This window comes from Oryza sativa, chromosome 12, assembly GCF_034140825.1.
Source record: "Oryza sativa Japonica Group chromosome 12, ASM3414082v1".
Lineage (NCBI taxonomy): Eukaryota > Viridiplantae > Streptophyta > Magnoliopsida > Poales > Poaceae > Oryza > Oryza sativa.
This window is the reverse complement of record NC_089046.1, coordinates 7,878,014-7,950,102: the sequence shown is the minus strand read 5'-3', so window position 1 is coordinate 7,950,102 and position 72,089 is coordinate 7,878,014. Positions and strand designations below refer to the sequence as shown.

Below are 72,089 nucleotides of genomic sequence, written 5' to 3'. Positions count from 1 at the left end.
TATATATATTGCATTTCACGTTAACGTTCGTCCTCGTTCGTTCGCTCGTTCACGTTCCCTAGCTCGTTCACGTTTGTTCGCTCGTTCTCATTCACGTTCGTTCGCTTGTTCTCATTCACGTTCGTTCCCTCGTTCTCGCTTGTCTTCGTTCGATCGTTCTCGTTCTCGCTCTCGTTCGTTCGATCGTTCTCGTTCTCGTTCACGTTGTCGCGGCAACGTACGTTGACGTGTTCGTTCTCGCTCTCGTTCGTTCGATCGTTCTCGTTCTCGTTCGTTAACGGCGGTGTGGCGGCATCGGGGCGGCGGTTGGCGCGGCGGCGTGGCGACGGCGGCGGCAGCGTGGCGTTGTGGGGCCGTGGCGGCGGCGGCGTGGCGTGGCGGCGGTGGCGTGGCGTGGCGTGGCGGCGGCGGCGTGGCGTGGCGGCGGCGGCATTGCGCGCGCGGCGGCGAAGGCGGCGGCGGCGTGGCGACGGCGGCGGCGGCGTGGCGTTGGCATGCGGCGGCGGCGTTGCGCGGCGTCGAAGGCGGCGGCGTGGCGCGTCGTCGTCGTGGCGCGACGTCTCGTGGCGGGCGGCGCGATGGAGAGAGATCGAGATCGGAGAGATCGAGATGCATGAAGGGAGATCTGGCGGCGGCGGCTCTCACCCCAGAGATGCGGCGGCAGCGGAGGAGGCGGAGGCGGCGGCGAGGACGACGAGCTCGAGACGACGGCGAGATACGGCGGCGTCGGCGCGGGGATTTGCCCTAGGCAGTGGCGGCGAAGGAGAGAGGCCGAGAGAGATCGATCGGCCGAAAACGTTTAAGTGTTGGTGAAGAAGACGAGGGCGCACCGGGAATATATATACCCCTGGATCTTTACTCCCGGTTGTTCTCAACAACCGGGACTAAAGATATAGTCCCGGTTGTTGAGAACAACCGGGAGTAAAGAAAAGATCTTTACTCCCGGTTTTTGAGAACAACCGGGACTAAAGATATCTTGATATCTTTAGTCCCGGTTGTTGAGAACAACCGGGAGTAAAGAAAAGATATTTACTTCCGGTTGTTCTCAACAACCGGGACTAAAGATATCTTTAGTTTCGGTTGTTCTCAACAACTGGGAGTAAATATCTTTTCCCGCTATTTCGAAATTCTTTTTAAACCCGGTTAGGGTTAAGAACCGGGACTAAAGATTATAGCACTGCATATGATTTTCGCTTACATATGTGTTTATAAAATAGAAGTTAATGCATTAACATTATTTAAAGTACAAAGATTAATGACAATTACTTCGAAAAATTATTTTTGGCTGTAATAAATTAAGTGGATAAATCGTAATAAGCAAATATAATTAATAAAAATTCTAATAATCATATATACTTAGCATATATATGAATGATATTATTATATTGGTAAAAACTCTAATTAAGATATGTATGTACATACTGCATGATTTAAAATTAATAAAAATTGTAATCATCATATGTACTTAGCGTAGGAATTATATTAAATTAAATGCTAAAAACTCTAATTAACATATGTAAATGCCACATGCATGATTTTAACCTTTTAAAAATTCGAATAGTCATATATAAGTAGCATATGAAAGATAGTAAATTAAATTGTGAAAAACTCTAATATATGAATGATAGTTTTAAAAATATATTAAATTTAATACTTTTAAAAATTCTCCAGTCAATTATAATTAGCATATGAATGATAGTAAATTAAATGTTAAAAACTCTAATTAACATATGAAATTGCCACTTGCGTGATTTAAAACTTTTAAAAATCCTCTAGTCAATTATAATTAGCATATGAATGCTAGTAAATTAAATGTTAAAAACTCTAATTAACATACATATGAAATTGCCACCTGTGTGATTTAAAACTTTTAAAAATTGTAAGTATCACATATAACTAGCATATACATGATTTAAACTTGTTGAAACCTCTAATAATCGTGCGTAATTAACATATGCCATACATCAATTGATTTATATGGATAATCAATACATCCAAAATAGTTTACATCGTGTACACAATAATTACGGCACGTACTTTCTCCTCACTATTGTTCCCTCCTTGTGATCGTTGCGTGAGTAAGGGGTGTCTTCATTTGATAGGAGGATGCTAGGGTCAATCGTCACCGTGAAAGGGGGTTGCCCATCCAACTGATCGTAATCCTCGTCAGTCTTGTCCTCAACTCCGACGATTTTTCTTTTGCTTGGGAGAACCACTTGACGCTTAGGCTCATCAGGCCCTCTGCCCTTCTTTCCTTTGCTAGACATGTCCTTCACGAAAAAGACTTGCGTTACATCATTGGCAAGGACAAAAGGTTCGTCCGAGTATCCAACCTTGTTAAGGTCAACAGTTGTCATCCCACTGTCATCAATCATTACGCCTCCACCAGTCAACCTAACCCATTGGCACCGGAACAGAGGAACCTTGAGAGGACCATAGTCAAGTTCCCATATGTCCTCGATAGCACCGTAATACGTGGCAGTTGTTCCATCGTGTCCCATGGCATCGACACGAACAGCGCTGTTTTGGTTCGTGCTCTTCATGTCTTGGGCTCTCGTGTAGAATGTGTACCCATTGATCTCATATCCCTGGAATGTCGCGATCGACCCAGACGGTCCCCTCGCCAGGAAGGCAAGTTGTTGGTTGATCGACTCGTTACCCATGAGATGTTGTCGTAGCCACGCGGGGAAAGTATCAATGTGATGCCGTGTAATCCATGCATCGGACTTACCGATGTTCCTTGCGCGAACTAGAGCCAAGTGCTCCTCGATGTAAGGAGCTACCAATGAAGAGTGTTGCAGAACAGTGAAATGGGCTTTACGGAATAAATTGTTGTCTACCGTCGTTATTGCTTTCCTTCCGAGAGTTCCCTTTCCCCGTAGTCTCCCTTCATGGCGTGATTCAGGTACCCCGATTGGGCGAAGGTCTTCGATAAATTCTACGCAAAATTCGATGACCTCCTCTGTTCCATAACCCTTGGCGATGCTTGCCTCTGGACGAGCACGGTTACGAACATACTTCTTCAGAACGCCCATGTACCTCTCGAAAGGAAACATGTTGTGTAGGTACATAGGCCCGAGAATACGGATCTCTTTCACAAGGTGACAAAGCAGATGCGTCATTATATTGAAAAATGAAGGTGGAAATATCAACTCAAAACTGACGAGACATTGCACCACTTCATTCTGAAGGGCTTCTAATCTATCCGGATCGTTGACCTTCTGCGAAATTGCGTTCATGAATGCACATATCTTTGTTATTGTTGCCCGGACATTGTCTGGAAGGATACCCCTTATTACAACTGGTAGCAGTTGTGTCATCAACACGTGACAGTCATGAGACTTTAGGTTTGTGAACTTCTTCTCCTTCGTGCTTATTATTCGCTTGATATTCGTGGAGTATCCAGACGGTACCTTTATGCTCTCCAAGCATTCAAACATACTTTCCTTCTCTGCCTTGCTAAGAGTGTAGCTGGCTGGACTCAAGTAATGGCTTCCTTTCTCCTTTGGTTCCGGGTGAAGGTCGCCGCGTTGTTCCATATGCTTCAGATCATTACGTGCTTCCAGTGTATCTTTCGACTTTCCGTATACACCTAGGAAGCCAAGAAGGTTTACGCAAAGGTTCTTAGTGAGGTGCATCACGTCGATTGCGTGGCGTACGTCCAAGAATTCCCAATATGGTAACTCCCAAAATATAGAGTTCTTTTTCCACATCGCCGCGTGACCATCTTCGCTCTCTATATGCTGGCTTCCAGGCCCCTTTCCGAACACTACTTTAAGATCTTTAACCATAGCAAACACTGTTTTCCCGCTGCGATGTTTAGGCTTCGTACGGTGGTCGGCCTTATGTTCGAAGTGCTTGCCTTTCTTCCGTACCGGGTGGTTTGCTGCAAGGAATCGACGATGACCCATGTATACAACCTTCCTACAGTGCTTAAGATACGTACTTTCTGTTTCATCCATACAGTGAGTGCAAGCCTTGTACCTCTTGTTGGACTGTCCGGATAGGTTGCTAAGTGCAGGCCAATCGTTGATGGTTACGAACAGCAGCGCTCGTAGGTTAAACTCCTCCTGTTTGTCCTCGTCCCACACGGGGACACCTTCCTTCTTCCACAACTGTTTAAGATCTTCGACCAGTGGTCTTAGGTACACGTCGATGTCGTTACCAGGTTGCTTGGGGCCTTGAATAATAATCGGCATCATTATGTACTTCCTCTTCATGCATAGCCAGGGGGGGAGGTTGTAGATACACATCGTAACGGGCCAAGTGCTATGGCCGCTGCTCATCTCTCCAAAAGGATTCATGCCATCCGTACTCAAACCAAACCGTATGTTTCGTGCGTCCTTTCCAAATTCTTTAAATTTTCTGTCGATGTTTCGCCACTGCGAACCATCGGCGGGGTGTCTCAGCATCCCGTCCTGTTGACGCTCTTCAGCGTGCCATCGCAACATTCTAGCATTCCCCTTGTTCCTGAACAAACGCCTTAGCCGTGGTATTATAGGGAAATACCACATCACCTTAGCAGGAATTCTCTTCTTTGTTAGCTGCCCGTCAACTTCTCCTGGATCGTCCCGTCTAATCTTGTATCGTAGTGCTTTGCAAACAGGGCATGCTTCTAGGTTCTCATACTCCTCACCGCGATATAGGATACAATCGTTCGGACATGCGTGAATCTTATGAACTTCCAGTCCTAACGGGCAGACTATCTTCTTAGCCTCGTACGTTGTCTCGGGCAATTTGTTTCCCCCCGGAAGAATGTTCTTAATGAGTTTCAATAAATCGCCAAATGCCTTGTCACTAACCCCATTTTTTGCCTTCCATTGCAACAACTCCAGAGTGGTATCCAACTTTTTGTGCCCCTGCTCGCAACCTGGGTACAACGAAGTTCTGTGGTCCTCCAACATCTTGTCCAATTTATGGGCCTCCTTTTCACTTTCGCAGTCCTCCCTAGCGTCCTGCAACATCTGACCAAGATCATCCGCAACGTCGTTACCATCAGCAGCTATTTCCTCCTCGCCCGTTTGATTTCCTTCAAATCCAACATACTGAGCAAAGTCCGGAATATTGTCGTCTTCCACTTCATCTTCTTCCATTTCAACACCTTGCTCTCCGTGGGATGTCCAACAATTATAGCTTGGCATGAACCCCGACTCAAACAAGTGGAAATGAATAGTCCTGGATGCAGAATACTCCTTCTGATTCTTACACTTATTGCATGGACAACAAATAAAACCCCTTTGCCTGTTAGCTTCGGCCACTCTCAAAAAATAGTGCACGCCGTCAATAAACTCTTTGGACCGCCGGTCAGCGTACATCCATTGCAGATCCATCTACATGAGTCAAAAAAACCGCACACAAATAATTATTCTTACAATAATGACAGTCATACAATAATTATAAGATATCTTTATTCATACAAAAATCATAAAATATTACACCAAATAATTCTTAAAAACTATTTGTAAAGTTTTAAACTAATTTTAATGTGTTTTACTTCTTTTAATTTTCATTTTAGTTTGTTTTCTATTATTTAAGATTAACTTTCACTAGAGTTTTCCTTCTCAACTATTTTATAAAACCTTGTTTAGCAAATGAACTAAATTTCTATATATTCTTTCTTCCCCACACACATTTTCTCTCTCATCAACTTACAACTAAATTTTGGAGACAAAAAAAAGTGTGCAAAACATAGGTGCAAATGTAGTATGACAAAAAAAAACATTGGAGGATGAAGTTGCAAACCTTTTAGGCACCTCCGATTTGTATGTAATCACCAAAATAAATTCAATAGAAATTTTGGCATGACCTCCCCTCTTTTTTGAAGTAATTTTGAAGCTTGCTCGGGCAGCTGGAGGAGGAAGAAGACATTCGAACCGGGACTAAAGATGATCTTTAGTCCCGGTTGGTAACACAAACCGGGACTAAAGATCAAATATGTCCGTTACCCTTTTGAACCGGGACTAAAGATCATCTTTAGCCCCGGTTTTTATTGCATCCGGGACTATTGTGGAAATCGGCCGACCGACGAAGGATGGTTTCTCCACCAGTGATCCGTAAGGTAAAGGTAACATTGGAAACGTAATTTATGGCATTGTTCATCAGAGATGGTCTTCCTTTGCACACTGATTAATTACAATATTAGTTGCAATGTTTGATTCTCTCTGCCATACATATATTCACTACTACAGATGTGGTTTTTACGGTCTGCCAAAACGAGTTATTACAGGTGGCCGGCCAATCCGCCCGGCGCATGCGTTTGTGAAAATAGCGATTTTTACGTGTGGGCACTACGACCACATACAAAATTCACGGGTGTTTTTGAAATTGGTGATTTTCGCAGGCAAGCACCGTTATATTTATGTGTTCAATAAATTATATATCCAAGGCAATTGCGCGACGAGATTAGTAAATAAAGAGAGAAACCAATTTTACTCCCTGAAATTATTATGTCAATGCACATAACCACTCTGTGACATCGTATATAGATATCAGCAATTGGGCTCCCATTTTAGTTGGCAATTGTGTAAAAATTGGCTCTAATCCAAACCTATGCAACTATCAATCTACCGGCCGAAAAAAATGGGAGCCAAACTCCTATATTTCTGGTCAAATCCTCCTATAAAAAAGTTGACCCGTGATAATATATGCTTCTTCAATTCGTCCTTGTCATCACTTTGCACAGAGTATATTGGCCGTGTTCAGTTCCCTGTGCAAATTTTTTTTAAGTATACAGATACACATTTGAAGTATTAAACGTAGACTAATAATAAAACAAATTACAGATTCCGCCTGTAAACTGCGAGACGAATTTATTAAGCCTAATTAATCTATCATTAGCAAATATTTATTGTAGCACCACATTGTCAAATCATGCCGTAATTAGGCTCGAAAGATTTGTCTCGCAATTTACATACAAACTGTGCAAATTGTTTTTTTTTTCATCCACATTTAATGCTCTATGTATGTGTCTAAACATTTGATGCGATGGATTTTTGGAAAGTTTTAAGGCAACTAAACATAGCCTAACTCGTAATTTCTCACTACGTATTCCCTACAACCCTACAAGAAAAATAAAATATGCTATCAGACGTACAGATCGTACACACAGTTAATAGTTTAGGGTATACCACGAACACCTGTCCCCAACTCTTGCCAAAGCAGTCCACGGCACGCCCGGCCTTACCCAGTCGCCAACGGCCACAGATACTGTACAACCTTGGATAGTCTGTAGTCTGTACCCGTGACAGCTCGGATGGCATCTCAGCGCCAAGTGACGCCGAGATGTTATATCTCACGCTGAGAAAACTGCCTACTTTTAAAATTTGTTTTTTATGATTCAATCTCGAAATAAGTTTTTTAAAAGAGTCAAATTATCAAAATTACGGTGGATCCTATTCCTATGCTACTAGTACAGTACTAGTAGGAGTACTAGATGAGATGTTTAACAGTATAGCCATACTAGCTTTAAAAATTAACACATTATCTACGGTTACTTTAATAGTTTATTTATACAGTAATTTTATATAAATATATATATCACACTATTAATGCTTGATGCATTTCTCATAAGCACACAATATCTTGAAACTCGTTTTATAGCTAGCTACTACCTCCGTCTCAAAATAAGTGTAACTATGGATATCCGTGTGCAACATTTAATCATCCGTCTTATTTGAAAAATTGTATTAATTTTTTTAAAACAAGTCACACATAAAATAATATTCATATTTTATCATCTAATAACAATAAAAATACTAATTATAAAAAAATTTCAAATAAGACGAATGATCAAATGTTGAATATGAATAGTGCAAAAGTGCACTTATTTTGGGATGGAGGGAGTACAAATCTTTAGCTTGCTGTTGTTTCTCCTTTATAGTATGTGTTTGTCCTTAATCGTAGTAGGTTGCTAATGTTGTGGGTGGTGTTTGGATCCAGAGACCATTGAATATTTAGGCACTAATTTAAAGTATTAAACATAGACTACTTATAAAACTAATTACATAAATGAGAGCTGATTCGTGAGATAATTTTTTAAGCGTAATTAATCCATAATTAGATAATGTTACTGTAGCATTATATAGGTTAATTATAGATTAATTAAGCTCAATAGATTCGTCTCGTGAATTATTCTAGCATTATGGAATAGGTTTTATCGGTAGTCTATGTTTAATATTTTTTATTACGTAGTAGTGTCTTAAAAATCCGATTTGACAGGGGCTAGAAATCCCCATCCAAGCACCCCCACCTGGCTACTTTGATCTGAGAGTGAGACTAGTCCAAAGCAAAGCAAAGCATACTGTAGTTTTGTGCAGCGTGTCCACCTGTGATCCGTCGGCGGCGAGATTGACATGCACGTCAAGAAAAATGAAAAGATGCCTCCGCAAAAGCAGCAGCGGCGCGCTCGCTCGAATCATCCGCGGCCATCTGCCATCCTCATCCATCACCACGGTCGCCAAAAGATCTCGGAAAGAGAATGTGTACTGTGCTACGCGAGCTGGCCCAATGGGAAGCTCGTCGCATAGAATTCGCTAGATTTGCCAATGAAAATTTGATGGGTACAGCTAGCTTCGCTTCCGGCTCCGTCGATGGCGTCGTAGCGGGAAAGAAAGGTAGGTGGGTCGTGGGCGTACGTGGCGCGCCTCGGCTGTCGCGCCAGTGCCCGCAGCAGCCTCAGAGTAACGATAAGGGCACCCACAATGGTTATCTATAAGCTCTCTACAAGAGATCTATGTCAGCATATTTTCTTACTTGGAAGATATTAAATGGAGAGAGAGAGCAAAACTATCTACTAACTTAGAGATAGTCTATAGAGAAAAATAAGACAATGCATGAGAGAGATATAGATACCCATGTAGACATACTATTGAGGTGATTTACTATTAATCTAGTCTATTGCTGAGATGTACATATTTTATAGAGAGCACCTTACTTTACCACCCACTTCCTACTATTTTAGCTCATCTTAAAGCCAATATATATAATAGATTAGCTATAAGATTTGCTATAATTTTCTTCTCATCTCTCTATCTCTCACTTATACATTTAATGCATTTGTCTTGGAGCTAGTGATAAGCTAGCTCTTGCATGAGAGCCAACATCCTTAATTTTTCACTACCTCTCTCCTCCACCTAAGTTTATAGTAGGCTTATAGCTCACTATTATACTTGCTCTCATCGGTCGGTTTACAGTACGCGCAGTGTAATCCGTGGCCACTCGACAGATCGACAAGCTCCAGCGGTCCAAAAGGCGCTTTCTACTGTTACCTCTGTCCTATTACCATCGATATACTTCCTCCGTCCCTAAATATTTGACGTTGTTCATCTTTTTTCTAAACATGTTTAACCGTTCGTCTTATTCAAAAAATTTAAGCAATGATTAATTCTTTTCCTATCATTTGATTCATTGTTAAATATATACTTTTATGTATACATGTTTCACCAAAGTTTTCGAATAAGACGAATAGTCAAACATATTTAAAAAAGTCAATGACATCAAATATTTAGGGACGGAGAGAGTACTACTCGCTTCATTCCACAATTTCTTTTTTAGGATGTTTAGAATAGATTAAGATTTAAAATAAAAAAAACTATAATATCCATTAGTAAATAATGCGCATGATAGGAAATAAAATGGTTATTGAGATCAGTAAAATGGGAAAACTTTTGAATAGAAAGTGATTGATGGGACAACTAGCACCCCACGGTGACAAGTATTTTAGAACAAAATTTAAATCCTTAAGAGAGATATTTTAGGATGAAAGTATTACTCCAACTTTTGGTAATACGAATTTGCTTAAGAAAATGTTCACAAGTTATTATGTTCCAAAACTTTTAACTTTTTTTATCAGTGGATCACATTAAGATTCATGTTATAGATGCCAAAACGTTTAATTTTTTTACCATCGGATCGTGTTGAGGATTCATGCTACAGATAGAGAAAAATCTTGCAATTGTGTGCGGGAGCAGGGAGTCAAACTCCCGAACTGTTAGGTGAAGGCTTGTTGCATTAACCAACTACTAGTCACGGGCTTTTGTCTAATTAGTTAGTACTACGACTTACATATATAAGTTACATTATAATTATAGTGTAGTTAAGATATAACTACACTTTAATTGTACTAAAATTTAAAAATTTTCATATAAAAAACTATCGGATGTAATATGGATACTCCAGCTTGATAATGTATATAGAAAGAATATCTCACAATGTATAGCTAAGATTTACTATATTTTAAGGTGGGGTGGCAGCAACAAGCTGTAAATTAAACGATTGTTCCATCATAAATTTATAAGATATATACTACTGAGTATTGGTGACGTTAAATTCATCGCGGCACATGAAGACTTGGGATATCTGCTTAGCTCTAGTGCAGGTCTTATCAATCGGGTTCATAGTGTACCAGCTAGTTTGATCCTACAAGTAACAAGATAGATTAGATAGGATCAAGGAGCCAATCAGCCAATGAGCCGATGTGAAGTCGAGTGACCAGCCAATGTCGATAGAGTCTAGATCAACAACTATGGGTTTGATATAGATTCAAATGATCAGATAAACAGTGAGATTAATTATTGCTACCATCGGCTTGAGCTAAACTTTGCAAAATAATCAATAAACCATTCTTTATCAAAAACAATCTTGATAGATCAGACCGAACCGAGATAATATAAGAATGGAGTTGTAATTAAAGAGTTATTTAACTGGTGACTATACGAGTTTGACTATGAGCCGATACAACACTTAAAAATAGTAGCAAGATAACTCACTAGCTAGAACTGATGAAACATTGCATAAAACCTATCGGCTTACTAGAATAAAACTTGCTAGCAGCAATATAGTAGATCGGAACTAATTGAGACAGTATAAGATTGAAAATAATAAGAAAAACCTATTTACCCGATAGATACATACAAACATAATGGATATATCGATCAATCTAAAACATCAATGTGATTAGAGAAATACTATCTTTGTCGAAATATCGTATCTAACCAAGAAAGTCCTAATTAAGCCGATACGACTCTAAATAACAATACAATTAAAGATAGAATCAATATATTAGATAAGCAATACTTGCGTCAACCTGATAATATATTAGATAAGCAATACTTGCGTCAACCTGATTCTATCGGACTTAACCGAGAAAATTTTAGCCACGACGATACAAGTAAAGTTAACAGAACTTACTTTCTCGTTGGAGTTGGAGACCGAACTTAACTGATGCAGCCCCACTCAAAACTAAGCACTTGTACGAATAAAAGGTGGCGATACACCGAAAGTAATTGTATTGATCTGTGGAGATATGTAACAAAGACCCCATGTATACATATTTATATCCTCGGGTTGACACAAGTCCCGATCGAACATGACACAGGTTACCTAAACATAAAAATAAACATATAGTCCTGATTGGAGACTAGATAAAACTTTCTAAAGATAAAAGTAAATTTACTAGATCTTGCCTATAATAGATAGAATTAATATGTCATGTCGTGGTCTTCTTGAGCCCTGTCTCTTCTAGATAAACTTTCATTGGTTTATTGGGTTCTTTTCTCAGCCGAATCCACTAAAGAACCTTACCAATCTTTGGTGACAAGTATATGGATAAATTAAGTACTATACAAAGTTTAAAACTTTATAAAAAGTGGTATAAATTGTACTTTTAAAAATGTGGCACCGATAATTCATCTCTCCATTAATTCTATGTGTCATATGGATTATTTTGTTTGCTACTCTACTAAAATTTGCTATTTAAACTGAACATTTTTTAAAAAAATCCTTATCAAAATATTTGGTACTATCAGCATGTTTATCTCTTGTTGACATACTTAGGGTGTGTTCAGAATGTTTCCAACTTCTACTCCCTCGTTTTTCGTTCTCACGTTTTATGAATTGCTTAAAAATCATATAGGACAGTTGCTTTAAAATCATATTTATCCATTTTTTTAGTTTTTATAGCTACTATTTAATCAACATGCGCTAATTAGCCACCCTATTTTATGTTCGCGGGAGAAAAGTTTCCAAACTTCTGTCCTGAACGCAACCTTAATAAGAACCACACTGAATTATGCCCATCCTACCCTACTATTTTACTAGCTCTTTCCAAACAACTGTCTACTAAAAAAGGGTGCAGTGAAAAGAAACATGTTGTGACACTCTTGTTAAAAATAGCGTTGTAACAGAATAGGGATTGCGAATTATGTCATGTTTGCATTTCTATGTGAAAATTTACAATAGTACAGTTTTTTTTTTCTGAAATTGGTGGCACAAAATATGAATTGTGCATCGCGTACGTCAGTCTCACAAATAAATACGGTCATGCATGGATGGCCACGGCCGGCAAGTAAGAGGATGACAGGACAACATATATACGGCTGCATTTAAGCAGGGACAAAGGGCTGGTTTGGTTTAAGGTCTAAATTAGGCTTACCAATATTTGTCAATTTCAATAGTGTTCAGTGTCTATTTGGTTTGAAACCAAATTTTGGCATGCCTAAGAAAATAGGCCATTGCAATAGTAAACTTAGGCTATTTTGGCTTCAATACAAACATAACTTTACCTTACCAAAATTAGTCATGCCAAAACTTACCAAAATTTGACACTGACAACCTAAAAAGAAGATTTCTCTAGTTATCCACCTGCACGCTTTCCGAATTGTATTTAAAAAAATATAAAAAGTTATTTTTAAAAATATATTAATTTATTTTTAAGTTTTAAATAATTAATACTTAATTAATCATACGCTAATAACTTAGCTCGTTTTACGTGTCTTCTCAGTGATCTCTCCTTTCTCCTACTCTCAAACACTCCCTTGGTGAGGAGCTAGGCGTGGAAGATTCCAGAGTCAAAACAAATTGATACCAAGAAAAGGTCAGCTTTCAACTAAAGTAAAGAAAGCTTTTAACACATATATATCATACTTGTCTCTAGCACAGTATAAAGTTATCACCATTTACTAAATATATATTTCAGTCATTAAAATATGAGTTCGAATAATGCTACCACCGTACGTCCTCCATACTGATCAAGTAGATGTTGATCGACCTAAAATATAGTATATGAGTTGTCTTAAATTATTCTTTATATAAAAATAATAATATATAGGATAAAATAATACCAGCCGATCTATCATGAAAATTAATTCCACGATAATATTTCATATAATTAGAAAACGTAGTGATGGAACATGCAATAATATCCAAAACATCAAATAAAAAAAGAACAGAGGGATGGACACTAATCAACGCTTCCGTGGCGTTCAAAAATTTAAAGCTACAATTACAGTACATATTGCAACACCTTTTGTCATCAGGAGGGGCCAAACTGCAAATTTTGACTAGTGGGTTCAATACATCGCTTTTTATATTAGTTCTTATAGGAATTTAGAAAGTGAATGCTATTCCAAATATGTGCTTATAATTAAGACAGCTTACCTTCTTTGTCAAAGAAAATAAATAAATAAAACTCCTCTTTCCACACTAATCTCCCAACTATAATCAATAATTAAGCCGCTAGATTGTACGTCCGTATAGAAATAATATAAGGCTCCCTTTGATTCAAAGGAAAATTCATAGAATTTTTAAAGGATTTTATTCCTATAGAAATATTTCCTACATATCCATTTGAATCAAAGGAATGAATCCTATGAAATTCCTATGCAATGCCTAATGACATGTAAGTTTTGGAGGAAATCTAGAGAACCTCATGGAAACTTTCCTATAAGTCTTCATCTCTTCTTTAATTCTTGCGTTTTTTTTGTGGTCCAATCAAACGGCCATTCATGTGTTTTTCCTATGTTTTGTAATCCTTTGTTTTACACTTGTATTCATACCAAAATCCTGCGTTTTTCTTATTCCTACGTTTTTTCAATCCTATGATTCAAAGGCCCTTAGCCAGCATGCAGCTCATCCAATTAATCCCACTCCTAGCTACTCCAACTCTCTACAAATGTCTACTATAGCTACCATCCACCTGGCACTGTGCCAATGGCGACCTTACGCACCCTCCAATGGCCACTTCCATCTTGTCATCATCATTCCTGTGCCCATCATATCTCCTGATATATTTGCTCCGCCAATCAATTCACTCGAGGTATTTTACGACCCACCAGCCAATCGCCGGCGAGCTCCGTACGGTTCGCCGAGTCACCGGCGCCGCCCAATGGCGAGCCGCGGCTTGTGACCCCTGCCCCTGCGAGATGATATTCAGATGCTTCCGGTAAAGCAGCACGATCTCTCGATGCGATCAGCGCGCGGTCGTCGGCGCCGTCGCCGTCGTCCACCTGTCCGCCGGAGATCTGGAAAGAGATCCGCCTCTCGCAGTCACTCTCTCTCTCTCTCTCTCTCTCTTTTCTTTTGTAAGGATCCATCTCGATGTCTCTCCAGCTAGGTAAGCACTGCTAGCTTGCTATGGATGGATGAGAGCGAGGTGGACCAATGGGGTGTCGGCGATCGGCGTCGGCGTCGGCGTCGGCGTGCTTTTAGTTTAAGCGACGGGTTTGCTTGTGGTGGTCGCCTCCGATTGGCTCTCTCTCGCGCGCGGGGGGCAAGGGCCAAGGGGCACCAATGGCGTAGGCGCGCGGTGGTGGGAGGCTGGGAGGTATAGGGGGGATTGAGTAGGACGCGGCGACGACGATGACCAGTGCTCGCGCGGCGATGCGATGCGATGGCGGCGTCCCATTGGATGGAGGCCGGCGCGGAAACTCAAGAGAAAAAGAAAAAGAGAGAAGAATATGGGACACGTGGAGGAGTACTCCCTACATCTAAAACACCCTAGGTCTTTTGATTGCATAATAAAAAAAAACGTAGAAATAGAAAAAAACTTAGAAGTTGAAGCGGTACATTACTCAAATTCTACCGGATCAACAAACATAAAAAAAGACAATATGAGTCCTTTGACACTGCTATAGGAAAAATAAAGGGAAGTTCATAAAGAGATCACACCTCTAGCTATTTTTCCTATGAGATGTGAAGCATAGGAATACAATTCTATAGAAAGTTTCATTTCTTTCCTACGAATCAAAGGGACATGTAGAAAAATAATCTATATATAGGAATTTGAATGTATGAAAATCCTTTGCGAATCCTATGAATCAAAGAGCCCCTTAATCTAGTGTATTAGATAAGACATTTTATAGACTAGATTGAATTTTTTTTAAGGAGGGAGTAGACCACTAGTGTAATGCAAACAAATTACAGTATTTTACATTTTACTTATTACAGTATTGCAAACAAATTGAGGAAACTACTACTTCAAATAGAATGTGGCTCGTTCGGCATATATAGCTGTACACTGGTACTGTTGCTGCAAACGCCGCAATACCATATTAGCCGAACAAGCCTGGTGTGTTTGAAGGATTTGTACCATGTTTTTTCCTTCACGAGGCGAAAATGCATGATGTGCAAATGTGCAATGATAAAATGTACCGCATCGTTTCTCATTGCAGATTTTGTTTGAATTTGAGCGTCTTTTTGAAACGTAGGAATAGGAAAAAGATGAAATTTTGATGAGATTGTATGTATAAAATAAAGAATTATAAAACCCCCAAAAAAAAAAGAAACAACCGCATGAAAAAATTCAGGAATTAGATCAGAGCTAGATAGACTCAAAGAAAAGATTTCAAGAGGTTTGAGGCTTTGAGCTCTCATTAGCTTTTCTCCAAAATCTACATACAATGAGCTATTTCATATGAATTTCATAAGATTTGGAAAGCTCAAATAGAAAATCGTATGAAAATCCTTGGTTCAAAGAGGCTTCAAAGTAGCGGCCACCTAGAAAACTTCGACTTGTATTATAAATTGAATCCTAAACCAATAAACCAAAATTAGATAAAAATCACTTTGAAAATTGGAATGCAAATATTTTGGCTCAACTTTAATTTGTATGGTTCCTAAAAAAAACTTTAATTTGTATGGTATGCACACAGTATTATGCTTGTAGTTGGACTGATTATTCTGATCAAATCCATGAGCTACCACTTTTTAAATTAAAAATACACCTGTTGTAGTAGGGGAGAATTTACTATTTGCCAGTGGCATTTGAGCAGAGACATTTTGAGAGTGTGGCAAATAGTAAATTCTCCCGTTGTAGTAGTAGTACCATGAACAATTACTAAATATAACAAGTGGATCAATTAACTATTACTAATCGGGGGACTAATTAAAACCGCTAGTCGCCGTCCGATCCCCACCAACCTCACATCATCACAGCGACATGATTTCCACCTGCCCTAGCCACGGACGGCTCAGATCTCTCCACGCGGCTCTGACTAGTCAGCGGTGATTACGTAAACGTCAAAAGATGACGTGACACCAATCCAAATATTCCGTTGCCTCTGCAGGATTCGTAATCCACTGCCTTGCCTCGTCTGTGGCACCAACTAATTAAACTAATTAGTGCTTAATAAACAAAGATTAATCTCCATACATTTTGGGGTAAATAGAGATTAAATAATTAGGTAAATCTCCATACATTTGGGGGGGCAAATAGAAAAATTAAAAAAAAAAGAGCCGCATGCTTCTTGCATGCCTCCAGATTCCAGAAGCATCACTTGGCTTAGTTAATTCTCCTTCTTAGGCTATCTCCAACGAGGCAACCCAAACCTAAAAAAATCTTACTGTGCATGACCCAAAACAAGAAATAGGTATCGTTTTTGCGTCTCCACTGTTGGAGATAGTCTTACACTTGCAAATCTTGCTGCTCTGCTGCTAATCTAATTCCATCTCTTAATCTTGTAATTAGGTAGCCCTAATCTGCGCCCGACCAGGATACGGATACGGGTATAGTACGCGACGAGAATACGTCTCCGTGCGACGGAGGCGTATTACGGGAGGGCGCCGAGGCTGAGGCTGAGCGCGGCCTGGAGGTCGAGCCGCCAGAGGTAGCAGCCGCCGGCGTCGAGGCGCCACACGTCGCAGGGGGCCACGACGGAGCTGCGGCGAGGGGAGTATGGGGATGGGTGGACGCGCACGCGGCAGGTGAACCCGGCGCAGGTGCCCCACGCCGGCACGGCGGCGGCAGCGTCGCCGTCCCTCGCGGCGAGCGCCACGCGCGCCTGGTCGGGCGCCGCGGCGTCCGGCGCCACCGCGCGGTGGAACGCGGCGTTCTTCCACGTGACGCGGCCCCACTGGTCCGAGACGAACGCCGGCGCGCCGTCGCCGTCGTCCCCCGCGCGCGCCGCGCCGCTGCCGCCGTCGCGCCAGACGCTCGTCACGTCCTCCACCGTCACCACCGCCGCGGCTGGGAGCAGCGCGCGCGGAGGCGGAGCGACCACCACCGACTGCGCAGCAGCGTGCGCGGGCGCCACAGGAGGTGGCGTCGTCGTCGTCGTGTCCAGCGGCCGCACAGGCAGGAGCGGCAGCATCGCCGACGGTGGCGGTGGAGGCGACGACTCCACGGATGTCATCCCGGACGAGGACGACGACGGCGAGGACAACGACTTCTCCTTCTCCTTCTCCCTCTCCATCTCCTTGCAGTCGCCGACAACCTTGGGTACAGTCTTCCCCGCCACCGACGGCGCCGGCGCCGGTGCATGCGCCGGCGCCAACGTGGCCGCGGTAGCAGCCTTCTTGGGCTTCCTCCCCCTCCTCCCACCACCACTGCCGCTCACCGCCTTCCGCTTCCCCTTCCCGGCCCCCACACCCGCAACCGGCGCCGGCGCCATCGCCGCCGGCTTGGGCGCAATCGGCCGGAACTTGAGCATGATCCTCCCCATCTGCCACGCCATGGCCGCCTGTCCCCCAGCTCCGGCCGCCGCCGCCGCCGACGCCGCGCCGTACCTCGGCGCCAAGCAGCACCCTCCCTTCCGCTCCATCAACCACCCACTAGACCACTACTACTCCCAACCTCACCTCACCTCACCTCGTCGTGAACTCGAACGGCGACGAGCACTGGCTACCTGTCCTTCCCGGCGAGTGGAACGCGACGCCGGCGAGTGGGGCGGAGAGGCCTTTAATACACAGCGGAGCAAGCTAGGAGCTAAGGAGTAGGGAGGTGGGAACGGACGCGTGTCGTGAGGCCCACGTGTCACTGGGAGGAGGCGGGCTATGATTGGTCTCGCCGCAACACGTGGCGCGCGGCACGTGAAAAGGCCCGCACCCGCGCCGGCCCATTGCCCATTGGAGGAGGGGAGGAGCGCCTTGCCTGCCGTGCCACGCAAAGCGGGCAAGCAGCAAATACTCCCCCCTCACTGACACCCATGGCCCACACCTGACCTACCCTACCCGCCAGCAAAAGCGGGTGCGCAGAGTCGACGTGTCCTCCGCATCCCGCCTCGCTTCGACGACACGCGATGGCGTACCCATGTGACTGACAGGTGGGTCCGGAAGTCATCTCGGGGCCACGTGTAAGTGGGTTAGGGTGATCGGCTTCGTGTGGTCGGAGTCGAGGGGGGTAAAAGGTAGGAGTACTAGTAGTACTTACCAGCGATGGTGTGTCTGGACCAATGGGAGGGCGCGGAGTGTGCAGGCGCTTTTATTGTTGGGAGGGAACACGTAGACCGTCTGGAGCATGCGGCGGTGGGGCCCACCGGCAGCTGTGTGCTTTATCCCCAGGGGAAAAGGGGCCACCAACGTTTTTCCACTAACCTCACCCCGGCTATTTTCCCTCGCCAGAAGGGCAACTGCAGTCAGCGGTACTAGTAGCAAATATCCATCCTCCATTGTCCGGGGCTCCACTTTTAAATAGTGGCCGTGCAATTTGGTGTGATTGTATTGGTTGGTGGATTTGGTTTCCTTGCTTGGCATTGGATGATTGTGATTTGGCTATCTATTTGTTGGTTGATGATACCCATACACAAAATGTGTGATAAGTTTTATGAGGTATATAGGGTATAAATACCTATTTAAACTTTTCGTTACGATTATCTATTTAAACGCTCATCCAAGCAAGTACTCCATCAGTTTTATAACAAGTTTTATATTATAAGATGATTTGATTTTTTTAATTTACTTAAATTTCTTTAAATTTAACTTGATTTATAGAGAAACATAGCAATATTTTTTTTAGCTATTGCTATGTTTACTTCGGACTACACTAATGTTTGGATGGATAAGTCTATGGGTGAAAGGTTTATTTTTCCCTTATGACTAATGGTAGGATGAGGATGTGGATCCAAAACTCAAAGATAATAAATTTGAAAAAGCCAAGTGTTGGCAACTTTTTTGACAAGTTGACAAGCACGATCGTAGCACCTTAAGCCTTGCGGTGATCCTAAAGTCGCCAACCACCTCGATCTAGCAAAGAGCTAAACCTAGATGGGTTTTGATAAATAAACCGGCTAGCGGAGCCGATTTCTAGATAACTACCCGTCTCGTGGGCAAACGGAAGGTTTTCAGGACAAACCTACAAAGAGGTGTCGCACTCTCGCAGTGGCGGCGGACGGTTTACGGCGCAAACCGACAAAGATGGACAAACTAAGAGAAAACTAAAAGCAATATGAAAAGAACGATTCGATTGATTGATAGTAGATTGTTTTTTACAATGAACCGGCCTTGTCCCTTATATATGGGTTGGTCTTGCCTTCTACAGGCCCTCCTCCACGTCCAACTCGGGGTAGAATCCAAAGGAAACCCGAAACATACCTTCCCGAGCAAGGAAACCTCGAGACCCGACGAAACAGGGTCGGACTCGGACCCGCCGGTCTGATCGGCCTACAACCGGCGGTCTGACCGCCTAACACATGTCGGTCAGGCCGGCCCACTCGGAGGAAACCGGTAGATTTCCAAATTTTGGCAATCTTTCCTATTTTAATCCTAGGTGCCAAATTTGGGTGTAAACACCAAGCTTGTTTGTTCTCTTATTTGCATTGAAACCCAAGTGTTGTACGATGGCATGGTTTAGTTCCCAACTTTTTCTTCAAACTTCCGACTTTTCCATCACATCAAAACTTTCCTACACACACAAACTTCCAACTTTTCCGTCACATCGTTCCAATTTTAATCAAACTTTTAATTTTGGCATGAACTAAACACACCCTATATAGATGGTCGTTTTAAATAAGTCTAGTAGCAAATCGTCTGCCTCGTTGCGATCCACTACGCCGATTAGCCAGATAGATATATTCTTTACCAATAAATAGTTAGTAGATTTTCTTTGAACTTACTACCTCCGTCCCATTCTAAGTGCAGTTGTAGGTTTTTGTGTCTAACATTTGACTGCCCATCTTATTTAAAAACTTTATGAAAAAAATAAAAAGATAGTCAGAAATAAAGTATTACTTATATTTTATCATTTAATAACAATAAAAATACTAATCATAGAAACTTTTTAAATAAGACAGATAGACAAATGTTAGATATGAACAGTATAAAACGGCGATCTTTCTAGACGGAGGTAGTGTTTCATAAGAAAAACAAATCTCTACTATTATAAAAATTGAGGATGTTTTTATCGGTATTTTGGTACGTCATCCGTGTATGAGTCGGTTTTAAGTTCGTTCGCTTTTAGAAATACAATATCTGTATTTGAGGTTTTTAAGTTTGTTTTGGAAATACATATCCGTATAAGAAATCCTTTTTTTTAAAAAAATACTCGCATGCTAACTTGAGATGAACATACTCCTAATTGCAGCTTGATATATATATATATATATATATATATATCTAAACAAATTCATAGAGTAAATTTCACCTTAACTAAACCATATAACAATAGCCTTTACCCGTTGCAACGCACGGACATTTTTATAGTAAATAAATAAATAAGACATGGAAACCTAGATCGGAAAACTTCATTCTCACAGCATTAGCGGTAGGAGACGACAAGTACTACTTCTACTATATGGGTGTACGTATCGGTATTTTGTCACGGCGTTGGCATGGTGGTGCACCTCACGGTGTGCACATAGCGCGAGAGCAACGAGGCACGCACAGGAGGCACAGGACAGGAGGACGGGGAGAGTGGGAAGTGGGCAGACGACGACGTGACAGGGTTAGGGTCAGGGTCAGGGTCAGGGGGGGAGTGAGGCACTAGCACAGGCGTACGTGGGCGAATGGGCGCGCGCCGTGCAGCCATAATTGCACCGGATTGGACGGGGACGGACGCCCGTGGGCCCGGGACGCGTGGCCTCGCACCCGCACGCTGGATCGCGCCTGACGTCACGTCAACCCCCCCCCCCCCCCCCCCCCCCGAGTCGACCCAGGCGTGCCTGGCGCGGGGCGTCGCGATTGGTCCGACGCGCGGTGGGATGTGGGGCCCACCACGCTGTACGGCGCCGCGGATTCGCCGGACCGGAGCGCGACTGTTCGGGCGTGATGGCAACGTACGGGCGGATTGGTCCGGGCCATATGGTGAGCTGTTTTCATTTCGTTTGCGCGTTACGTGTAACAATTTTTTAATAATAAAATTTGTTAAAGCATTTATTAGAACTTTATAACAGTCGATTCATTCGTTTATACACCTTAATTTTTTTTAAACATGGTAATAAGGCCATTTTTTTAAACATGTTACCAACGCTGGCGCTTAAAACACACGCACATCTTAAATAACGATTTCAGGGTGCAGCATCCAGGCTGCCATTGGGCCACGTGGCACTCTACAAAATTTTCTACTACTCTGAAATTATGCCACGGGTCCTGCCCTATGCATATTTAAACTGCATTCTTCTGTCCATTGAACTCTCAGGAAAAGTCAGGAGTCAATAAATCACCTTGCCTGCTGCGTTTAGTTGGGGAAAAGAAAATTTTTAGGTGTCACATCAGACGTTTGACCGAATGTCGGAAGGGGTTTTCGGACACGAATGAAAAAACTAATTTCAGAACTCGCCTGGAAACCGCGAGACGAATATTTTGAGCCTACTTAAGCTGGCATTAGCACATGTGGGTTACTGTAGCACTTATGGCTAATCATGGCCTAATTAGGCTCAAAAGATTCGTCTCGCGATTTATAGCTAAACTGTGCAATTAGTTTTTCTTTTTGTCCACATTTAATGCTCCATACATGTGTCCAAAGATTCGATGTGATAGGTAAAGGGGAAAATTTTTGGGAACTAAACTGGCCCTGACCCTTGTGAAGAAGTTGGATATGTAACCCATCCGAAGTCTCTGGAAAAATTAAGATATTACGTGGTTCTTCACGTGTTTTTATACGCACAAACTATGCCAGTACTCACATAGTCACATATTGATTTCCAAGACCTTTGATGCTTTAACTTTTTTAAGACTGGTTTTAACTTTTAATACAAAGAGTAATATTTTAATACAAAGACTGGCTCTGCATATTAAGCTGAAAATTAGAGTCATTTGCCTAAAAAATTATGCCTTACATAAATTTCGTAATTTTCCTATAGGTTGACAAATTCTGTAAATTGTACTAATTCAAAAGACACATCTTCCAAAGTATTTGTTCAAGGTATTTATAGACGCTAAAACAAGTTAATCTTCCATTAGCAAAAAAAAAAATTTCAAGTTGAATTATAATTATACAGCAGACAAGTACGGCTAGCTAATTGCGGCAGAGAAGAATCAATTAGCCATGCATACACTAATTAACCATATTACTCTATTTGTTGATAATATTGCTCTAACTATGTTCGATTGTACCTCTGATTAGCTTGTATTATTTTTAAGATGGGGGAGTATCGTATATGAGACTACAGAGGGGAGTAGGTGACACTGGTAGATTAGCACAAGAAATTTCTCTTAGAGAGACTTGTCAAAAACTATATCCTTTAGTTTTCAGTCCACTAATCATCTAATCTTACCAATTATTAATAGGTGTTAATTACTCTGTCTAATGGAAGAGAAAAACAAAGGTTTGAAAGCAAATAGGCAAGTACTATACATAATTTTTATACATAATTTTGCTTTCTGTATTAATTCTTTTACAATGCTTAAATCTTTACATAAATACGATTATTACTATAAGTTAAGAGATAATTCATGAAATGCCATTGACAAGCGTCTAAGTCCCAGAAATGCCATCGACAAGTGTGAGTTCCAAGAAATGCCATCGTACAAACGATTTTGTCCCAAAAATGACATCGCCGTTAGGGTTCCGTCCATTCCACGCCGTTAAGTTCTATAGGATGAACAGTGTATTTAACGGCATGGAATGGACGGAACCCTAACGACGATGGCAGTTTTGGGACAAAATCATTTGTACGATGGCATTTCTTGGAACTCACACTTGTCGATGGCATTTCTGGGACTTAGACGTTTGTCAATGGCATTTCATGGATTATCTCTTTAAGTTAATCATTCCTCAATCTTTTCAAAATTCATTAAATAGGTTCTTCTAAATCAACTGCATTTGAAACTCTAGACAACAACAACAATAATTGTTCTAAATAAGTAAATATATCCTAGCTATAAGTTGGTGTACCGATGGTGCGCCAATTTTCTAGGATATGGAGGTGAGATTTTATATTTGTTTCTAATTTTTAGGGTATTCAGTGTAATGTTGGACTATTCTATAAATTTGAAAAACATAAGGACTAAAGTAAGAAATATGAGGGCCCGGCATGAAAAATCAAAGCTATCTCTAGAGTTACTTTGCATTATAGGATAAACAAATTTGAGATATGCTACCTCATCCTACGTGATACTTTGAGGAGGGTCTTGCACTATGAATGCCATAAGAGAGGTGGTATAGATATAGTTTTCCGAATTATACATATGGGGCTACGGATTGTGACATCTAAATGGTGTACTACTCGCAATAGAAGATATGGAGGCGTGTCCCTCTCCATTCACATGTGGCTCTTCAAATAGTGTGTGAACTGTGTGGCCCTCTCATAGTCATGAGTCATGACAATATTTTTGACTACAGAGAAGATAAGCAAATATTGGAAAAAAAAGAGAGAGCGCGGTAGATATACAAATGATAAGATTTTTAACCATCGAAATAATGGATTTAAAATCATTTTCTTTTTTTTTCATAACCAGTTAAAAAAACAATTCAACTGTTAGTGCTATTATAAGAAACCTCTAATTATTATAGTCCTAAACAATTTTCATATAAGACTTCACCTTTTAGCCTTATCTTATTAATAATAATCAAATCTGTCGGAGAATGAACTCCTCCACCAGGGAACCGTGAGGCCCCCCTTGTGAGTTTGGCCGGGGGCAGCGGGTGAGATTCGAGGGCTTGGTGAGCGAAGCTGTGTGATCTTGAGGGGGTTCAATCCCCCAAAGATGATGAGACAAAAGTGGTTTATACAGGTTCGGGCCGCTGAGAAGCGTAATACCCTACTCCTGTGCTTGATTGATTGAGTGTAGAACAAGTGCTTGGGGTTGCGAGACCCAAGCGCCAGTTCGCTCGGAAGTTCCCCTTTCTCTTACTAGGCTTGGACCTCCTTTTATACCTCAAGGGGTTACCACATAGGCCCAACAACCTAACTTCGTCGAGAAGTATTACAATCTTTGTATTAAATGCATGTCTTGTTCCTTAACTTGGAAGCCGCATACACGTCGCCTCAGTCGTGGGGCCTACCACACCATGCCGCCTGACACGGAGGGCGCCCATGTCATTCACCATTTAATGGGTAAAGACTTCTGGGCTCCTATTACACCGGGAAACGGGAGCCTAGCTTTGACTAGAGCAGGAGGACCGACTCCGGCTGGGATAAGAGGATGAGAACCTCTCACCATCATTATTTGATGGGACATGTCAGGCTGCACGCAGCCTGACACATGAGCAGCGCACAGGCGCACTACCCAGTCCCATCGGTCATTCGACCAGTTGAGTACAGCCGCATTAAATGCGGCGTGGCGCGACCGCTCGGGTCGCCATAAATGCGGGTAGGTGGGCACCTGTAGGCGGACACCTAACCCACCGTACATGGTGACCTAGAGAGGGGGTCGGGGGAGCCTGACCTCGGGCCCGATCCCCCCTCGGGGGAGGGCCATGTGGTGCCTGGGGCAGCCTTCTCCCTCTAGTCTCGGCCAGGGAGCCGCCGCCCTACCTCGGGCCCGACCCCTCTCGGGGGAGGTCCACGTGGCAGCCTCCTCCGTCCAATCTCTAGGAGGGAGTGGCCGCCACCCCACCTCGGGCCTGACTCCCCTCGGGGGAGGGCCACGTGGCATTGGGGGCAGCCTCCTCCGACTAGTCTTTGGGAACGAGTGACCGTCACCCCACCTCGGGCCTCACTCCCCTCGGGGGAGTGCCACGTGGCATTGGGGGGCAGCCTCCTCCCTCTAAACATGATACCCCCAGGCCCATATCACCGACAGAATCGACCATCAACCAACATATATTTGACATCATTTTTTCCCTCTGTAATTTAAATATTTACAAATATAATGTTTTCTCAGACTTGTAGGCATAAAATTTAAAAACTGCTAAAATATCTCTGTAAAATTTTACGCTTTTACGAATAACAATAAATAGTATATGTAGTATAAATATGGTTTGCTATATGGATGGTGCGCTAACGGCGCACCAATTTTCTAGTTAACCTCTAGAAGAACACACACACCCTACCATATGAGCATCTATATGAAAGATTGAACTACCATATTTTGAGATTGATGAAGTCACCACGGGTGTTCCGCTATTGACGGGTGCGTCACCTACTACTAAAGAAATATCTTTTAAAAATTAGCTTGTCCTCTAATCCATTAGTTTTAGCTAAGGGTATGTTTGGCGGGTTTTCAATTTCTAAATTTAACTACATGATAACAATCCGGCCCAGGTGGGGTCGGCCGAGCCCCAATAACTTAAGGTTGCCCGGACCCCAACAGTTCTTTGGCACACCCACTCAGGGAAAGGCCCAATCTCCCTAAAATACTAGTCTGATAGGGGAAGGGTGGCTCTCCCTTTTAAGGTGGCTTCCTCCTCCCAAGCTAAGCAAGGTGGGATTATTCAGAGGCTCACACGGTCGCCGCCCGACTTTAGCGTCTCTGCCAGCGGGTATTAGTGGAGGATGTCCTCATCATTCCCACCCCCTTAACAAGGGCCCAGCTCTGATACCAAATGATAACAATCCGGCCCAAGTGGGGTCGGCCGAGGCCCAATAACTTAAGGTTGCCCGGACCCCAACAGTTCTTTGGCACACCCACTCAGGGAAATGCCGAATCTTCCTAAAAGACTAGTCCGGTAGGGGAAGGGTGGCTCTCCCTTTTAAGGTGGCTTCCTCCTCCCAAACTAAGCAAGGTGGGATTATTCAGAGGCTCATACGGTCGCCGCCCGACTTTAGAGTCTCTACCAGCGGGTATTAGTGGAGGATGTCCTCATCACTACAAGAGCAAAATCTGGAGTGGAGTTGTAGGCAAGTTAAACGTAGCTTCATAACTTAGCTTCATCTCTCTTGTTCATTTGTAAGAGCACCTCACCCGTTCCACTCTTTTTTCTTTTTTGAAGATTAAACTATTTTGCTGAGCTCTACCACCAGAAGAGGTGGAGCTAGAGTTTGAGCTCCATCCAACAGACCCTTAAATACGTTAAACTAGGAGGTTGTAGTAGTATTGCCTCTATTTTTTCTTTCTATAAGTGGTACTATTAATTTTTTAATAATTTTTAATCATTTATCTTATTAAAATTTAGTATAAGTATACAAAACAATATAAGACGAGGTTAGAGATTGTTTGCTGATAAAAATAAATCACATCAACAAAAGAAATGGCATTTATACTCTAGGTGGTGTTTAGATCCATAGGTGTAAAGTTTTGGCGTGTCGCATCGGATATACGGACACATAATTCTCTATTACTTACTACTCCGATTTCATTTTAATTGACGCTTTGGACAATGACACGTTCTACAAGAATACAAGATATACGTTTGACCTTATTTTTTTATTATAATATATACAATAAATAAATACATGTTTACTTTTATTATAGTGTTTTGAAAGACAAATCTATATATGTTTTTCTAATTTCTTTAAACTAAATATTTTTAAAGTTATTGATGGTCAAAGTTATAAAAGTTTAACCTCAACCTTGTCCAAAACGTCAATTAATATAGCACCGGAGGGAGTACTGTTTATAATTAAATTTGTATATAATAAAATAGTAAATTCAAAATTATAAATGTGGTATAAATGCGTTAACGAGCTTAACCTTAACAAGCAGAGCCGAGCTAGCTCATTACAATAACGAGCTCAGACGAACCGATCCTTACCAAGCTCGTTATCCACTTTAGGTTGCTGCTGAGCTGGTTTTCGCTTTCCACTTTCACGAGCTAATTCTAATTCTAATGGATGGACAGGGAATGATAGCAGGACAAGTGGGAACGGAACCTTCTGGACCCTGATCACTCTCCAGTACTCCAATTATATTAGTAAACCTCAACAAATAATCTTAGCTATCATTCCTCAACGGCCAATGCCTACCATTTCATGAAGCATCTTGCAATTTTGATTAAACGAGATAGACAGATCAACGCTCCAGGCCAATGCCTACCAAGTACTCTGTAGTCACCATCCACTAGAAGAAAACGCAGCCAGACCAGCGCTCTGTGGAGCAAGAATAGTCGTCCGGCACTCCGGTTTCAAATGGAAGCTGCTCCTCTAACTTAACTGCCCTCTGAAGTGGGTGGCCGACACGTGGGTCCGCTAGCTGTGGGGCCCACATGTCATCCTCTCAAAGTTAGAGGGCAGTACGTCAGAGGATCCCGTCGCGGTTTCAAATATTTTATTTTTGCACCAGCACAGTTGTGCAGATTCACCGAATATTTGGCTCGTCAATTCGAAATAGATTTTTTTTTGGGTTTGCCAGGATTATTGAAAATACTAGCTTTCTTTTTGCGAGGAATACTGCAAATAGATTTTGAACCTCGAATTAGGATGTTTTTTGTGTGTTAATTCCTGCTGCAGGCATAATTGATATTGTGTGGGAAATCTTATAGTACAATACTACGTCCATTTTTTAATATGTAATATCGTTGACTTTTAAACGACGTACGTTTAACCATTCGTCTTATTTATGCAAATTTGTAGAATATAAATTATTTTTAAACTACTTTTAACGATAAAACAATCCACAACAAAATAAATAATAATTTCATATTTGTTTAGAAAATGAGACAAGGACTCAAACTTATATTAAAAGTTAACAACGCCCTATATTAAAAGAAATGAAGAAAGTACATTCGAAAATGAAGGGGTAATTAACATTCGATCGGAGGATATGCAACCCCCACAATTTAGGCTGTGTTCGATTATGGGGGTTACCCAACCCCCATAGCACACAAAATGGAAAGACGGTTTAGTGCTTGATATATTAGTTAAAAAACTTAAAAAATGATTAATATGGTTTTTTAAGGGAACTTTTCTATAGTTTTTTCTTTTTTGCAAAAGATTGACTTTTAGCAATTTTGTGAAGCATGTGTGTGAAAACAAGAGAATTTGATAACATGTAGGAGTACTAAATAACACAGTTTACTGTACTTGGGGTGTGTTTAGTTCAAGATAAAATTAGAAATTTGGTTGAAATTGAAACGATGTGATGAAAAAGTTGAAAATTTATGTGTGTAGGAAAGTTTTGATGTGATAGAAAAGTTAGAAGTTTAAATAAAAAGTTTGGAACTAAACTCGGCCTTGGATAGTCAGCTCCGATCAAAGGAGCTAACTAGCAGGCGAGACAGTGTTCCAACTTCGAAGTCATAAACACCAGCGATTTTCTCCACGAGATGGGTGTCGTTCAATTAATAAGATAAAGAATCATACGCATATAAAAAGTTAATAATGACGTTAATCTATCTATCTATCTATCTATCTATCTATCTATCTATCTATCTATCTATCTATCTATCTATCTATCTATCTATTATCTATCTATTATATACTAAAAGTCCATTAAACTTCCTCAAAACGCTCTCAAGCCGACATGTGGCGCTCTAATAAATTAGAGAAAATCCTAGAAAATCTGAGAAAAAAGCAAAACATCCATTCGTTGATCTTCACTTAAATCGGTGGGTCCAATATTATAAGCCGTTAGATTAGATATTGATCTTAAAACAACCTGAACAGCGGCTACTCCTTCCGTTCCCTTCGGTTCTGTTACATAGGTACCTACGTACGTAACCAACAATGGTTACTCCTTCCCGTGTACGTACGTAATTAACCTTTCCTTCTTTTTATTTTCCATGTACATAGTGGAGACAAAAATAATAATAATAATTTTTATTATTGATAATAAATCAATCTATCTATCTTCTATTACTCCCTCCGTTTCGTTTTATTTGACACCGTTGACTTTTTAGCACATGTTTGACCGTTCGTCTTATTCAAAAACTTTTGTGAAATATGTAAAACTATACGTATGCATAAAAGTATATTTAACAATGAATCAAATGATAGCAAAAGAATTAATAATTATTTAAATTTTTTGAATAAGACGAGCGGTCAAACATGTGCTAAAAAGTCAACTGTGTCAAATAAAACGAAACGGAGGGAGTATATAGTAAAATTCCATTAGTCTCTCCTGTACATACTGTTCGTTTGGCAAAAAACAAACGACGTTTACTGGAAAAACTTGCGATGGGAAAAAAATACCTTTACCTATACTGTTCATTTGAAAAAAGCACGTAAGTACGATAAAAAAAGCTATAAAACCTTAAAGAAAAATATATGTGTTAGAACCATCGTGGAAAAATAGACTATCTTTTTAAATAGGATTTTCTACACTATAAAAATATAATTTAATGCTCATAAATATGGTCATGTGGCACTTCTACAATCACTCTTAGACTGCCACGTGGAACTACGTAATCTCGTCATCAATTTTCATTTAAATTGATGGACCTGTTATGAATAATAGGGGATGAAAACAAACTAGACGCTAAAATATAGATATTTATCAAAATATAAACAATAATATGATACTCTGAAGATTATCAATAATATGATACTCTGAAGATTATCACGGTCATATGTATGTTTAACGATACATTTTTTAATGACCAACCTCACTCATTTTAAAAGAGAATATTGTATCTATACCATATAAAATTTAAGCAGTACTGATTAACACTACAAACAAATTGTGTCAACGCAAAACGTAAAAAATAATATTTTTAAGGAAAGAATTAGTTTCATCACATCCATCTTCTCTTTCTTTCCTAAAGGGCAACAAGTAGTAAACATAATTATAGGAGGGACATACATATAATTAAGTTGAGGCAGACCCATTGAAGGCCACCGTTGATAATAGCACTCAACTTCCTACTTACTAATGATCTTTGAGGGTGCTGATAGTGAAATACGACTTAAAATTATGCTCCATGCTAGCTTTGATAGGCACGAGTACGTCACTATAAAACCCATGTTTGAAGGCAAAAGAGAAATAAATCCTTGGTAGCTCCACCTATTAGAGGGATATTGATGTCTAATTTTTATCAGTGTTATCCCATTAACCAATAGAAGCAGTGTTTTTAGAATATTTATTTATATATTTAGAAATAAGAGTTGAGATAAATATTTAGGTATGCATATAGTGGAGATTAATGTTTTATGTATTAATAATGTATTAGGCTTATTTTGGTGATACAGATGTAATTCCATTTATTAAAAAGGCATCTAGCAACAATGATAGTTAGTAATGGTGACAATAGGTGAGTTTACGTGTATTATGAACGAAAATGATTTTTGTTTGAATATAAGAAACATTCTTATCGTTTATTAAAGTCTACGGTCTATTTCACGACATATATTTTTTTAATTGTAAGGCAAAATCTATAATTTCTTATATGCATATAGTGAGATATGACTTAATTTTATTAACAATAAATAAGGTGCCCGCGCATATGCGCGGGCTTCCTTTCTAGTTATGTATTAAAAAACGAACGGAGTACATTACAAAATAGAGGGGTAATTAATCAACATTAGCTTGGAGGATAGATGCCACACACATACTGTATTAAATTACTGTACTTGGATAGTCAGCTCCGATTTCAGAGGCAAAGCGAGCTAGGTAGCAGTCCAGACAATGTTCCAACTTCGAAGTCGTCAACACCAGCGATTTCCTCCACGAGAAGTGCCGTTTAATTATTAGTCCCTTCGTATTTTAATGTATGACGCCGTTAACTTTTTAACCAACGTTTGATCATTCGTCTTATTCAAATTTTTTATGCAAATAAAAAATGCTTATGTCATGCTTAAAGAACATTTGATGATAAATCAAATCACAATAAAATAAATGATAATTATATAATTTTTTTTAATAAAACGAAATGTCAAACGTTTGTTAAAATGTCAACGGCGTCCTATATTAAAATACGGAGGGAATACTAAATTATATACCAATCGATTTAATTTGTCCAAGACAACCTCTCTTCCAAGTTCCAACGGTCACTGATGGCGGAGGCGCACGTCATCGCGATATGCGTCGCGGTGGCCGCGCTGGCGCTCGCCGCCGCCGTGCTGGGCGTCGTCGGCGAGGCAACCAAGTCCAAGGCACCGCCATCATCTCGATCGAACGCTCTCGGTACGTACGTTTTGATTCTGATTTTCAGATGGCAATTAACACGCATGCATGTGTGTTCTTGTGCAGTCTTACGTTCGGTACGACGGCGTGAACTGCGTGTACCGTCGGACGCCGGCGTTCGGCTGCGGGATCGCCGGTGCCGCGGCGGTGCTCGCCGGCCAGGCCGTCGTCGCCGCCGCCACCGGCTGCTGGGACCGCTGCCGCCGTGCTCGCTCCGACCACCGCCGCGTCGCCGTCGTCTTCTCCTCGGTACTCTCATGGCACGTACATGTACACTCCACATTCGTACGCGCGGTTTGATCATCAGAGCGAGGTCACGATCGATCGATCGCCGGCGGCGTGCGTGCGTGTGCAGGCTTCTGGCGACCGTGTCGGCGGCGGCGTTCGTCGTCGGCGCGTTCAGGAGCCAGAGCGGCGAGCGGCGGCGGAGGGAGGACGGCGTCGAGACCTACTACAGGTGCACCGTGCTCGTGGCCGGGGTGTTCGCCGGCGCGTCGTCCCTCGCGCTCCTCGCGGCCGCCGTCGGGATCGCCTCGTACGTCGCGCTCGAGGCGGCGGCGGCGGCGCCGTGCTGGGAGGAGCGCCGCCTGGGCGTCGCGGCGGCGGGGCAGCCGGAGCAGGGTCGTCGTGGTCATGGTTGTCCGTCGTACGGATCAAACAAGACCATGCTGGAACTGTTTGAAGACGAAGCTGCCTGAAGCAAATTGTAATTTGAATTTTGAAATGGTGTTTGTTTGGTTTTGTTCTAAGATATAATTCGAATGGTTTTTAAGTTTTTGGATCCAATTTATGTTAGTAGATGAATTTGCTCCTTTTTTTTTAAAAAAAAAAAAACTGTAGATGAATTTGGTTGATCTATAGTTCTATACGTGCAAATTTGGATACAGATAAACTTGCAAGCCGATCAGCCAATGCAAATTCGGCCCATTATGGCCCAATCCAATGCGAAGACCAGAAAAAAAGAGGAGAGCAAGACCCATCATCTGCTGACATTCCCTTCTCTAATCGAAGTGAAATGTCATCTGATTTTTATTTGGGGCCCATTTGCCAAGATGTTAGACTCGTTTTGGTACTCCTTTTTGCTTTGCATGACACGTGTTGGTCATCAACGAATGTAATTACTCTATTTACACAGTAATTAATTTAGGGACTTACATATATAATTTTAGTACTTACATTGTAAATACACTAAAATTACATATGTAATTTAGATACTTACATATGTAATTTCGAGACTTACATTGTAAATACACTAAAATTACATATGTAATTTAGGAACTTACAATATAAATATATGCCGACTATTTTTTGGTAAAAAATATGGCGCCATAAATATAGCTACTCCCATTAGTACAAATATAAATAAGGATAAGTCATACTTCAAGTACTTTCGACAATAAAGCAAGTCACAAACAAAATAAATAGTAATTTCATAATTTTTTGAATAAGATAAAAAATTAAAAATTAGAAAAAAACTCAAAGCGACAACTATTTCAGGAGGGATGTAGTACATTGCCAAAATCGTTATATTTCGGATGTAGTATTGCTTTAATGTAGTTGTAAATGGCTATGGTTAAGAAATTAAGCTTGGCTACCGTTATTGCTTCAACTGCGCATCCAAGAGCATCCACACTGTAGTCCAAGAAGATGTATAAATGTGACAGATATGGCAATTGATCCTGAAATAATTTGATTTCTTAAGCAAGGCTACGATATCTTGAACACATTTTCTTTCAGTAGTAGTTTAAAATGAAGGCACAACCACCACAAAATTTATTTATTTTTGATAACACAAGCACAAACTTAAATAGTAGTTCTCTAAATTTATTCATTCCTGCAAACAACTAGATATATATTCTTTTGTCCTAACCTGAACATTAATTTTAATTTTTTTTGAGGAAATCATTAGTTTTAAATTGGTCCTGACAGTTAAGCTAACTTGGGTCAGAGCTAGACATGCTGAGACCAAATGGGTGCATGTGCATATTATATATGTTAGGAGCATTTTAGCCAACAAAAGCAAACCAAGGTCTTCTTTGATATTCACTCCTTTGTCCAAAAGGGCCGAAGAAAATTTTCTAAATAATTACATTTTAGCCAACAAAAGCAAACCAAGGTCTTCTTTGATATTCACTCCTTTGTCCAAAAGGGCCGAAGAAAATTTTCTAAATAATTCATACCATTCAAAATTCCTCCAATAACCTTTGTTTCCACATCCCAGTGAGCCCCTTAGTGATCTCACCTGAGCCACTTACCAACATTTGATGATTAATTGACCATGATAACATTTTATTTGTTTGGAACCTATTTTCCTGTGGTTACTAGCTACAATAACTTGCCTCAAACAATATAACCACATTGCCTTTTCTTCACTGTTTGTGACATTTTTCCAAACAATTTGTAGAAATTAAAAGCTCAGACCGTTTAATTATATATACACCAAAGAGCAGATAAACTTGGAATTTTATCCTGTATAACATGGCCCATAGGCTGGTTGCCTTTGCCAACACATATGCATTGCTGCCGTGTCTATCCTCTAAGTCTTCACACACTATAGAACACAGAGATATTTCTTGGCTGCAAATGGCCAAACACATCACCAACATTCATCTGCCCTGGCATACATATCTTCTCTATCTGTTTATCATGGCTCATCTGCATGGTATTTTGGGTACACATGCTCTTTTTCTCATCATGGGCTAACTTTGGAGTCATGTACATATAAACCAGCTATCATTGATCTTTCCAAGAACTGCATAGGTCGTGCCGTTGTTTTACGATATGTCCATGTTCAGCCCCTTGATCTCCCAGACTGAAGATCAAGAAACGCACAAATTGATCAGATGTTCAGATGGCGGTTTCCTTGTGGTAAATTGTATTTATGAGATAATATAGGATATTGTTTAATTAATCGCCACACTTTTTAGCCATGCTCAATGTTTTCTACTAGTTGCAGTTTCAGTTGCTTCATTTTGTTAGATAATATCTTGATTAAAGTTGCAAACAAACTGACTGACTGCAAGCCATGTACTCTGAATATCCCAAGCTTCCACTAATTAATACATCAGGAAAATCGCTTTCAACACATAATAATTTTCCTGACTGACTGCAAGCCATGTACTGAATAAGTGCATAACCTGAAAGTCCATAGTATAGAAAAACATGAGCAGAGACTTTTGTACGCAGGCAAAATGTTGGGTGTCATTCAGAGTCAGAGTAGGCATCGATCTCTATTGGTCTGAACAACTGATTGATAACGATCGGCATACATGTCGGCACTCAGATAGCACAATTAGTGAAAGTCTAGCTAACCCAGAAATTAACCTGAACGTAACTTTCACTAATTAGTTGGTTAAATCAGTCTGAATCCCTTTTCAGCACTACTGTATATCCCTGAATATTAATTACTCCCTCTTGTAATTAGTCAGATATAAACAGAAACACTTATTCATTCTTAGAATCTCAATTAGTCATTGGTTATTTTGTTCATCGACGACGGTTTTTGACTTGCACCATCGGGTAGAAAGTGACGAATTGAATACTGCCGACAGGTCTTTTGGCTTGACGCCGAATAAATCAGTGTGAAAGACTTGCATTCTCCAGGTCCAGAACAAGAGCTCGCCTAACTAGTACTCTTCACTTCCATGCCACTACGAACTTAGCTGTACACTCGTTGCAAAACTCATCTATAAATATGCATGCAATCCAGCACTTTTCTATCCATCTCAACATCTCATTTGTTCAGGCAAGAGGCAACTATGGCTAGGAAGATAGGAGTTATTGCCTTCGTTTTGCTTGTGAGCATTGGCTTGTCCAATGCAGCAAGAGTAGCTAGATACACTACTGAGGGAGGAGGAGGTGGTGGTGGCGAAGGCGGTGGTGGCGGAGGGGGTGAAGGTGGTGGTGGAGGGTCAGGGTATGGTGAGGGCTATGGACAAGGAGGTGGAGCTTCTGGTGGAGGTTATGGGCAGGGTGGAGGAGGTGGAGGTGGTGGTGGACAGGGCGGTGGTAGTGGATCCGGTTATGGATCTGGTTATGGCCAAGGTGGTGGAGCATCTGGAGGAGGCTATGGAAAAGGTGGTGGAGGCGGAGGGGGTGGAGGACAGGGTGGTGGGGCAGGATCAGGCTATGGATCAGGGTATGGTTCAGGCTATGGTCAAGGTAGGGGAGCTTCTGGTGGAGGTTATGGACAAGGTGGTGGAGGCGGCGGTGGTGGAGGGCAAGGTGGTGGAAATGGATCTGGTTATGGATCCGGGTATGGTTCTGGATATGGTCAGGGTGGTGGAGCTTCTGGTGGAGGCTATGGACAAGGTGGTGGTGGCGGCGGTGGTGGAGGACAAGGTGGTGGAAATGGATCAGGCTACGGATCTGGATACGGTTCTGGCTATGGTCAAGGTGGCGGAGTTCATGCTGGAGGCTATGGACAAGGTGGAGGGGGAGGTGGCGGTGGCGGCCAAGGAGGTGGTTCAGGTAGCGGCTCAGGCTATGGATCTGGGTATGGTGGCGGCGCCGGTGGAAGTCCATAGAGTTTAATTCCGAACACAAGAAATCTATGTGTTAGATAAAAACGCCCATTTGCATTTCCATGTAATGCATACTTACTTACTTATTTTTATTTTTAGTTTGACCGTTAATGTACTTGTAAAATGATGATTTGAAATAATGGGCGCTACCTTTTGCTTAGTTAATTGGGTTAATAAGTCTATGTTCCATTACCTTGAAGCTTGTCAATTGATGTGAATGTACGTGATCCATCTTTGATATATATATTTATCTTGCGAACATAGCTCAACTTAGACACCATCCTACTGTGTTTAGTACTTCTTTGTACTTGTTGCTTGCATTTGCATGAGTACCAATGTCTATTCCAGCGAGACAAAGTTGACACTATTAGGCTTACATTATCAAAATTAACGTGATACAAACAGTCATTTTAAATTTAAAAGTAAGCTTACTTTATCCTAACTATGCTATATAGGAGTAGATGTACATACTTCTGTCAGTTGAATTTTCAGAGTACGAACTACCTGTGCAAATATGACCATACATAGTGTAGTTTCTATGATGGAAGTACCAAGGCCCTTTACCGTATTGTTGAATTGAATTGTCTTGGAATTTAGCATTTGCTCTCTTCTGGGAGAATGACAAGTACCAATTTGTTTTAAAAAAATCATGAAGATTATATATTCGGATTTTGTCATCTTGCCAGGTGACACATGTGAGCACAACAATACTTCTGGTGTGACAAATGGGGTATCATAGATCATCTCGTTATTTTTTTTTAAAAAAAATATGTTAAATTTTGCTACAACATCACCTGAAAGCCATCAATTTAGCTTGGAATGGGTTGAAAGAGGTAAGAGGTAAGGAGGGCTCAGTTGCCTATCCTTCTGGAGATCATTTGGGCCAGTTGAAGTGGAAGAATGGAGTGAGCTGAATACTGATTGATAGCATTGAACTAGTGGATGCCCTAGACAAATTAACTGATATGGGGCTTAATGGCAAATAAGAGATTTACCACTAGATCCATGTATAGAGCTCTTACTTTCAGAGGGGTGATTGATATAAACATGCAAGATGATGTGGAAATGCCCACTAAACAACTTAAGAGAAAAAGGTGGGGAGGAGTCTAAGTCCAGTCAGTTATGTGGGGAGATCGAAACCACTAACCATATTCTATCTAGATGTGATATGGCTCGATTGCTGTGGTGTCTCTATAGAGATGTCTTTGTAAAATCAAAGGTGTTTTTGATTATTATTCTGTGATGAATAATTGGGCATTAGAGATTATTGGTTTTGTTATTTGGAATTTATTCACAAAGTGGTTTTGGAGATGATTGGATTTACAGGTGAATCGCAGAGTTATCATTTTATGTGACCGGTCAGACCGGGTTCTGGTAGCCGGTCAGACCGGCTTGTAATGCGCGGTCAGACCGGCGCAGCCCGCGGTCTGACCGGCTGACACTGTGTCGGTTTCGGTTTCAGGATGTTTATTTGGATATCCGAGTTTATTTCATGATTATGACTTCTAGATGGATACTATACGTATGTAATACTATTGTTTGCTGCTAATGAGTCAAGTTGGAGATAGCTTGGTCTCGGAATATGGTTTCTTTGTTTGTTCCATGTGTAGGTGACTCGATGTCTCGGGAGATTATTTGCGGTGATGGACCGGGAGTCGGCTTGGGGATAAGACGACGTCCGTGGTGGTCAGAGATCATGCGGGATACTTAGGCTAGAGTTGATGCACGTGGTTGATGGAGTTTCCATATGGCATACGATGGAGTTATTGTGTGCGTATGGGATGCGGAGTCGAATTTGGAAGAAGTCCAAATTTGATAAGATTGGTTATGTAAAGTTTCTTTCTTGTACTAGAGGGTTTCCTAAGGTGTTTAGGACTCCTAGTATGAGTTTGGTTCGTGGCTTTAGGCTGCCTACCTCATGTATAAATAGAGGGGGAGCGTGAGGCTTCCCGGTATCGCTTTAGAGAGCAATAGAGTTGAGTTTTGAGTTAGGGTTTTGAGTTTAGTCGAAATTTTTGTAAGGAGTGCTGTTGGTGCACTTTGTAAACACAGAGAGAATCAATAAAGTCGTCATCCACTTTAAGAGTTCTTCGATTTGTGTTTACCGGGTTTCGGCGGTCTAACCGGCGATCTACCGACGGTCAGACCTGCGGCAAGCGGCGGTTAGACCGGCGGCATACGGGCGGTCAGACCGGCGGCGGCGACAGCGGGCGACAGGCGATCTCGGCGGTTAGACCGGTAGATCAACACCGGTCAGACCGGCGGCTACGCTTCGGTCAGACCGGCTAATCTACTCTGGTCAGACCGATCTACATCGAGTTCGAGGGTAACTTTTATTTCCGCTAAAAGTTTTCGGTTTTTGGGTATACCAACCATTCACCCCCCCTCTGGTTAGCTTAGTTCTTGTGATTCGATCCTACAAGTGGTATCAGAGCCTCGTTTTCTTCTTTGGATTTTTATCGATCTAAAGTTTTTGCCATGGCTACTCCCGCTAGGTTTTCAACTAAGCCTCATATTTTCGATGGAACTGATTTTCCTCATTGGTGTAGTAAGATGCAATCTTACATTATGGCTGAAAATTATGATATCTGGAGGAAAGTTTCTCATCCTTATGTGATTCCTGAAGCCATTAATACTGATGCTTTAAAAACTGAATTTGAAAATAATTGCAAAGCTCGTAATATTCTTTTGAGTGGGATTTCTCGTTCTGATTATGATCGTGTTGCACATCTTGAAACTGCTCATGAGATTTGGAATGCTTTGAAGAATTTTCATCAAGGAACAAATAACATTAAAGAGCTTAGTCAAGATCTTTTTAAAAAGGAATACATTAAATTTGAGATGAAACCTGGAGAAGCTTTGGATGACTATCTTTCTAGGTTTAATAAAATTTTGAGTGATCTTAGATCTGTTGATTCTTCTTATAATGCTAATTACCCACAATCTGAGATTTCTCGTCACTTTTTGAATGGTCTCGACATGTCTATTTGGGAGATGAAAGTTACATCTATTCAGGAGTCTGTTAACATGTCTACTTTGACTTTGGATTCACTTTATACTAAATTGAAAACACATGAGATGAATATTCTTTCTCGCAAAGTTGATTCTAAATTGAGTGCTTTGGTTTCTTCTTCTTCCTCTTTGGATGTTGATGCTTTTTTATCTAAGTCGTCTTTTCTTGCTGTTTTTAATGCCACATCCGATGATCAACTCGAACAAATCGAGGAGGATTTGGCTTTGGTTGCTAACAGAATTGCTCGAGCTATGAATAATGCCAGGAACAGGAAAAGAGGTGGTCCAAATCGTTGCTTTGAATGTGGTTCAATTGATCATCTTCGTTCGCATTGTCCTAAGCTTGGGAGAGGCAAAAGAGAAGACAAAGATGGTGAGAAGCCCAACAACAACAAGTCGAAGGGTTCTTACCAAGGGAGGAAGATGGAGAATCTTAGGAAGGCTTTTCAACAAGTTTACGCCGCCTTCGAGCCACTAAGTGATGTAGATGGTGAAAGTGGAGATGATGATAAGGGAAAGAACGTCTCCGATGTTTGCTTCATGGCGTGTGGTGAATCTGACACAGAGTATGAAGATAATGAGGTGAGTGCTTTTGAGGAAGCTATTAATATTTTGAGTGCTAAAAATAAAAAGTGTGAGAAGATATATAAAAAACAGGAATTTATCATTGAATCTCTTAAATCTGAAATTGATAGGTTAAAATCTCTTATTCCTAATGATGATGATTGTGAAAATTGTGAGGTTTTAATGAATGAGATTTCAAAAATTAGAGATGTTAATGTTGCACATGATTTGAAAAATAGATCTTCTCTTGCTTGTAGTTTTGCTTTGCACACACGCACTTTGAATGAGTTGTTTTTAACTAAAAAGTTGTTGCAAAAATATCAAATTGCTTTTCATGCTAGTTTGATGTTTAACATGATTTCTGCTAAAAAGTTAAAACAACCTCATGATGTTTTGGATTGCTCAACATGTAATTTGAATAAGATGAAATTAAAAGATGCTTTAGGTCGTGTTGAGTACATGGAAGATGTTGTGAAAAACAATGAAGTGCTTTCTTGCCCCAAATGTCGTAAAGGCAAAGGTGTCATGGTAGATTGTGAAAATTATGCTAATTTGGAAAAAGAGGTTTCTTATTTGAAAAATTCTTTGCTAAGATTTTCTGATGGTAAAAAGAACCTCAACATGATTGTGGATCAATCAAAGGTTAGCACACATAACCGTGGTTTAGGTTTTGATCCTTATGCTCATAACTCTAGACATCCTCCTGTTGTGTTAGGTGTTGGTGCTAGAAGTGGTGAGATTTTGATTAAACATGATACTAATAAAACTGTGTTTAAATCTGCTGGTATCATGTCTACCATGAATGTGTCTTCTTCAAAATCCAATGTTGTGCATGCAAAAACCTCTTGTTTCTGCTTGTGTTGCTAAATCTTCTTGTTCTAACAATGTGTCTAAACAACGTGAAAAATATACTTGTTCTTTTTGTGGAAAAGATGGTCATATTGTTGATTTTTGTTTCAGATTAGCTCATAAACAAAAAAAGGAGTGATTGCTTTTGCAAAATCAAGGTGGCAAAAATCTGGTTTTCCCTCGAGAAAACCGGTTAGACCGCAGTGGGTCCCGCGGTCAGACCGGCGACCGGTCAGACCGGCTGAACAGCCTCGGTCAGACCAGGCACCGGTCGGACCGGCGGTACAGAGGCGGTCAGACCGGCCCCCGGTCAGACCGGCCACTGTACTTCGGTCAGACCGGCCTCGGAGGAATTTCTCTGAAAATTCTAAAATTGATTTTGCACGTGGATATATGCCTATTGGATCTTCTGGTCGTGTGTACTGGATTCCTAAATTTTTATTATCATCTAACCCCAGTACTGAGGCTTCGACTTCTGCTTGTGTGTAGGCTTTGGTGGCAAGGAAGGAGAACGTGTGGATCGTGGATTCCGGTTGTTCGCGGCACATGACCGGTGATAAAAATTGGTTCTCCTCCCTAAAGAGGGCATCCAAGACTGAATCAATTATTTTTGGTGATGCTGCTACAAGTGCCGTTCTCGCTACAGGTATGGTTAAGGTAAATGATAAATTTGAATTGAAGAATGTAGCTTTGGTTGAGGATTTAAAGTACAATTTGCTTTCGGTTTCACAAATTGTTGATGAAGAGTTTGAAGTTCACTTTAAGAAAACTGGAAGTAAAGTTTTTGATTCTCGTGGTGATTCTGTGTTGAATATTTCTCACTATGGAAGAGTGTTTAAAAATCCTGTTTCACCTGTGATAACATGTTTGGTTGCTAAGTTTGATAAAGATGTGATGTTTTGGCATCGTAGACTTAGACATGTTGGTTTTGATCATCTCACTAGATTAAGTGGTTTGGATCTTGTTCGTGGTTTGCCTAAACTTAAGAAAGATCATGATTTGGTTTGTACACCGTGTCGTCATGCTAAGATGGTTTCTACTTCACATGCTCCTATTGTTTCTGTGATGACGGATGCACCGGGACAGCTATTACATATGGACACTGTTGGTCCAGCTAGAGTGCAATCTGTTGGAGGAAAGTGGTATGTGTTGGTTGTTGTTGACGATTTTTCTCGATATTCTTGGGTTTTCTTTATGGCAACTAAGGACGAAGCTTTTCAACACTTTCGTGGTTTGTTTCTTTGATTGGAGCTTGAATTTCCTGGTTCTTTGAAAAGAATTCGAAGTGATAATGGTGGAGAGTTTAAAAATGCTTCATTTGAACAATTTTGCAACGAAAGAGGTCTTGAACATGAATTTTCTTCTCCTCGTGTTCCTCAACAAAACGGTGTTGTTGAAAGGAAAAATCGTGTTTTGGTTGAGATGGCTAGAACGATGTTGGATGAATATAAAACTCCTAGAAAATTTTGGGCTGAGGCGATTAACACTGCTTGCTATATTTCAAATCGAGTTTTCTTGCGTTCTAAACTTGGAAAAACTTCTTATGAACTTCGATTTGGTCATCAACCCAAAGTTTCACATTTGCGTGTTTTTGGTTGCAAGTGATTTGTCTTGAAATCTAGAAATTTGGATAAGTTTGAGGCGCGTTCTACCGATGGATTGTTTCTTGGTTACCCCGCACATACTCGTGGCTATCGTGTACTTATTTTGGGGACTAACAAAATCGTGGAGACTTGCGAAGTTTCTTTTGATGAGGCTAGTCCAGGTACTAGACCTGAAATTGCAGGTACACTGTCACAGGTTCAGGGGGAGGATGGTCATATTTTTGAAGACGAGAGCGACTACGACGACGACGACGACGAGGTCGGCTCGGCCGGTCAGGCCAGGCGCCAGGCCGGTCAGACCGCCGGCACACCTCCGGTCAGACCGGCGCACGACGTGCGGTCAGACCGGCCAGGGTCGTCGGGTTCGGGTACTGTTGATGCTGATCAAGATGGTCCTCCGGAAATTACTACTTCGACCAGTACTAATACAGAACGTGGATCAACTTCAGAAGTTGCTGCTCCTTTGCACATTCAACGACGACATCCGCCAAAACAAATTTTTGGTAATATAGGTGAGCGGACTACAAGGTCTAAGGTAACGACTCATGATGTTTGTGCAAATTCCGCATTTGTTGCATAATATGACAATGAAAAAATTGAGAAAAGAGAGCTTTGTTTATGCATATGGTATCTTCTTGTGCATGCTAGCAATACTTTGAAGATTTATTTGTCTCTAGCATAGCTTGTATGTATTCTAGTCTTTTCATGAGATTTAGATTTTGCTTTTAAGGGAGATGATGCATGACACTTAAATTCTATACTTGAATTAAGCAAATATGCAATGTTGATGCTAGCATATGGTTTGATTTATAAATGCTCTATATATATGCTTTATTGACTTGTTATTCCTCAAATAGCTTTAATTGCTCATTGTGAAAAAGAGAATAAAAAATATAAAAAAAATGAATACCGAATCCTTGGAAACAGTCTTGACGACAAGGACGTATTCGATGTGAGCAAAATAATGGGTGCCGAATCCCTGGAAACAGTCTTGACGATAGGGACGTACCCGGAATAAAAGAAAAAAATATGAGCAAAAAGGCTCAAGAAAAGAAAAAGGTTAAAAAAATTCTCTTGGATATTTTGTGCTAAAGTTTATTTGAGAAAGAGTGATAAATGCAATAGGTATATGTGTTTAGTGTTTATTCTTCAACCTATGTGCTTGTTAAGATATTGCATTATAAATCATATGAAATCATGAATTTTGATTGTTGATTCGAGCTTAATTGTAAAATCTTTGCTTCATGGTTATACTTTAATGCATGTTTGTTATGTTATAGATGGGTTTGTCTTCTCTTTATTGCAACACATGACTTGATATGCTATATGTATGCTAAGCTCTTGAACATTAATGAACATAATTCCTATGCTTGATGAAATCATTGTCAAAAGGGGGAGAAGTAAATGTGAAATTTTTTGATTTTTGGAGAAGCAAGGTGAATTTTTGGAGAGTTGTTGAGAAGAGCATGTTTTTGGTTCAATTGGGAATTTCTTTCTTTTAAAAAGGGGGAGAAGTTTTCTTTTGGATTTTTGAGCACGATGTGTACGATGGTACGAAGTGTGCTTTTTACCACTTTTGTTTTTATTTTTTTCCAAACATCAAAACATTTTTATGGATTTGCCAATGTGTTCATCAAGGGGGAGATTGTAAAATCAAAGGTGTTTTTGATTATTATTCTGTGATGAACAATTGGGCATTAGAGATTATTGGTTTTGTTATTTGGAATTTATTCACAAAGTGGTTTTTGGAGATGATTGGATTTACAGGTGAATCGCAGAGTTATCATTTTATGTGACCGGTCAGACCGGGTTCTGGTAGCCGGTCAGACCGGCTTGTAATGCGCGGTCAGACCGGCGCAGCCCGCGGTCTGACCGGCTGACACTGTGTCGGTTTCGGTTTCAGGTTGTTTATTTGGATATCCGAGTTTATTTCATGATTATGACTTCTAGATGGATACTATACGTATGTAATACTATTGTTTGCTGCTAATGAGTCAAGTTGGAGATAGCTTGGTCTCGGAATATGGTTTCTTTGTTTGTTCCATGTGTAGGTGAGTCGATGTCTTGGGAGAGTATTTGCGGTGATGGACCGGGAGTCGGCTTGGGGATAAGACGACGTCCGTGGTGGTCAGAGATCATGCGGGATACTTAGGCTAGAGTTGATGCACGTGGTTGATGGAGTTTCCATATGGCATACGATGGAGTTATTGTGTACGTATGGGATGCGGAGTCGAATTTGGAAGAAGTCCAAATTTGATAAGATTGGTTATGTAAAGTTTCTTTCTTGTACTAGAGGGTTTCCTAAGGTGTTTAGGACTCCTAGTATGAGTTTGGTTCGTGGCTTTAGGCTGCCTACCTCATGTATAAATAGAGGGGGAGCGTGTGGCTTCCCGGTATCGCTTTAGAGAGCAATAGAGTTGAGTTTTGAGTTAGGGTTTTGAGTTTAGTCAAAATTTTTGTAAGGAGTGCTGTTGGTGCACTTTGTAAACACAGAGAGAATCAATAAAGTCGTCATCCACTTTAAGAGTTCTTCGATTTGTGTTTACCGGGTTTTGGCGGTCTAACCGGCGATCTACCGACGGTCAGACCTGTGGCAAGCGGCGGTCAGACCGGCGGCATACGGGCGGTCAGACCGGCGGCGGCGACAGCGGGCGACAGGCGATCTCGGCGGTTAGACCGATAGATCAACACCGGTCAGACCGGCTGCTACGCTTCGGTCAGACCGGCTAATCTACTCCGGTCAGACCGATCTCCATCGAGTTCGAGGGTAACTTTTATTTCCGCTAAAAGTTTTCGGTTTTTGGGTATACCAACCATTCACCCCCCCTCTGGTTGGCTTAGTTCTTGTGATTCGATCCTACAGTCTTTGGGTGGGAGACAATTCCTAGGAGTTTTAAGGAGTTCTCTTTGCTTTATATAAGTAGTGTTGACTTAGTAGGTGTTAGAATGTGTTTGTCATGTTAGCAGTAGTTTGCTGGAATCCTTGGCTTACTAGAAACAATATGGTGTTCATATTTATTCACCTCTGACTTTGCGTTTCAAATCATTTCTAATTTCTTGCAGTGGAAAAAAATATTTCAACCTGAAGAAGGAAGCAAGCTAGAAGCTATTACTGAGAAGATGAAGATGGTGGTGGCAAGTTCGAGACCACCAAGAACAGGAGTGGGCTAGAGGCTGCTGATCTAGTGTTTTTTTTCACACCCCATTAGAGTTGTTAGTTATCTTGGATGGTTTAGATTTGTTTTTCCTTGATGTGTTTTTGATATGTAGCAAGTCATCTTTTGCCAGCTTTGTGGGTCTGGCTGTGACCAAAGTTGTGGTTGTCGCTGTGTTCTAGTGGGTTGTTCTTGTGGATTTTTACCTGTGTGTTGATGTACTGTTATCCCCAGCTGACATTGCCCTGGAAGTCGGGTACCTTTTGTCTAAAATTATTTCTGTAGCCTCAATAGTTCATACTAATTTACATATTTGAAATTGTTCTACCATATTAAGTCTTAAGTTATAGTTATAGTTTTAAGACCCACCAGATTAAGTCTTAGATTCATCTTATGGGATGAAGGTCGAGTTAGCGATTCCATCTCATAATATTAGTCAAAAGCTTGCAATGCATGCATACCGTGTCACACCCTAAAAATCCCAAATATATAAATTGTTGTTTAATTGGAATTATTATAATTTATTTTAAAAGCCTAGAAGAGAAGATCTAATTTTAAATAATAAATTCCAATATAAAATTGGGCCAGATAAAATTTTATTAAATACTTTACTTGATTCTATAGTTCCTAGATTTTTCTGGGATTTATTTGGGATTGCATTTCATGAATAATTTAAATTGGAAAAGTTTTAAAAAGTCTTCTTTTGGCTTTGGGCCGAAAGTCGGCCCAAAACCCTCTCTCTCTTTCTCCCGGCCCAGGTCGGCCCGCAGCCGAGCCGCCGCTCGCGCGCGCGCGTCCGCCCGCTGACAGGTGGGTCCCACCTGTCGGACCCGTCGTCCTCCTCGCGCCCGAACCCTAGCCGCGCCGCGCCGCCGCCGCCCTTCCAATTCGGCCGCGCCTTTCCTTCTTCGGTGAAATCGATTGAGGGGAAATGATCCCCGAGATCTCCTCTACCTTTTTCCTTTTGGAATCTATCGCTAATTCGGTTTGGAAACTGTGGGATTTGAGCTTGATTCGGATTCCTCTTTCCTCCCGAACCCTAAAACTTTCCTTCTCGCCGCCGGCCGCCGTGGGCCTTCGCAGTCGCTCCCTAGCCGCTATAAAAGGACCCCCGAGCTCCCCTCTACCCGCCGCCACCCTCGCCTTCGCCCGCCGCCGTCTGTAGCGCCCTAGCGCCGTGTAGCCTAGCGCCGCCGTCGTCGTTGGTCGTCCAGCCGTGCGCCGCCGCCGCTCCGGTCGTCGTCGTCGCTCGGAAAGGTCGCCATCGTGATCACCAAGCCGTCGCCGACCTCGTCCGCCCCTCTGTCGTCGCCGTAGGTCGCCGGAGCACCGCCGTCGTCGTCAAGCCGAAGGTCGCCGCCGCTTCTTCCTCGTCGCCGTCGCCGTCCGTTGATCTTCCGCCGCTGCTTTGGTCACCGGTGAGTTCGCCGTGTCACCCGCAACCCGAAGGTGCCCTTCGTTAGCGCCGCCGCGCCGTCGTTCGCCGGCGAGCTTGCGCCGTCCGAGCCGTCGCCGGTGATGACGTCATCGCTGACGTCATTGTTGCCGTCCGTCGTAGACCGGTCGTGGACCGTTAGATCTCGGCCGTTCGTTTTGGATAGATCGATCCCGACCGTTCGTTTCCGTGAGCCGCCGCCGTGCACCTGGTCCACCGTGTACCCTAGTCGCTGACGCAATAATCCCCTTTTCCTTTTCAAAAATAATTAATTATTGCGTCATAATTCAATTAAAATCCATATAAATGATTTAATCCGATTTAATCTTTGAAAATTCATAACTAATTCATCTTAGCTCGGATTTAGTTGGTTCAAGTCTCTAAATTTTTCTAAAATTGAGATCTACATATTAAAAATATCCACATGTACTGTTCATGCTTGTTTATGTGCTGTTTTGGTGTTTTTGTTCTTTTCTCTTTAGATTCCGACGTTCCCGGAGAGTCCGATTTTGCAGGAGAAGACTTTGAAGAGTTCCAAGGCCAGCAAGGCAAGTCACACAGATCCCAAACAACCCTTTGAGCATGTTGATCCCGTTTAAAACTATTGTTTCTATTCAACTATTGCATTTATTTTCGAATGTCATTGGGTGGAATTAACCTATTGTTTGTTATAGCCCTTTTGTTCTTGATTACTCTATTCCTTGATACCTTGGGTTATTGTAACTTGACTAGTTGAGCTTTATATATGGGTTCAGCTGGATATTAGATATAATTGCTTAGCCATGCTTAGAAACCTTAGCACACTTTTGGGACTATTATCTAATGATGGCTTAATGATAGCTCACGATGGTTAATCGTGATTGATTAATTAATTAATTTGCCAACTAAAACCTGATAATGGTGGGTTGTGAGCATATGGTTTTGATGGTTGTGCTCATGACAATTAAGGACCGGTTCACGATTTTCGGTTGTGAAACATTTATCGTGCCAACCACAAGCCAGCGTGGGCAACGGCTTTACTTTCTGTATAGTATGGTTCATTGTAGAGCACCAGACTGTGAAGTGGCGGAGATAAGCCCACGGGGGTCGCTGGGGAGTCCATGCCTTGTTTAAGGGGGTGATTATGATCCAGGAACGGTGCACTGCTTTGAATTGTATTATATAGAGGGTATTGTCACAATCTCTATTCGGGTACTTGTCAAGTATCGTGATGCATGGTTGACATGATGTTGAGGTTGTGTCTTGTGGGTACAGTGGTACACCTCTGACAGAGTTTAAACTATTCGAATAGCCGTGCCCGCGGTTATGGGCGGGTCTAACAATGTCTTTCGTGATTAGTCTCACACTTCTCACCATATTAAATGATGCTGTTAATAATTTGTTTAGCTCCTGGTTTGGAATGGTTAATTCCTGGTTTGGTGATAGAACTGTGCAGCCGGGATTGGTTGTTTAGAATGGTTGAGCCTATGCAACAGGGTATGTTGTATAGCGTTGGATTAATACTGTTTAATTAATATTCTACTATTTTTATTAAATTCTGAAATATTTATTAAATGTTATTTATGCAAATGAGACTATACTATGCTATCCTTTGTTATCCTGTGCACTTGCATATTTGTTGCGTGGCTTACTGAGTATGTCATATACTTACCTTGCAATCATTCATCAGAGGAGGAGTTCTATAGTGATGCTGATGGAGTGGATGATTAGGCGTAGCCCGAGTCAAGCTGCCTGTGGAGAGGAGTCGTGTCGAAACATGAATTCGGCAATAATAAAAGGGGGTAGCGCACGAGACCTAAAAGTGGATGGATGTGGAGACAAAGGATTTAGACAGGTTCAGACCCTCTCAATGAGAGGTAATACCCTACTCCTGTTTGGGGAATTGAATCCACCGGGTGTTTATTGATCTGACGATCAGATTGTCTCATGCCCCCTAGAGGGCCTCCTGCCCACCTTATATAGGGTGGGGGGCAGGATTACAAGATAGAAACCTTAACCAATACGGTATCGGTTTCCTAAATCTACTTTACAATATTATCAAACCAGGACTTTAGGCCGTTCCGTAACATACAAGGAAACGTAATATCCAAGTCATGATCTGTTACATATTCCATAGATATAAGTTATCCCCTATAGCCAGTCGGATAACTATGCCATGTGGGTATGGGGTACCCATAATCTCCACAGTAGCCCCTGAGACCTTCACAGTCGAAAAGATAATCTTCTCTCGAACTAGATTACTCCAAAGCTGAGTGCTTCAATCATCTTCGCCATGGTCTCCGAAGTACTTTTACCAAATATGAAGACTGTGGAGGGCTGAAAAATAAAGTCAGGTGCATCGACTAGATGCACCTAATAGGTGTAGCCCCCGACTATGTGGTTAATTGAACAAACCAAGCATATAGTCAAGGAATAAATAATCCAACCAACCGAGTGGTTTTAATAATTATAGTCAACCAAGCGACCTGATATTAATATGTAGCATATGCGGTGTGAATCCCTGAATAACATGATCCGAGTGATATACCGACCGCTTTGTAAAATATGATGAGTGTAACCTAAAGTTGGTTACATCATTGAAAATTCACATAGCAAAACAGCTATAAAGAAGCTTGTATGTTGTGAATAAATAAATTTCCAAAGTATTGGGCATACGCCATGCGCACACTGCTTTAACAGACGTGCTTTAGTCCCTAAAAGACACATGGTTTCACCACACCTGGAAATATATGGCATATGTGGTGTAAAATCCGAGTGAATAAACTCATAAAGGATTTACCAACCGCCTAGAAAATGACCACAATATATAATCAGCCTAAGCCATAATATTGGTCAATAAAAATACACACTTACGTGGCGAAAAGCAATGATATTGTATCCAATCAATTGCTTAAAAACCCAAACAGCACCTTGACTTATATATAAAAAAGTCAGCGGGACAGCTATATAAAGCTTTACTGTTTGACACCTTTTAAGATGCATTGTACCAACTCCTAAAAAGTTAAGTAACTGCGGTATAAAAGGATTTTAAGGTATTGGGCACTTGATCACGCGCACTTTGGCCTAAGCAAAAAGTGCCTAAGTCCCTAAAAGAACGTGACAGGCCACACCTGAAAATATGGGTTGCAGACATATTAGGCCTAGGCCAAAAAATATGCCTTCGACACCCTTTAAAGGATGACGCATGTAACATGCTCCCGAGTAATAAATCTTCTGGGTAATATAGACCAAGTGTAGCTCATATGAATAGCTTCTGATCTGAATGATTATCCCTTATGGGATACTCCAAAATAAATATAATAATTGAATCCCGACTGGCGCAAGTATTCGGTTGATAGCCCTTGCGGAGAATAATAATTGGTCCAGTCTTTGAGCATAGAAAATAGACTCATGACTACGAATCCATGTGGAATGTATCCGGAACAAGTCCAAATTAGAGATATAATCCTCACGCTTGAGTTGATGAGCCCCTGAGCATATAGCTTGTCCTTCTGTCATAGTCAAAATTGTCTATTGGCAATAGCTGACGCAGTCGGCATGGAGATGAAATGACCAACATGAAGACGAAATTGCTCATCAGAAGTAACGGAAGATGTCAGTGGTAGTAAAAACAGTGACACCAATCAAGGGTAATGAAGTTGCATAACCATGGAGGCGAAGAAACCAGTCGGCGACAGTCAGGTCAGCTAGCAGTGAAGATGTAGGCGCCCAACAACAACGAAAGAACAGTCGGTGATGACAAAAGCAAACCGACGATGAAGACGTAGACGCGCATCAACAGTGATGGCGAAATCCACCAATCATGAAGATGAAGAAAATAATCGGCGGCGACAAACGCATCCGACGGTAATGATGATTAGCGGCAACAGAGATAGCCGACTATGATGACGAAGTTTCCCATCAACGACAGCAGAGTAGGCTATGTTGAAGAGGCTTGACAAGATGTTGATGAAGATGACGATGTCGGTGATCCAGTCAATAGCGATGTAGCAGCCGATGATAACGATGAGATCCTCTATCGGCAGTTGCGTAGTAGGCCAACCGTGAAGACAAATAATTGGAGGAGAGTTGATGTTGTTGCCCAACTCGTCTAAACCGAAATATTTGAAGTTGTTGAAGTAGAATGTCTGCTCTGAATCAAAGATGAAGATAATGACTCCTGGAGTTGACTCGTTGGTTGATGAATTGATTTCTTCAGCTTGACATAAAATTTGTCAAATTTTGAGCCTTGTATTTGTGTAGCCCCCGACTCTTTGGTTAGTTGGGAAACAACTGAACATAGAGTCGAGAATTATAGCTTCTTGTCGTCGAGTAGTCATTGCTTGATTGAAGATATGTGTTGAAGATGTCCAAGTAGAAATCTTGAATATTGGTGAGCCTCTTGTTGTAGTAAAATAACATGGCATCGCATGCCGAGATGTCGAGGCTCACAAAGACGTCGTGGTTGGTGAAGTAGCAAAACTTGCGAAGTAGCAGCAATAGAGTTTGCCAGTGCCGAAGATAATAAAGATGAAGTCGCTCTACCATGATGACAAAGTTGCATTGCCGTGATGAAGTGAACACGAGTCGTCGGCAACAGAAGCAAACTGGTAGTGAAGACGCGTAGTTGTGAAGATAAAAGCACCAGTCGGCGGCGGCATAACCAATCGGCGACGGAAGACGATGATGTCCATCAGTAATGGTAGCTGTATAAACCAAATGTAGAGGCGAGGGCACTAGTCAGCAGCAGACGAGACGAAAGGCGATGAAGATGGTAAGGCCAATCAACACTGGCAGAATCATGCAGCCATGGAAGTGAAGAAACCAGTCGGCAGCCATGGCAAACGTAGGCAGCTTGTATTGAAGATACTGATGCCTATTAGTAGTGACAGCGATGTAGCCAGCCGTGAAGAAGATAGCATCAGTTGGCGTTATAACAGGCCAGCCGTGCAGGCGGTGACACCAGTCAGCGGCGGATGCGGCGGCCGGTCGGTGAAGACGTAGACGCCCAACAACGGCGGCATAAAGGCCAGCCGTGCAGGCGGAAACACCAGTCGGCGGCGGCGAAGGCAAGCCGGTCGGTGAAGACGTAGACGCCCAACTACGGCGGCATAAAGGCCAGCCGTGCAAGCGGAAACACCAGTCGGCGGCGGCGAAGGCAAGCCGGTCGGTGAAGACGTAGACGCCCAACAACGGCGGCATAAAGGCCAGCCGTGCAGGCGGAAACACCAGTCGGCGGCGGCGAAGGCAAGCCAGTCGGTGAAGACGTAGACGCCCAACAACGGCGGCATAAAGGCCAGCCGTGCAGGCGAGGACACCAGTCGGCGGCGACGAAGGCAAGCCGGTCGGTGAAGACGTAGGCGCCCAACAACGGCGGCATAATAGGCCAGCCGTGCAGGCGAGGACACCAGTCGGTGGCGACGAAGGCAAGCCGGTCGGTGAAGACGTAGACGCCCAACAACGGCGGCATAAAGGCCAGCCGTGCAGGCGGAAACACCAGTCGGCGGCGGTCGAGGAAGCCGGTCGGTGAAGACGTAGACGCCCAACAACGGCGGCATAAAGGCCAGCCGTGCAGGCGAGGACACCAGTCGGCGGCGACGAAGGCAAGCCGGTCGGTGAAGACGTAGGCGCCCAACAACGGCGGCATAATAGGCCAGCCGTGCAGGCGAGGACACCAGTCGGTGGCGACGAAGGCAAGCCGGTCGGTGAAGACGTAGACGCCCAACAACGGCGGCATAAAGGCCAGCCGTGCAGGCGGAAACACCAGTCGGCGGCGGTCGAGGAAGCTGGTCGGTGAAGACATAGACGCCCAACAACGGCGGCATAATAAGTCAGCCGTGCAGGCGGAAACACCAGTCGGCGGCGGTCGAGGCAGCCGGTCGGTGAAGACGTAGACGCCCAACAACGGCGGCATAATAAGTCAGCCGTGCAGGCGGAAGCACCAGTCGGCGGCGGACGAGGCGGCCGGTCGGTGAAGACGTAGACGCCCAACAACGGCGGCATAAAGGCCAGCCGTGCAGACGGAAACACCAGTCGGCGGCGGCGAAGGCAAGCCGGTCGGTGAAGACGTAGACGCCCAACAACGGCGACATAATAGGCCAGCCATGCAGGCGGAAACACCAGTCGGCAGCGGCGAAGGCAAGCCGGTCGGTGAAGACGTAGACGCCCAACAACGGCGGCATAATAGGCCAGCCGTGCAGGCGGAAACACCAGTCGGCGGCGGTCGAGGCGAGCCGGTGGTGATGTTCTGACTGATCCATTCCTGGAGCGTAAGAGATAAGCTTAAAGCCATGAATCCCTTTTATTCATATCTGGATCTGGATCCTGCAGAACAAACATATAGGATGAGTAGTATCTGATATAAATATAATACTCGAGAAAAAATCAAGTATTTTAAAATATTTATAAATATGTATTTCTCCTCTTGTCAATTTTGATTTCCCCGAGCAGATGACTCATTACGTTTAAACACTCTGCCCGACTAGTCATAGCCACCAAGCACTGGGAGTCGGCCTAAGCACTTCCCAAACATGCATATGAGTGACATGAGTTCGTCATTAATGGAACAAAGTTTCACGGATCGGAGTTTACTACTCGGGTACTTTTGCAATTATTAAGAGCAGAAAATAAATTATCTTATCTCTATGCTTTTGATTTATTCCGAATAATACTTAGCACCTTGCGTTACTCGGTCCATCCAACGAGCCCCCGGGTGCTAGGAATCGGCCCAAAGGCAACCATCCATTGGCAAACCAAACGGAAAGCATAGGAAGATAGAACTCCATAACTCGATAGGTACTTTTGTACTCAGATTATGTCGCAAGCAATCAAGATAAATATTATAAAAAATATGATATAACATCTGTAGCCCCCGACTCACTACTCAATGGAAGACCAATTGGTGTAGTGAGGCAGAGGAAAAGGAAAAATATCATATAAAGAATAAAATAAATGATGACTTAGCTTTGTAATATTCCCCTTGATGATGGCAGAAGTGGCCAATGTGGGAACAAAGTCGTCCATCAATAACAATGAAGACACCAGTCGGCGGCGACGAAGGCGGTCGACGGTGAAAGCGAAGATGCCCACTAATGGCGGCATAATAGGTCAGCCATGTAAGCGGAAACACCAGTCGACGGCGACGAAGGTGAGCCGGCGGTGAAGTCGTGGACGCCCAACAGCGGCGGCATAATAGGCCAGCCGTGTAGGCGGAGGATCCACTCGGCGGCGACGGAGGCAGGCCGGCGGTGAAGTCGTAGACGCCCAACAGCGGCGGCATAATAGGCCAGCCGTGTAGGCGGAGGCACCACTCGGCGGCGACGGAGGCAAGCCGGCGGTGAAATCGTAGACGCCCAACAGCGGCGGCATAATAGGCCAGCCGTGTAGACGGAGGCACCAATCGGCGGCGACGGAGGCAGGCCGGCGGTGAAGACGTAGACGCCCAACAGCAGCGGCATAATAGGCCAGCCGTGTAGACGGAGGCACCAATCGGCGGCGACGGAGGCAGGCCGGCGGTGAAGTCGTAGACGCCCAACAGCGGCGGCATAATAGGCCAGCCGTGTAGGCGGAGGCACCACTCGGCGGCGACGGAGGCAAGCCGGCGGTGAAATCGTAGACGCCCAACAGCGGCGGCATAATAGGCCAGCCGTGTAGACGGAGGCACCAATCGGCGGCGACGGAGGCAGGCCGGCGGTGAAGACGTAGACGCCCAACAGCAGCGGCATAATAGGCCAGCCGTGTAGGCGGAGGCACCACTCGGCGGCGACGGAGGCAGGCCGGCGGTGAAGTCGTAGACGCCCAACAGCGGCGGCATAATAGACCAGCCGTGTAGACGGAGGCACCAATCGGCGGTGACGGAGGCAGGCCGGCGGTGAAGTCGTAGACGCCCAACAGCGGCGGCATAATAGGCCAGCCGTGTAGACGGAGGCACCAATCGGCGGCGACGGAGGCAGGCCGGCGGTGAAGACGTAGACGCCCAACGGCAGCGGCATAATAGGCCAGCCGTGTAGGCGGAGGCACCAGTCGGCGGCGACGGAGGCAGGCCGGCGGTGAAGTCGTTGTTGTTATCAGCAATGGCGGTGGCGAAGACAAGCCGGCAGAGTGGACTCGCGGCCGATCGACCGGAAAGCTGAGACGCCTCGAGTCCATGACCAGCATCAATCGCCTCAATAGTGCCGCGTAATTATATGCGAACAACAACAAAAAATAGCAAGAGATTAATCTGAGGTTAAAAATCAATATGATAAATAATGATAAAAATCAGATTGAGTTTCCCCCTGACTGATTTGGATCAAGTCAGAGAAGAGGAGCTTGAAGAAGTGGTCGACGGAAAGGAAGTGAAAACTCCCAAAGCGAAAACGAAGTCGGCGACTCATGAAATTGATTCCATCGCGCTCGTTGATAGGAAACTCGACGCAACCCCTACCTGGCACGCCAACTGTCGAAACATGAATTCGGCAATAATAAAAGGGGGTAGCGCACGAGACCTAAAAGTGGATGGATGTGGAGACAAAGGATTTAGACAGGTTCAGACCCTCTCAATGAGAGGTAATACCCTACTCCTGTTTGGGGAATTGAATCCACCGGGTGTTTATTGATCTGACGATCAGATTGTCTCATGCCCCCTAGAGGGCCTCCTGCCCACCTTATATAGGGTGGGGGGCAGGATTACAAGATAGAAACCTTAACCAATACGGTATCGGTTTCCTAAATCTACTTTACAATATTATCAAACCAGGACTTTAGGCTGTTCCGTAACATACAAGGAAACGTAATATCCAAGTCATGATCTGTTACATATTCCATAGATATAAGTTATCCCCTATAGCCAGTCGGATAACTATGCCATGTGGGTATGGGGTACCCATAATCTCCACAAGTCGCCTGCGCTGTTTCTTTTATTTTCCGCTGCTTAGAACTTTATTGATTGAGAGGAACTATCTACCTCTGTAATGACATTTTATTCGCTTATTAATTAGAGTAATAATTGTACTCTATTCTCAATTTGTTATTGTGTGCCTTGGCTGATTCCTGGACGAGGGTTTACACACATGTAAGCGTTTGGAATTTTAGATAGAAATTTCGGGCGTGACATACCGAGAGTCAAATCCAAGAAACAATTGATAGTTGAATATTTGAAGTGGAGCAAATACAACCTTACCCATCTATTTACATGAAAATAAATTAAGAGAATTACCTCTTTATATGTTTACATTAATTTGTTTCGAATGATTTACATTGCAATTTCTATTCATCAGTCTTACATAGTATATTTTTCTAATCATAAATTGGCTAATGGCAGGCGTCCATTGGATCAAAATCCAACTTCCCTATGTATATATTCTTCTTCTTCTCGATAACATTGTCTGTCTCTTGCACACAGCATAAGATTCGTGCTTGCACACAGCATAAGATTCGTGCACCCAGTGATGGTGAAGCCAATGAAGTATTATTCGCAAATAGGTCCGGGAGGTCACGGCAGCGGCAACACATTAGATTCAGGATGGTGTAGGAGAATGGAGAAGAGGGGCCATGAGGCAGAGGTGGCACGACGCTGCTAGACAGCAAAGGGTTAGATAGGCAGGCGGTGGATAGCTGCGCTTGTCATGTTTCTTTACTCTCGATGTTAGAGGAAATGTCTATTTTTTAGCCATTGAAATATTCTTGAATTAGTGTATCTTTTTAAGTAAAAAGTCATGCATCTTTTACTCTCAACTTCTAAACACGTACGATAACACCTTTTACCGTGGTTTTACTCGAATCAAGATGGTTTATAATGCTAGACATCACATCTCGTATTTATTTTGTTTCACTACCACAACAACCATTTTTTCAAACAACCTCCTGTATTTTTACAAGTAGCCTAAAAGAATATCCGTATGTGAAAATGTATAGAGGTTCTGTTCAAGGCATGCCTATGAAAATCTTTCATAGGCGGGCCTATTCCTATAGATGGGCCTCTTTAGAGCCTGCTTGTAAAAACAGAGCTATTTTTAGAGATGGTGTTCTTAGGAATGCCACTATTGAAAATGGCAACAAAATTGTAAAAGGTCAGGACCAGGGCGGTTAAGATGTTAAGTCTTGCTCTCACTTCGCTTTTCCAGCCTATCTCCCAGCGGCCTCTCCACCTTCCCTTTACCTTTCCCTCTTCCTGGCGATGGCTGCTTCAGGTGACGCACGTGGAGGTGGAGGCGGTAGGTTTCAGACTGTGGGCTCCGGCCTTTGGGTTGTGGTGTAATCAATGATGGTGGCCACGTGAGTGGCGGATCCGATGGCGATCATTTGTAGTGATGGCCGTGGCGGCGACAGATTTTTGCTAGGGATCAGAGGTAAGGTTTCTAGAATATGTTTTGGAATTTTTATTTTTTTCAGCAAAAATATTTTGGTCAGGAGTCTTCTCGTGCCTGCCTTAGAAAATCACGGCCGCCTTAGGATGTCCACTAATAAAAAAAAGATTTTTCGTGTGGTTGTGATACTCGCATGTGAGAATCCCAATTTTCGTAGACATCTGCCTATGAAAAACCATTTTGACCGTCTGGAAAAGGTTTCTTCGGAGTGTTTATTAGTATCATATATGGATATTACCATATATTGAAAATACCCAATATATGGTTTCTATTATAAAAAATAATAATTCCTCTACATATACTTCTCTCTACTGTTGCGTGCTAGCTAGGCGCTTTGGCCTCACTCTGATCTTTTTCTATTAGCAATGTTTGCTACGGATATAAAGTAACTACATTGTAATTTTGTTTAAAATAAAACATATTTTTTATGGAATGCGCTATCCATCTTTTTTTATAGGGAATATTCACCATGGGTATATATATGCACGGAATTTTGGGTACATGTGTTTTTTTTTTCTCATCATGGACTAACTTTGGAGTCATCCACTTATAACCATCTAACATTGATCTTTCCAAGAACTGCATAGGTCGTGCCATTGCTGTACTGTACAAGTTCAGCCCCTTGATCTCCCAGACTGAGTATGAAGAAACACATAAATTGATCAGATATTCAGATGTCGGTCGTGTTCCTTCTACTATACTGTACTCTTTTAGTTCTAAAATATAGCTACATTTAAATTTTATAGAGGGATTAAAAATTAATGTGAAAGATCTAAAATGTTCTTGTTAAAGCTAATAAAGTGCTCAATTTGGTTGGCACGCGTGCTGTAGAGATTTTTAGGGGTAGGATGGGATGATTAATGCCAAATTTCACCTTTCATATAACTAGAAAGGAAGCCCGCGCATATGCGCGGGCACCTTATTTATTGTTAATAAAATTAAGTCATATCTCACTATATGCATATAAGAAATTATAGATTTTGCCTTACAATTAAAAAAATATATGTCGTGAAATAGACCGTAGACTTTAATAAACGATAAGAATGTTTCTTATATTCAAACAAAAATCATTTTTGTTCATAATACACGTAAACTCACCTATTGTCACCATTACTAACTATCATTGTTGCTAGATGCCTTTTTAATAAATGGAATTACATCTGTATCACCAAAATAAGCCTAATACATTATTAATACATAAAACATTAATCTCCACTATATGCATACCTAAATATTTATCTCAACTCTTATTTCTAAATATATAAATAAATATTCTAAAAACACTGCTTCTATTGGTTAATGGGATAACACTGATAAAAATTAGACATCAATATCCCTCTAATAGGTGGAGCTACCAAGGATTTATTTCTCTTTTGCCTTCAAACATGGGTTTTATAGTGACGTACTCGTGCCTATCAAAGCTAGCATGGAGCATAATTTTAAGTCGTATTTCACTATCAGCACCCTCAAAGATCATTAGTAAGTAGGAAGTTGAGTGCTATTATCAACGGTGGCCTTCAATGGGTCTGCCTCAACTTAATTATATGTATGTCCCTCCTATAATTATGTTTACTACTTGTTGCCCTTTAGGAAAGAAAGAGAAGATGGATGTGATGAAACTAATTCTTTCCTTAAAAATATTATTTTTTACGTTTTGCGTTGACACAATTTGTTTGTAGTGTTAATCAGTACTGCTTAAATTTTATATGGTATAGATACAATATTCTCTTTTAAAATGAGTGAGGTTGGTCATTAAAAAATGTATCGTTAAACATACATACGACCGTGATAATCTTCAGAGTATCATATTATTGATAATCTTCAGAGTATCATATTATTGTTTATATTTTGATAAATATCTATATTTTAGCGTCTAGTTTGTTTTCATCCCCTATTATTCATAACAGGTCCATCAATTTAAATGAAAATTGATGACGAGATTACGTAGTTCCACGTGGCAGTCTAAGAGTGATTGTAGAAGTGCCACATGACCATATTTATGAGCATTAAATTATATTTTTATAGTGTAGAAAATCCTATTTAAAAAGATAGTCTATTTTTCCACGATGGTTCTAACACATATATTTTTCTTTAAGGTTTTATAGCTTTTTTTATCGTACTTACGTGCTTTTTTCAAATGAACAGTATAGGTAAAGGTATTTTTTTCCCATCGCAAGTTTTTCCAGTAAACGTCGTTTGTTTTTTGCCAAACGAACAGTATGTACAGGAGAGACTAATGGAATTTTACTATATACTCCCTCCGTTTCGTTTTATTTGACACAGTTGACTTTTTAGCACATGTTTGACCGCTCGTCTTATTCAAAAAATTTAAATAATTATTAATTCTTTTGCTATCATTTGATTCATTGTTAAATATACTTTTATGCATACGTATAGTTTTACATATTTCACAAAAGTTTTTGAATAAGACGAACGGTCAAACATGTGCTAAAAAGTCAACGGTGTCAAATAAAACGAAACGGAGGGAGTAATAGAAGATAGATAGATTGATTTATTATCAATAATAAAAATTATTATTATTATTTTTGTCTCCACTATGTACATGGAAAATAAAAAAAAGGAAAGGTTAATTACGTACGTACACGGGACCATTGTTGGTTACGTACGTAGGTACCTATGTAACAGAACCGAAGGGAACGGAAGGAGTAGCCGCTGTTCAGGTTGTTTTAAGATCAATATCTAATCTAACGGCTTATAATATTGGACCCACCGATTTAAGTGAAGATCAACGAATGGATGTTTTGCTTTTTTCTCAGATTTTCTAGGATTTTCTCTAATTTATTAGAGCGCCACGTGTCGGCTTGAGAGCGTTTTGAGGAAGTTTAATGGACTTTTAGTATATAATAGATAGAAGATAGATAGATAGGCAGTTATATTTGAGATAAATTTGAATCTTAATGATAGTTATATTTTGAGAATGAAGTAGTTTAATTAATCGCCACAGTTTTTTACCCATGCTCAATGTCTTCTACTTATTCCAGTTTCAGTTTGCTGCATTTGTTAGATCATATCTTGATGCAAAGTTGTAAACAAACAGACTGACTGCAAGCCACTCTGAATATCGCAAGCTTCCACTAATTAATACAGCAGGAAAATAATGTCCTGAAAGCAATTTGCCTAAGGTCTATAATGTCCTGAAAGCAATTTGCCTAGGGACTACAAGTCCAGTACTACATAACCTGAAAGTCCATGGTATAGAAAAATATGAGCAGAGACTTTTGTACATATGCAAAATGTAGGTGTCATTCAGAGTCAGAGTAGGCATCGATCTCTATTGACAAACAATATGCTTACATGTCGGCACTACTCAGACAGCACAATTAGTAAAAGTCTAGCAGCAAATAACCTGAAGGTAACTTTCATTAATTAGTTAGTTGTCTGAATATCTCTGAATATTGATTACTCCCTTATGTAATTAGTCAGATAAAGAGAGACACTTATTCGTTCTTAGAATCTTAATTATTCATTGGTTATTTGTTCATCGACGATGGTTTTTGACTTGCACCAGCGGAATTATAAGATAGAAATTGACGAATTGAATACTGCCGACAGGTTTTTTGGCTTGACGCCGAATAAATCAGTGTGAAAGACTTGCATATTCCAAGTCATGAAAAAGAGCTCCCCTAAGGCCCTAACTAGTACTCTTCACTTCCTTGCCACTACCAAGTTAGCTGTACACTCGTTGCAAAGTTATCTATAAATATGCATGCAATCCAGCACATGCCATCCATCTCAGCATCTCATCTGTTCAGGAACAATGGCTAGGAAGATAGCAGTTCTTGCCTTTGTTCTGCTTGTGAGCATTGGCTTGTCCAATGCAGCAAGAGTAGCTAGATACACAACTGAGGGAGGTGGCGGCGGTGGTGGTGAAGGTGGTGGCGGGGGAGGGGGTGAAGGTGGTGGTGGGGGGTCAGGGTATGGGTCAGGGTATGGTGGTGATGCGGACATCACTACCTTGGATACACACAACAATCCTCCAACGGTCATTCAAGGACCGATATCAAGAGCTCGTGCGCGACAATTAAATTTAGAGGTGAGCTCGTTCCTATGTTCTTCTTTGTATGAATTCGAGAATAGATTGCTACATAATGATTATATTGTGATTAGGAACAATGGAGGGGACAAGGAGACACTTGGGGAAGGACTTAGAGCCATGGAGGATCATCGAGGACGTCCAAGTCAAGGTAGAGGCCCAAACCAAGTCGACGTCGGGTGCAATTCAGAGTCCAGCTCGGATTGGGGCGTTCTTTATATGGATGGAAAGCTAAGAAGATAACCTTTCCAATGGTTTTGGTCCCACGTCCAAATTCTTTCCGAGTCAATGGAAATTGACTGAACAAGTTGACGTCCAGAATCTGTCCCGGTGCTGTGCCACCGTATTTGGGCCTTTGGACCGTGTATCGTGTTGGAACCCTTTAGGGTTGCGTCGAGAAGGGGTTGCACGACCCTAAACTCTATATATCAGTACCCGCCGCCATCTTTAGGTTTTTGGGTTTTGCTTAGATTATTCTGTCAAGAACAGTTTCGCCGCTAGATCGGTTTGTGGAACCCCAAATTCGAGTGCTTAATCATTCATATGCAATTTGGTTGCAATCTATCTTGTTCTTGCTTGTGTTCTTCTATTCGCATGTAGGGATTAGCCTTCTCGGCGAGGTCAACCGGGTTTCGGCACGGTTGATAACCAGAGGAGACGTGGGGCTGCGATTGCGGGGCTCAGTAGCGTGTTCGTTCAGAAGCCGAATCGAGTTGTGTCATGACTCCGGCCAAATCGTTGTTTATCAATATCTATCGGAAGATCGGGACCTAACAACCCTCATCAGGTGGGGGCTACGGAGAAGGAGGTGGAGCTTCTGGTGGAGGTTATGGGCAGGGTGGAGGTGGTGGGGGTGGTGGTGGACAGGGCGGTGGTAGTGGATCCGGGTATGGTTCAGGCTAAGGTAAAGGTGGTGGAGCGTCTGGTGTAGGTTATGGGCAAGGTGGTGGAGGAGGTGGTGGTGGAGGGCAAGGTGGTGGAAATGGATCGGGTTATGGATCCGGGTATGGTTCTGGATATGGTCAGGGCGGTGGAGTTTGCGGCGGAAGCTATGGGCAAGGTGGTGGTGGTGGTGGTGGCGGTGGAGGACAAGGTGGTGGAGCTCATGCTAGAGGCTATGGACAAGGTGGAGGGGGTGGTGGAGGTGGTGGCCAAGGAGGTGGTTCTAGTAGTGGCTCAGGCTATGGATCTGGGTATGGTGGCGGTGCCGGTGGAAACCCATAGAGTTTAGTTTTGAACACAAGGTTTCTATGTGTTCCATAGAAACGCCCACTTGCATTTCCATATAAAGCATAACTACTTACTTATTTTAATTTTTAGCTTGTCCGTCAATGTACTTGTAAAATGATTTGAAATAATGGGAGCAACCTTTTGCTTAGTCTCTGTTCCATTACCCTTAAGCTTGCCAACTGATGTGAATGTGATCATCCATTATGTTGTATATCTCATGAACACACCATCCAACTGTGTTTAGTACTTCGTATATACTTGTTGCTTGCATTTGCATGAGTACCGAAGTCTATTCCAGCATGACAAGGTTTAGATTATTAGGCTTACATTATCAAAATTAACGCTATTCAAACGGTCATTTTAAATTTGAAAATAAGTCCTAACGTATGCCATATAGAAGTAGGAGTATGTATTTTATTTATCAGTTGAATTTTCAGACTACGAACTAGTACAAAAGTATTTGCTATTGTTATAGCCATACATAGAATCTGTTTGGTAGAGCTCCAACCCCTAAATTTAGCTCCAGGAGTTAGGTTTAGAGTGAAGTTGTAGAGCGGCCTAAACCCAACCTCTCTAGTTCATTTTGTGAGAGCGCTCCACCCAGCTCCGCTCCCATTTTAGGTGGAGCTGAAACTGTTTCGCCGGGCTCCAGTTTTAGGAGAGGTGGAGCTGGAGCTGAAGGTGTGCCAAACAAGCGTAGTTTTTAGGACGGAAGTAGCAGCACCCTCTTTTATCATATAATTGAATTGAGTTGTCTTTATATTTAGCATTTTATCTCTTCTGGCAGAATGACAAGTACCATTTTTTTAAAAAATGAAGATTACATTTTCGGAGTTCGTCATCTTGCCAGGTGACACCTCTGTGCACAACAATACTGGTGTAACAAGGGTATCATAGATCATCTTGTTTATTTTTTTAAAAAAAAGTGTTAAATTTGGCTTCGACATCACTTGAAAACCATCAATTTAGCTTGTAATGGGCTGGAAGAGGTAAGATGGTCCAACCATGATCTATTAGCAACACTAGAGGTTCATTTTGTTGTAAATTTGGTCATAAATTGACATATTTTAAACCAGAAAAATAAGCTAATAAAAATGACATGTGAAAAACGAAATGATCCAGTTATAGTGCTAAACATGAACATGCTAGTAAGAGTAATTGCATCATCTAGTATCATGTTTAACACTAAGGTGATTAGAGTAATATACCTAGAGAACGCTCCTGAGGATGAAGTATTGTTGTTGCCTACGTTGGTGTTGTCGTTCTCGCCTCCTTCAGTACCGCTGCCGACATGTCCACCGTTGACGCCTCCACCAGTCGACATGTTGATGAAGATGAAGCAGATGTTGATGAATAGTGAGAAGTTGCGCCTTGCGCTCTCCAAAAACCTGATCGCACGCCCATCCGTGCAAACGTCGTAGCACTGCGTGGTTTTGGAGGCCTACTCTCCCAACGCGTGTGTAGACACTCGTCGGGATGGGATTACCGTAGCATCTTCTCCCAAGGAGATCAAATCACTACTAGAAAATTAATCTTTGCTGGGTCGGCTAAAAACTAAAATAGTCCCGGTTCCAATAAGAACCGGGACCAAAAAAAACATTTTTAGTCCCGGTTAAAAATTATGTGATCTTTAGTCCCGGTTGGTTACACCAACCGGGACTAAAGTCATCCCCTGTCAGTGGCCTGTCATGAGGCCGAGGATCTTTAGTCTCGGTTGGTGACACCAACTGGGAGTAAAGATCACCACTTTAGTCCCGGTTGATAATACCAACCAGGAGTAAAGATTATTTAGATTTTTAGTCCCGGTTAGTTAACACCAACCGAGAATAAAAGTCCGTATACAGTATATAATCCCTAGGACTTATCCTCCCAAACTGCTCATCTTCCTATTCTCTCTTATCCTTATCTACTCCTTCTCCTCATCTTCCTATTCCTCCTCTCTCTTATCCTTATCCTCTCTTTTCCTCACTTCTCTTCTAGAACAGATCGAGGAGCAGATTGAGGAGCGCCGGGCGGAGGGTCTGCGGGTGGCCGGGCGGGGCCGGCAGTCGGTGGCGTGGCCGCGCGGAGGGCGGCGGCTGTCACGACCGAGAAAATTGCCTTTTCCCGAACGCTAGTGTATTAATCCCCGTCCCAGGAAAAGCCGGGGTACACCAAACAAACATGATACAAAAGGCACATCTTTATTATATCGATAATATTTACATTATTACAAAGGCACTTCAGGCCTGACAATCAAAAATAAACAGCAACGGACTAGCGGGGCTACGGCTCCATCTTCACAGGCGCTCAACTGGGGTATAAGCCAGGACTCCACCTAAGACTTCTTCTCCAAAGCTTCTCTTACTGAAGGGGGGGAAGATTGAGCAAGAATGAGTACAACCACAGTACTCAGCGAGTCACACCGGGAGATGCATGATTAATGCAAGGGGGTACAAGGGGATAATAATATAGGGGTTAAGTTTTGCAGTAAACAGCATTTAAAAGTCACTTAGTTGCCCAAAGCTATTTTGCAAACACGATCCTAGAGCTATACAGTATTATTAATCAAGGCCGTGAACCCACACGAACCTGCCTTAACCCAAGGCCTACGATGATTCAGACCGAACTGGCAACCCGACCCTGGGTCCCAGCTCGTCCCAAGCCAACCCAGGCCAACCATTCCACATTTTAGTTATTAAGCAGGTTTTAAGAATTAAAACACTAACTTGGGTACATTGCTAGGCTTGCCCATAACCGAGGGCGCGGCTATTCGAATAGGTTTTACTCTGATCAGAGGTGTACATCTTTACCCACAAGACACGTCTTCCTCACGTGCAACCACGTGCCACATACCACCACGGCATATGGACGGAAGACATGACATAGTTTCCAACCCATCCTAGCCATAGACAAGAGTACCGACCCAACCCACCTACGGCCGGAACCCCCGGACAAGCAGGCAGAATTGAGCCCCTAGCAGCAGGACACCAGCCCTGTGCCATGACATCTCGACTACCGGGCCGCAGCCCGTGTAGCCTTCATTTGTCCTAGAGATGTCCATCGACCCCCGACTTTGTCCATCTCCATCCGTGTACTTTTGTTTATAACCAGACTGAGCCACAAACTAAGCCTTACCCACTAGACATGTGGAAGTACGGTAGTGCTTTGCAACAGAGGCCCGAAGACCGGTCCTTATGTGGCCGAGGTGCTACTATCAAAACCATGCACCCCGAGCCCAGCCTAAAACCATTTTGAGGGTTTTGAATAGAGGGGGAGGTGTGCATCCAATTCCACAATAATCTAACCATTCCATAATGTCCAAGTGATATGAGTATTCCCAAAGTCTAGAGTTATAAAACCACCTAATGTTGCCTAATTAATCAGCGAAGCATCTACCTAAATTCATACTAGTGGAACCATGAATAGAGTACCCACTAGCTGGGGTTTTGTTTATTCTAGGGTGAACAAGGTAATAATAACAATAGCAATAATAATAAGGTCATAACAAAGGTAAATAGGCATGGCTAAATAAAACAGTGATAACGCGGGAATTTAAATAAAGCAATAATACATTAATTTAAATCAAAATAATTTTATAAACTGGGATTCAATATGCTCAAGGATGATGTGACTTGCCTTGCTCAGAGAGAACGGCCTTCCGAACCTTTGGCGACGACCGCGAACCACGCTTCGAGAACCTCCGGAACGACAGAAGCTACGCGAAGCACACAAGCAAAGCTACAAGCCTATAAAGAAGCAATAACAATACATAAAAAGGAAGCACATGGTTCTTTAGGTTATAACAAATATTAGGAGACTTGAACGGGTCGATTCAGAGTTCGTATGACCAAGATATGATCATCCGAAGTTTAATGCTGTTACATGGAGATTTACGGATTATTGTAATGAGGTTTTTCAACTATAAAACATGTGGAAGCGCTAGCCTGGAAAAGATAGGAAGGCTGCGCTGTTGACATGCGGACCCCACATGTCAACCTAAAGGACCGCGGTAGACCGGGTACACAGAGACGGTCCACGGGTCGACAGAAGCAGATCCCGTGTGTCAACCGAGGCGAGTGGCCGACAAACGGACTCCACTAGACACCACACGGGCTGCACACGTGGAAACCACGCGGCTACCGAGCGGACACACTAACACGGTCACCACACGCACAAGCGAACGACTGCCGACACCGATACATGGGTACCGGGGCCGACAACCGCACAACGGGCACGGGCGACACCGAAAGGACGAGGACGGGGCAGCGAGGGAGAGGGATCCTTACCACCACGCGACGAGGCGTGGGAACGACAACGACGAATGGGCGAGGCGGAGACGGACGGCGAGGGAACGACTTCGGCGGCGATCCTTGGACGAAGGCGAGACGCGGCCGGCACAAGGCTTGATGACGCGGAGGCGAGGACAAAGACGACGACGGGGCTGTAGCGGCACACTTGACGGACGTGGACGACGGACGAGAACGGCTTGACGGAGGGACGAACGCCACGACGACCGGGAACGACGAGAGGACGACGACGACGACGACCGGGGCCGGCGAGGAGGCGATGAGGGCAGCCGGCAGCAGCTGCACGGAGACGAGGACGGCGTGGAACACGCCGCTGCGATGTTAGTGAAGGTGGTGGTGCAGCGGGGCGACGAGCCGACGAGGAGGAATGGGTGGTTGGCGCGGCGGCGGCGTTCCGGCGAACTTCGGGCGACGCCGCAGCCGGGCCGGAGAAGAGGATGGCGCTGCAGCACCGACAGAGGTGGCAGCGACGTCGGCCGGCGCTCAGGCGAGGCGGCAGGGATGGCTGGAGACGGTGGAGTGGTGGCGACACCACTAGTCGTCGGCGAGGACGCGTCTCCGGTGATTTCCCCATGAAACGGAGGCGAAGCTGGGGAAGAGGAGGCAGCTGCGACGCCGGGAGAGGTGACGGTGCAGCCGGACGGTGCACGGGCGAGGCGGGAGGTGCGGCTGGAGGCCGGCCGGCGCCGGAGAGAGAGAAGGAGAAGGCGGGGAGAGGCGGGGCGGCCACGGGAGAGCGCGGGAGGAGGCTAAAACGAGAGAACGGAGCGAGGGGGTTCATTTTATAGGAGAGGAGAGGGAGCCGGCCACGGGGAAGGTCGGAACGGAGGCGGGAATGGCGGCCGGCGGCCATGGAAAGCGGCCGGGGAAGACGTGTCCGTTCCCGACGATTGGGGGCGCCATTCAAGGGGGAAATTGGGGGGAATTGAAGAGGATTCAATGGGGATTAAAACTCCCCAATTAATTTGGAAAGAGCCGGCTTGAATAGGGCGGATTTGGAGGAGGAACGGCGCTAGGTTTGCACGGGAGAGAGAAGAGGCCGGCTGGGGGAGGAAGACGACGACCTGGCGCGTGGGCCCCATGCGGGCGCGCGGTCAGCGCACGCGCGTCGCGCGTGCGCACGCGGCTGGCTCGGCTCGGCCTGGCTTGGGCGCGGCTTGGGCCGGGCGGCCGGCCCAGGAGGAGTGGAGGGAGGGGAGGCCCGGGAGAGAGAGGGGAGGGGAGGGAGCTGGGCCGGGAGGGGGAGGAGAGGCCCGGGAGAGGAGGGAAAGAGAGGGAGGAGAGGGAGACTTTGGGCTGGGCTTGGCCCAAAGGAGGAAGAGGATTATTTTTAGGTTTTTCTTTTTAATAAACTTTGATGATTGTTTTTGTTGCTTAATAAATATTTCCGGTGCTCTGAAGATTCAAGTAAAATTTGAGGGCTCATTTTAGACCAAGGAGAATTTAACAAAAATTCTCCGGGCCACATTCGAATTTTTCTTGTACGTATTTTAGTGTTTGCCAATTTCTTTTCGAATTTTAATTAATTCTATTATTCCTTTTAGAAAATGATTTTTATTTTGGGATGAATTTATCAGGACGTGACAGCGGCCGACCACGCCAAGGGCAGCAACCGGCACGGCATACGCCCAGCATGGCAGACATATTGATTTTTTTTCTTTTTTATAATTTGTGATTGGATCTGAGATGCATTTGATTTGTATGTGTTGTGATGAATATGTGATGTATTTGTGATGATTTTTTTAGAACTTGTGATGTATTTTTTTTTAGAATTTGTGATGTATTTGGAGATGATTAATTTGAGAATTTGGAGATAACCTTTTTGTTCTGTGATTTGTGTTGATTGATTTGGGGATGATTTGTGGATGGAGTGAAATCATTATTCAATGTTAGAAACAATAAAAAAAAGAGAAAAAAACAACTTGGCGTCTGGCTCCATCTCACCAACCGAGACTAAAGATCCATTTTTACTCCTGATTATTTTAACCGGGACTAAAGATGGGTATCATTAGTCCTGGATTGGGTATTCCGGTTTGAAACCCGTGAGTAAAGAGGGTTACAAATCGGGAGTGAAGAGCCTTTCCCCAGTAGTGAATTCATTCTCATTTTGTAGGAGAAATGGAAGATGAAGAGTAAGAGAGTCATGGAATAGGAAGAGGAATAGAGTAACTAATTGTCATCAACTATCCTCCACTATACAACCATCAATTAGGAGTAATTGATGGTTGGTTACCAATTCATTTATCAAATGGATTAATTCTTAAAACTTTTCATCCCATTGATATCCCATAAGCGAATAAGAGAATGAATAGACATAAATTCCTAGCATAATGAGCCTTGGAATTTATTTGATTTGATTGATTTAAATGGATCAGTTACCCAATTGCATCTAACACATTTGAAGAAGACCATCTGTAACGGTTCGGCCACCTTATTCAGATTATCAGTGACAACTTGACCATATCTATAACGAGTGACCAATTGATACTGATCAATTGACGTACATATCAATAATGGTTTCATAAATGCTGAACCATAAGAGATGTGGGAAAAATAATTAAAGAAACAATACACCACTGGTTGCTTTTCACTGAGCTCGTCTCCTGATGTTGTCAAAAGCCAATCTTCTATCTATTATCTATCTATCTATCTATCTATCTATCTATCTATCTATCTATCTATTATATACTAAAAGTCTATTAAACTTCCTATAAACGCTCTCAAGCTGTCACGTGGCGTTCTAATAAATTAGAGAAAATATTAGAAATTCTAAGAAAAAAGCAAAACATCTACCCCTTGATTTTCACTTAAATTGATGGTCCAATATTACACACCGTTAGATGAAATTGATCTTAAAACAAACCAAATACTATGGGTCCCACCTCTCCTTCTCCCGTGCATGTGTACGTGGGTATATATAGGTACGTACCATGTACGTATGCCCTTCTTTCCTTTTTTCTTCTTTCCATTTATACAATATGGGTATATACTTTTTTAAATAATCATAAATTTACAACACAAAGAATCTACCATCATGCAACTCCCTGGTAACTAAATTAGCTCTACAATTTTTCAAAATAAAATTTAAACCATTATATGTGACCATTAAATTAATAAATTGATCTTAAAACAAACCAAATACTATGGGTCCCACCTCTCCTTCTCCCGTGCATGTGTACGTGGGTATATATAGGTACGTACCATGTACGTATGCCCTTCTTTCCTTTTTTCTTCTTTCCATTTATATAATATGGGTATATACTTTTTTAAATAATCATAAATTTACAACACAAAGAATCTACCATCATGCAACTCCCTGGTAACTAAATTAGCTCTACAATTTTTCAAAATAAAATTTAAACCATTATATGTGACCATTAAATTAATAATGTAATATAGTTTCCACTTAAACATGAGTACTCATTATTTTGTACTATTATTTTTAAATAATGCACTATTTTAAAATAAATTTTACACAATTATATTGCGTACCTATCAAATAAACAAATTAAGATCTATGTTAATTGATTTATACGTGCACTTAAACCGATGGACACATTATTTAAATCATCTACACTTTTTTTTATTACATTGGACTATTATTCTCAAATAATGCATGGTTTCAAAATAAAGTCTACACCATTATATATATTATGTACCCATTAAATCAACAATTTAAAATCTATATTAACTAATGTAGACTTACACTAGAACCGGTGGACCCATTATTTAAATCATCTTATATATTATTTGCTAATAAATAAAGCGTCCGAAGTTCTCTTTTTTGCCCGCTGCACAATGCACGTATGCACCTTTGCCTTTTGCATGCGTGACAAAGCATCTTGTCTGAGGCATCTAAGGTGATCACGACTACCGCAGCACTACCGCTTTGTAACATATCAAATCATATATGGAGATGATTAATTTTGTTAATAACATGAAAACAAAATTAAAGGTGTGATGCAGCGAGAGAGGAATTAAGCGGTTGTGTTTTTTCTAATACTTAGCTCTGTTTAAGCTGAAACCGAGAGTTAATTACAGAAGAATTATAATGTATTGTGTTATATATGTCGTATTTGGATTTGGTACTATTTGTTCATATAGGTGAAAGAAATCATTATGTTATAAATGTGAGCACAATATTAACGAATATCAATAGCACTCTTATAAAGACTAGGGTGTTATAAGGGAGTTTAAGATCCGCTTTTTTTTCCTGATTCCATAGTTGGATTTTCGTTTGCACACTTTCCAAGTTTTTAAACGGTATCTTTTTTTAAACAACATTTTAACTTTTTAGAAGTCAATTCATTCATTTATACCCTCAAATAGCTATCACATAAATCAGATAATTCATCAATTTCAGTTGTCCTAAACCCTAAGTAGTACATATTTTTTTATGTGAGTCATGGTGATCAGTAAATTGGGGATCAATGGATAATCAAAGTCGTAAGATGAATATGTAAGAGCTACTATGAACAACTGTAAATAGGTATCAAAATTAATTGCTACTAATTAGACATCTAATGGCTTGCTAGCCACATAATTAATTTCTCTCAACATGTATATAAACATCCACGAAGCTGGAATAAATATTATTATATGCCCTATACATATATATTAAGCGGCTAATATTCTAATTACATGTGTTAAGTCCTTTAAAATTTCTTAAAACGCTCTCAAGCTGCCACGTGGTGCTCCAATAAATTAGAGCAAATATTAGAAATTCTAAGGGAAGAAAAAGAGCAAAGTATCCATTACTTGATTTTTCACTTAATCACTACGTCCAATATTATAAACCGTTAGATTAAATTGATCTTTGAAAAAACTAAATACTATAAGATCTCACCTCTTGTCTTGTGGCATAGGTATGCACCTACGTACATGGGTACGTACGCTTCCCCTCCCTTTTTTTCATTTTTCCCTTTCTTCTTTTTTTCCATGCATACACTTCCCTCCCTTTCTTACTATATCATGCGTCTTCTTGAGATGATTTAATCACAAGAATTTTGAGTATCATGCTCTCACATTTTTCATTTGTTGCCATACTACACGGTATGCATATAGATGGACTGCATGATAATTAACTAGCAATAGTTTCTTATTTACTCGAGAAAAAAAATGATTCAAAAGTCATCCCTTAAGAAAAAGTTTGTGAATGGTTTTTTAAGATACCTTGAGAAAAATAGAACCCTTAAATTATTATAAAATAACATTTATCCGAACTTTAGTTTGCCCTTAATCTATGAGACAATTTTTGAAGAAACAATAATTTTACCTTCCAATGATATAAGTGCCCGCGCATGCGTGCGGGCCACCTTCCTAGTTATATACTAAAAGTCCATTAAACTTCCTACAAACGCTCTCATGCCGTCACATGGCGTTCTGAAAACACTCTCAAGCTGACATGTGGCGTTAATAAAATCCATCCCTTAATTTTCATTTAACTCGGTGGGCCCTATATTCCAAGCCGTTGATTTGGTCGAGATTAAAACAAACCAGCGAGCTGTGCGTGAACCAAGCGCCTCTGGAACATAGTAAAAAAAACCGGACCGGACCGGCGGTTGAATCGGAAAAAACCGGAACCAGCACTCTCACCGGCTCGGTTTGCTCTAAAGACCGTCCATGCAATTGAACCGGTATAAACCCGGTGAACCGGACGGTTTTTGCTTAATACCGGCGACCGG

At 42.2% G+C, this 72,089-nt stretch overlaps 3 protein-coding genes across 3 annotated transcripts; 2 read left to right on the top strand and 1 right to left on the bottom strand.

Moving 5' to 3' along the window:
- Positions 1-16,427: 16,427 nt before the first annotated feature.
- LOC9268826 (uncharacterized) lies at positions 16,428-17,925 on the bottom strand. Its single transcript, XM_015763286.3, has one exon. The coding sequence runs from the start codon at positions 17,811-17,813 to the stop codon at positions 16,824-16,826; it is 990 nt and encodes a 329-aa protein (XP_015618772.1). The 5' UTR covers positions 17,814-17,925; the 3' UTR covers positions 16,428-16,823.
- Positions 17,926-31,235: 13,310 nt separating this feature from the next.
- Positions 31,236-32,063, top strand: LOC107278188 (protein VASCULATURE COMPLEXITY AND CONNECTIVITY). The gene is made up of 3 exons (XM_015763697.1): positions 31,236-31,334; positions 31,432-31,625; positions 31,721-32,063. The coding sequence occupies exons 1-3, from the start codon at positions 31,236-31,238 to the stop codon at positions 32,061-32,063; spliced, it is 636 nt and encodes a 211-aa protein (XP_015619183.1).
- A 3,024-nt stretch (positions 32,064-35,087) lies between these two features.
- On the top strand, positions 35,088-36,048 carry LOC4351869 (glycine-rich cell wall structural protein 2-like). Its single transcript, XM_015763503.3, has one exon. It carries the CDS (start codon positions 35,124-35,126, stop codon positions 35,889-35,891), a length of 768 nt encoding a protein of 255 aa, XP_015618989.1. The 5' UTR covers positions 35,088-35,123; the 3' UTR covers positions 35,892-36,048.
- Positions 36,049-72,089: the final 36,041 nt, after the last annotated feature.

Coding starts and splice junctions, on each gene's coding strand:
- LOC107278188 (XM_015763697.1), top strand. CDS start 31,236: ATGGCGGAGGCGCACGTCATCGCGATATGCGTCGCGGTGGCCGCGCTG. Junction 31,335..31,431: donor GCGAGGCAACCAAGTCCAAG/GCACCGCCATCA, acceptor GTTCTTGTGCAG/TCTTACGTTCGGTACGACGG. Junction 31,626..31,720: donor TTCTCCTCGGTACTCTCATG/GCACGTACATGT, acceptor GTGCGTGTGCAG/GCTTCTGGCGACCGTGTCGG.
- LOC4351869 (XM_015763503.3), top strand. CDS start 35,124: ATGGCTAGGAAGATAGGAGTTATTGCCTTCGTTTTGCTTGTGAGCATT.
- LOC9268826 (XM_015763286.3), bottom strand. CDS start 17,813: ATGGAGCGGAAGGGAGGGTGCTGCTTGGCGCCGAGGTACGGCGCGGCG.